The 72,089-nt window shown below is 34.2% G+C and overlaps 1 non-coding gene and 1 pseudogene across 1 annotated transcript; both read left to right on the top strand.

Annotated features, from left to right (window-relative positions):
• Positions 1 to 1,630: 1,630 nt before the first annotated feature.
• On the top strand, positions 1,631 to 1,737 carry LOC123849115 (U6 spliceosomal RNA). Its single transcript, XR_006791953.1, has one exon. It is a non-coding gene; the product is annotated as a U6 spliceosomal RNA (small nuclear RNA).
• A 52,383-nt stretch (positions 1,738 to 54,120) lies between these two features.
• Positions 54,121 to 54,276, top strand: LOC123849018 (U4 spliceosomal RNA; annotated as a pseudogene).
• The last annotated feature ends 17,813 nt before the right edge of the window (positions 54,277 to 72,089 follow it).

The following is a 72,089-nucleotide window of genomic DNA, read 5'->3' as shown; positions in this document are numbered from 1 at the left end:
TATACATTTTTAAGATATATATGTCTATCTTCAATAACCAAAAAGAAAAAAGGTATTAGTTTCTTCTATACTTCATAAAAAAAGAGTCAAGAACCCCACACTGTCTCCCTTTGGTATGGCTCATCATTGAAAATCTTCAATGGTCTTCTTTGGTTTGGTCCTTCATAAGCACCTGGATGGATCTGTCGAAGCCTCTAAGACTTACACAGGTACAAACTTGGGTTGAACCAATAATGCTATTGACCACTTAAAGCTACAAGTAACTTCATAGACAAAGCAATAATCATAAAGCTAGTAGATGCCTTCCTTTAATACCCATAATGAAGAATTATGTTTTAAAAAGTGAGTTTATTTAAAAAAGAAACAAATACTGGCATCATATCCAGTTCTAAAAGCAAATTTATGAAAGTCAAAACAAACCAGTAAGAAGTGATCTCTTATTCATCTTTCTGATAGGATGTAGTGGACACAAAGAAAAAATTGCATTTGTATAAACATATTTTTTTAGCAATATACAGTTGATAATTACATCAACAACCTTACTATTGAAATAAAGTTCAGAACCTTTTTTTTTATTACATATATTTCATTTGTCAAAAACTCATGCAGTTCAATTCCTGTGTTTTTTTTAATAGTAAGAACAAAAAAAATCATATTTTTCCTTCTAGCAAGAAATTTCTCTCTATAGGTTCAAGACAGAAGACAAAAACCTACATTGTTGCTGGCTGGTATGTCATACAAATCCATTTTCAAATTATATGTGATATATGTTGCTAAGGCTTTGTTAAGCAGAAAAAAAAATCTACACTTCCTAGGGAAAAATATACTAATTAAGAAAGTTTTTTGTTTTTGTTTTTGTATTTTAAGTAGATTTGAACTATTTTAACTTCTGACCATTGTTAGAGTCTTGCACTGGAATATGGTTAGAATGATTTGTACATGGAGACAGGTAGAGCAAGATAGCTTTGTTCCCTCTATCTACTCTTATTATTTTAGAATGAATAGTTTATATATCCAAGTAAATTATCCTTAGAATTCATCTTTGTCACTTTTTCTTTTTCTGTCTGACAGTCTTTATCTATTTCTATCACTCTCTATGCAATGTGAGTCTCAGATTGCGTATTCACTACAACTGTTGATTACTAGTGCCTGATCTGAAAATCAAACATGAGAGAATTCAAAAGGAGAGAGATTCTAAATATCCATTCAGAGAATATCTCCTATGCTTAAGATTTTACTCTAAATGGTATGAACATTTCAATATACAATCAGTCCGCAGGATTGAACATTTAGCATGGCATGTAACTAGCAGCCTGATACAGCCTTTTTCAACATCCCAATAAAGGAATTATAATTCAAAGAAAAATACAAAATTTTCTTATGGTGTCTTTGAAAATATCTGGTAAATGACTCCCAGTATCTGGGAGATATTTTCACTAACTATAATATATATTGAAATGAATTGGACTGAGAAATAAGTAATTGAAAATATCTCTTGCTATGGCAATGAAAACTAAGAAAAGTTACCCAAAAAGGAATTAGGTGAAATGATTATCCCTTTTTCCCCATTCCCTTAAACCCCAGCCTTGGACTCTATCTGCCACCTTGATCAAAAAGACAGTGAACTCTTGTGCTCGCTTTGGCAACACATATACTAAAATTGGAATGATACAGAGAAGAGTAACATGACCCCTGCACAAGGATGAATAGAAAGACAATGAACTGTTAACTATAAACTCTGAGAAACAAACTGAGGGTTCTTGAGGGGAGGGGGATGGGAGTATAGGTTAGCCTGGTGGTGGGTATTAAAGAGGGCACGTTTTGCATGGAGCACTGGGTGTTATACACAAACAATGAATCATGGAACACTACAACAAAAACTAATGATGTAATGTATGGTGATTAACATAACATAATAAAATTAAAAAAAAACTATAAATGCTGAAAACAATTTGTCTACAGGACTTATAAGTTGTAATGACTAAATTCCTAGGGTAAGCCAGTAAGATTTGATGAGGAGACATCAAAGGTTACACTGCAAAGTGGGCATATTGTGAATTTCAAAAGTTAAAAATGTTTAAGCAAGCCAAGGTGATTTAAAGCAGGCGCATCTTATATGTTCTATATATGAAGTACTTTTTTATTAGACAGGCAGAGGAGCTGGGATTAAATTTTGTCTCACACTGGCAAATCTACATAAACTATGTATTTGCCAGATGTTGGGAAAAAAAAGCTATACATATCAGACTGCTTTTATGTGAACATCTGAAAAGATTATTCCACCAACACAAATGTGGATAATAAATGGGTCCATGGCAACATAGATGTCCTATCCTATGATGATACACAATATCTCAAAGTTAAATCTCCTGTTCTGTGATAAAGGAGAAAGTAAACATTCACACATAAATGGTATTATCGAAAAAAAAAAAAAGCAGAAAAAGAGAAAGAATTTTTCCTGAGAGTGAGAAAAAAAGAGGTCTATGAAGTAGGTTTAAGTACTACAGAAAATAATATGCCTTATAATTGTCTGACAAATAAATAAAAATAAATTAAAAAATCTTTAATTGTGTGGCATTATTCTCTGTAAAAAAGAACAGAAGATATGAATAGGAAAATTGAGATTAAAGGCACAAGTCAAAATCCAAAAAGAGAATATTTAAGGGAATAAAGTCTTTTTGCCACTGAACACATTTGAAGTGATCAAATAGTATTTAAGCAATGGAACAAAGAGTGAAATAAAAATAATTGTAAAGACTCCCTCCCCCAAAAAAGAAAACAACTAATAACAGAAATAAAACCTACATTGGAAATTTAAAAAAAACAGAATTTTGACGGTGGAAAGTGGAATTAATATAAGGGTGGAAAAATGAAAATTATCTCCAAAAATACAGGCAGAAATCACAACAACATAAAATAATGAGAGTAAAGGTAATAGGCCTTAGGTAGGAGTTGGTGACAACATAGAAACAAAAGAAATTCTGAGGAAAAAAATAAAATATTGAAATAGAAATAAGTATCAGATATTTTCAGCACTTAAAAAATACATGTTATATGTAGAACAAAAATTCTTTTTCTTTTTTTAAAGATTTTATTTATTTATTTGACAGAGAGAAACACAGTGAGAGAGGGAACACAAGCAGGAGGAGTAGAAGAGGGAGAAGCAGGCTTCTCACAGAGCAGGGAGCCTGATGTGGGGCTCGATCCCAGGACCCTGGGATCATGACCTGAGCCGAAGGCAGATGCTTAACGACTGAGCCACTCAGGTGACCCTGTAGAACAAAAATTCTTAACCCAGGAGAAAATCAATAAAATTCTACCCATTGTTAAACACATTATATCGTATTTTAGAAGATAAATAAAAGAGACTGTTGTGAGTAGGTTTTTTGTACCTTATTCTTTTTTTTACTTGGTTTTCTCTGCTAAATGGGAGCACTTTTAATATTTTTATACAACAATCTTATTAAATTGTTTTATTATTTCTAGTTATTCATAGATTATGTTGAAGTTTCCATATAAATAACTACATTTTCTAGAAACAACCGTAATTTTTTAATGTCCTTTCAAAATTTATATGTAATTTAATATCTGGCATATGCCATACTCAGTGACTAGGACATCCAATACAATATTGAAGAGTAAAAATAACAATGTGCATATTTGTATTGTTCCCAAGGTTACCTGGGATGCTTGTGAATTTCAATATTAAGTATGATGTCTGTTAAAAAATTTTGTAAGTACTAAAGAATAAACTAAAGTTGTACAAGACCTTAGTATTGAAAATTACAGACTATTATTAAAGAACAAAGAGCATGTCTATTAGTTAGGAATATTCAAAATTATAGAGATGTCCTTTTTCTTGTAGTTAATCTATAAATCTAGTGTCAATCTCATCAACATCTCAGTGAGATATTTTTATAGAACTTGAAAAAATGATTCCAAAGTTCATACGGAAGACTGAGGTAATTGTCAAAAATACAACATATCTAACCAAGGAGAGAGAATTACTATAGAACTGAATATAATTTTGAGAAAAGTGCAAATTATGAATCAATGGGACAGATACTAGGTCAGATATAGAGAAATAAACACATGTGGTTATTTGCCATATGTCACATGATGTGTGATATAAGACACATTACATATCAGTATGTTGAGTGTGGACATTGAATATCTATCACATATAAATATATATATAGACATATATTGACGTACACATATATATCACATATAAATACATATATACACAATTGAATCCTTACTTCACATCATACAGTATAAAAGTCCAGGTGTATTAACATATAAATAAGAAAAAGAAAATTTTAAGTTATTAGATAAAAATATAGAATAACTCAGTGATATTCTTATTATTTCTCACTGTAAGAAAAGATGAAAAATAATACATAAACAGGGGTGCCGGGGTGGCTCTGTCAGTTAAGTGTCTGACTCTTGATTTCAGCTCAGGTCATCTCAGGGTTGTGAAATTGAGCCTGCATCAGGCTCCGTGCTGGGCGTGGAGTCTGCTTAAGATTCTCTCTCTCCCTCTCCCTCTGCCCCTGGCCCCCCTCTCTCTCTCAAAATAAATAAATAAATAAATAAATAAGTAAGTAAATAAATAAATAAATAAAAAGGAAGGAAGAAAAAAGAAAGAAAATAATACACAAACAGCAGAAAACCTAAAGGAAAGTATCCATTTATTCATTCTTTCAATACATATTAAGCAATTACTATGACCCAGAAATTCTTCCAGATGCTAATAGTGTAGCAGTTGATGCAAAATTTCCTGCATCCATAAAGTTTAAAGTTTCACAGTTCATAATTTTACCTGCATTCAAAAGGGCATGCAAATGTAGAATGAGAAAAGACATTTGAGACATATTACATAAAGAAACATTATACTCAATTTAATTTTTTATTTAAAAATAGAAAATCAGGGCGCCTGGGTGGCTCAGTTGGTTAAGCGACTGCCTTCGGCTCAGGTCATGATCCTGGAGTCGCGGGATCGAGTCCCGCATCGGGCTCCCTGCTCAGCAGGGAGTCTGCTTCTCCCTCTGACCCTCCTACCTCTCATGCTCTCTGTCTCTCATTCTCTCTCTCTCAAATAAATAAATAAATAAATCTTTAAAAAAAAAATAAAAATAAAAATAGAAAATCAACAAAACAAATTTAAAAAAGCAAATATGAGGGATAGCAGGATATTCACCATTTGCTTCTTTCCACTCATTTTCCATCTTTTGCTACCATTTTCCATATCCCAGAACACTAAATTCTGTAGATTGCATCAAGGTGATCCCTTCCTTCTAGCTTCACATTTGGGTTTGGCAGATGGGATCCATCAATCAGCAGAAGCTGAGAAAGTAATGAGAAGAGGAGGGTAAAGTATTTACATTTCTGTCTACCTGGCTGCTTGAACACCTGGTGTAAAGGACATCCCTCTACAAAAGGCACATCATCTGTAAGGCAGGCATCTCCTATACTTCCTCTTTTCATGCATGTTCTAGAAATCACTTTCTCTATCAAATCTGCTAGTATCACCAACTCCCTGATGTTGTTAGCCCCAGGGTGCTTCAACACTTCTTGTTGATTTGTCTCAACAGTCCACATTTTTGTAAAGTGGTCTTTTCTTAAACTCCTCAGTTACCTCATTTGAGTATACCATCAGTTTTCTGTTAGAAGCCTGCCTGATATAATTGACAATAAAAATGAAGAGGAGAGAACCTGCGTTTCTCAGTCGGTTAAGCGTCAGCCTTCGGCTCGGGTTGTGATCCATATCGGGGTCCTTGCTCAACGGGAGGCCTGCTCCTCCCTCTCCCACTCCCCCTGCTTGTGTTCCTGCTCTCACTATCTCTCTCTCTGTCAAATAAATTTTAAAAAATCTTAAAAAAAAAAACAAAAAAACAAATAGTATCATTGGAAAATGTTAAAATATCATTGCCAGGTGTGATAAAGGCAACACCAGCCATGGCAGAACACAGAGATGGAAAGAACCTGTGTCTGATTACATAGTTCAGCCATGGGTTAGCCAAGTCTGAAGCCTGTTGAACTTCTGGACTTAGGGTTATGTGATCCCAAACAATCTCTTCATTGCTTATATCAGTTTGATTTTAATGTTCAGTAAGTTTTCACCTAAAAATGTATCAACATACAAATGAAAGTAAGTCCAATATTTATAGTAATGAAATAAATAAGAATGATATTATTCATAAATTCCACTAAAATTTTAAAACGTAATAATTTTTGTAGCGAGTTGTTGCCTTGGAAAACTTTATACATTCGGTAACTCTTTGTATTTGCTCTACCCCTTCAGTATTATCTTAGCTAAGCTTAGATAGGCTTCACCCTCTGGTTCCCTTGCAAATATGAAATTAATTTGCCTATCTCCAGAAAACACCCTATGAGAATGTTGAATAGAATTGCACTAGATTTAGACTCATTATTTTTAAAAATCATTTTATATTCCTCACTATTAACTTATTAATTATACATCATTTTACTATTATGTAAGTGTTTAACCCTAGGCTTTCCTCATTTATTAAAATATGATATGAAATGGCACTTCTTCCCTTCCTGGGCAATGCATGAGTTAATTAGAACTTAACATTTATTTATTCTTTCCCAATATATGTTTTTCTGTTTTTTTTTTTTTTTTTTTTTAGATTTTATTTATTTTTTTGAGACAGAGAGGATGAGAGACAGAGAGCATGAGAGGGAGGAGGGTCAGAGGGAGAAGCAGACTCCCTGCCGAGCAGGGAGCCCGATGCGGGACTCGATCCAGGGACTCCAGGATCATGACCTGAGCCGAAGGCAGTCGCTTAACCAACTGAGCCACCCAGGCGCCCCCCTAATATATGTTTTATGTATTCATTTTATATATAACTTAGACTCCCAAAATATCATTTTTGCATACAGTCAGTAATCAGATATGCCATGATATTTACCATTGTCCTCACTTTACATTTACTCATCATTTCCTCCTGCATCATAAACTTTCTAAATGGAATAATTTTTCTGTCTGGAGAAGAGCCTTTAATTCTGTTGAATAAATTCTTACTGATTTACTTTGTCTGGAAATGTCTTCATTATTGACATACAATTTTACTTGATGTTGGTTCTAGATTAGCAGATATTCCTTAGGGCACTTCCAATATAGTATCCCATTTTTTGCTGGCTCCCATTTTTACACTGAGAAATTAGCTTTAATTCTTATTTATTTATTTATTTATAAAGATTTTGTTTATTTATTTGAGACAGAGAGAATGAGAGACAGAGAGCACGAGAGGGGGGAGGGTCAGAGGGAGAAGCAGACTCCCTGCTGAGCAGGGAGCCTGATGTGGGACTCGATCCAGGGACTCCAGGATCATGACCTGAGCCGAAGGCAGTCACTCAACCAACTGAGCCACCCAGGCGCCCAATTCTTATTTTTATTCCTTTAAATATAAAGTGTCTATTTTTCTTCTGGCTGCTTTTAAGATTTACTATCTTTTCTTGGGTTTTAGAAGGTTACTATGTTATGACTTGTTATTATATGCATGTGTGTTTTTACGTGTGTATAATTTAATGCTGCTGAATTATATAGTGCTTCTTGAAATAATAACTTAATGCCTTTCATCGACTTAAAATTTCTTATTTGTTATCTCTTCCAATTTACTTGTGCCTACTTTCTCCCTATCCTCATCTTTGGGGAATCTAATTGCATGAATATTATACTTTTAAAATATTTTTATTTCTTAGTTTTTCTATATTCTCCATCACTTTGTCTTTCCAAACACCAGTGTAGATACTTTTTATATGTAATTTTGCTAATTCTCTCTCTGGAGCTGAGAGATTAATTCTAGATTTAATCTGCTATTAAATCTAGAAATTAAATTATTAATTTCAGATTTTCTTTTTAATTTTATAATTTGTACTGGATTCATTTTAACAGTTTCCAGTTATTTACCCCAAAATTTTTATCTAGTCACCTAATTACTGAAATATTTAACTGTATTTATTTAGAAGTCATAATCTGAGGGCGCCTGGATGGCTCAGATGGTTAAGCGTCTGCCTTCGGCTCAGGTCATGATCCCAGGGTCCTGGGATCGAGTCCCACATCGGGCTCCCGGCTCAGCGGGGAGCCTGCTTCTCCCTCTGACCCTCTCCCCTCTCATGCTGTTTCCCTCTTGCTCTCTCTCTAAAAAATAAATAAAATCTTAAAAAAAAAAAAAAAAGAAGTCATAATCTGATAATTCCATTAGCTTTATCTCTGTATCTTTGTATTGTCTATTTTGTCTATTGTTTGGGAAAGTATTGTTTTCCCTTTTCTTTGTTATTTTTTTTTTAAGATTTTATTTATTTATTTGTCAGAGAGAGAGAGAGAGAGAGGGCACAAGTAGGGGGTGCTGCAGGCAGAGAGAAAAGCAGGCTCCCTGCTGATCCCAGGACCCTGGGATCATGACCTGAACCGAAGGCAGATGCTTAACCAACTGAGCCACCCAGGCGTCCCATGCCTTGTTATTTTTTACTGTGCTCCAGATTGTTTTCTGTATCACATAAGTTTTCTGAAGATTTGAAACATATCATTTTTACATATTTATTGAGCTTTTCTGGTTATTCTTAAAATGGCTATTCTATAGATGTATCTATAAGGCAGGCCATCTCAGGTATATACAGATTATATATTTAGATAGCTATGTGATTGTCACTGCTTTGATTTACTATAGCTTTCTTAATTTTTAAGAGAGTGTAATGAGAAAAAAAAAGTAGAATGTCATGATATAGTTTTCTGTGAGTATTAATTAGTGATTTGCAGTAAAATAGAAGGTAGTAGAAGAGAACTTTTAAAAATATTCAAATAAGCAAATTTAAATAGACTTCTTTCATTACTGAGTTTCTCTTAGGTATTAATATAGGGATATGTATTATAAGTTGACAAGAAAAGCATAAGTTATCAAATATTTTTATTGTATTTACCAACATAAAAAGTTTGTATTAATTGAACACCTTACAAGATAAAATTCCATGCTATAAGCTTTGGGTGTTAAACTAGATGAACCAGAGAGAAGATCCATCTTTTCCATTATGTGAATTGCAATAATTAAATTTAAGATTAAATAAGGGATCTTGTTAGAAACTGTCTTTAAATGCATGAATAGTTTTTCAAAGGATGATACTGGCCATCTGTTCTCTTGCTCCACTGAGGATAAAACAAAAGCATATGAAACTTATGTTTGAGAAAGAGAGATTCAGGTTAGATGTAAGAAACAACTTATTGACATTAAGGTTGTTTAAACACAAAAGTGCATTACCAAGGGAATTTATATAATGTCCTTCCCTGAACATCAGTAAGAATAAGCCAGACAACCATCTGTTTTAGTGGCTCAGTTTGTAGCCCCACCTGAAAGCACAGCACTGGATTATAAATCCTCTGGAGATACCTTGCATTTTATAAAGATGTATACAACATGGAAATGGCAGAAAGAAAAAATATAATGTAAAGTGATGCTCTGATTAAAGGATATACTCTAAGAAGAACTCTGGCATTAAAAAAATAAAGAAGAGGAACATTTTAATAAATTTTAAATAAAAAGTTTTATGTTAACAAATTTAATGTCAAAATATTAAATTTTTATCTTATATTCTAAATAAACTTTATTAAGGAATAGTTGGCATGCAATAAAATGACTGTTTTAAGTCTACCACTCAAAGATTTTCAACAAATATATACCCATTTAACTACCAACCAAAACAGGGAATATTTTTATCATCCCAGGAAGTTCTCATGCAGCCGTATCATCAATCACCGAACTACAGGCAACCTCCAATCTGAATTAAATCACTATTATCTTCATTTTGCCCATTCTAAAAAGTCATACATATATACATAATATATTCATATTCTATATCATGTATAATATTCTGAATTTATATATTCATATATTTATTATGTGTGTCATTCCATGTGCTCAAGTTAATTATTAGAAATTTATTCATTTATTTGCATTATCAGTTTTTTTCCTTCTTGATTATTACTTCTGTTTTTTAGACATATACAGCAACACGGATGACTATTCCATTGTTTGACTAAAGCACACTTTGAATAATCCATTAACCTATCGATAGGCATTTGGGTTGTTTCTGGTCTTTGTCTACTCTGAATAAATCAACTTTAAATATTATTATTATACAAATATGTTGGGGGTATATATGTTTTCTTTACCTGAAGAGATATCTAGGAGTAGAATTGCTAAATTATATAATAATTGTATTTAACTTTATAGGTAAATGTTAGGCAGTTTACCAAAGTGGTTTTCCATCTTGCACTTTCAGCTACAGTGTAGAAGAACTCCAGTTGTTCTGCATCCTTGTCAACATTTGCTATTTTCAGTTTTTTATTTTAGTTGCTCCATAAGAGACTGGCATCTCCCCATAACTGCTGGTTTTGAACATTTTTTTATTTCCTTATTGGATATGTGCAAGTATGCTTTTCTGAAGTGGCTACTCAATTATTTTTCACATCATTTGTATTTTTATTATTCCTTTATTGGAGCATCTGTATATAAAGCTATATAGCTATATAGTGCCTAAGTCTTATAAGATATAAGTAACAAGTGTACTCCTTCCCATTCTGTGCCTTGCCTTTTCATTTTCTTTTTTTTTTTTTTTTTTTTTTTTTTTTTTTTTTTTTAAAGATTTATTTATTTATTTGAGAGAGTGAGAATGAGAGAGAGTACATGAGATGGGGGAGGGTCAGAGGGAGAAGCAGGCTCCTCGCTGAGCAGGGAGCCCGATGCGGGACTCGATCCCGGGACTCCAGGATCATGACCTGAGCCGAAGGCAGTCGCTTAACCAACTGAGCCACCCAGGTGCCCCGCCTTTTCATTTTCTTATCAGTGTCTTTTGTTGAGAAGTTTTCAATTTCATTTAGTACAATTCATCATTTTTTCTCTTATTAATAATGACTTTTATGTCCTAAGATCATCATTAGTTACCATACAACAACATGGATGACCATTAAGAACGTTATATAAAATCCATAAGTATATGTGACTGGTCTGTTTTATCTTTTAGTTCTGATTCCTGCTTGCTGCCTATATTTTGAAGGTCTGTTATTAAGTGAATATGTTCTGATTGTCCTGTCTTTCTGAGAAGTTTCACTTTTCATTATGAAATGTTTTTCTATGTCTCTGGGATGCTCTTTATATTGAGGTCTACTTTTTTTTTAATGTTAATAGAGTCGCACCAGCTTTCTTGTGCTTACTAATCACAGAATAATTTTTTTTCTTTTCTTTTACTTTACTTTCAAGTATGAATCTTATACACAGAGTATAGCTGGATGTTGCATTTGCATCAGTCTGACCTCTCCTGCCTTTTTTTTTTTTTTTTTTTTTTTAAGTAGGCTCACACACGGAGCTCAGTGCAGGGCTTGAACTCATGACCCTGAGATCAAGACCTGAGCTGAAATCCAGAGTTGGATGCTTAACCAACTGAGTCACTCAGGTACCTGTCTTCAGCCTTTTAACTGATATGCCTAATCTCCTTTATTTAATATAGTTATTGAAAAAGTTGGATTTATGTCTACCTTATTGCTATTTTTCTTTTTCCTTGTATTTTTGTTCTTTTGTTTTTTCTTTCCTCCCTTCTTTTGAGTGAACTGAATATTACCCTCTAGATTTTCTGTTATTTTTTTCATGTATTTCACATTTTATATATAATTAACTCCAGTTGTATTTCTGAGAAAGAAGGCAAAAAACATAGACATGAGATTTAGGTAAAGGAATGAGGAAAATAGGGCTTTAGTTAGGTAAATGTGACAATGTGACTAGAAGCTGGGTTATGTTTAATGTTTTCTGTATTCACAGAATCCAGAGACTTTAGCTTCTGTATGTACTTGTTGCCTCCTTTTTTTTTTTTTCTTTCTCCTACCCTGTCTCCTCCTGTCTATTGTACTTCAACAGCAACTCCTACTTTAATAGATGTGGTCTAAGGTTTAGTAGAAGGTAAGCTTTCTATATACTTATGATTAAGTATCAGTCTTTTAGTGGGTCTGAGTCCCTGGGCTATAACAATCAAAGGCAATTCTTAGCATTACTATTTCCAACCTTAGGTAAGACAGGAAGGCAAGAAGAAACAGGAGTCTGCAAATGGTTCTTCCCCCAGGGAAAGAGCTAGTAGTTTCCCTGGGCAAGTAGGCCTTTGTCATGTAGAATAATCTGATTATCTAAGTGTTTGTCAAAACAGTTGCCACATCCCACCCCCACACTCACCCCATGACCAGAAACTTGAGGGATTTTTTCCTGATCTTTATTGTGAGTAGCTGGTGGGGTCCCTGGTGGTAAAACTCACAAAAACGTGGAGTTCCTCCTAACACAGGACTGATAGGAGTTTTCCCTCTCCAGGTAATCCACACTCAGCCTCCAGCAATTCATCCAGTAGGAATACTTGTGTTTCTACTAGTTTATAACAAACTGATCTTGATTATGACTCTCCAGATTGCCCTGTGATAGTTTGCCCTGTGACCTCAACTGTCTGAAGGATCTAAAAAGAGTCATTCAATTACAGTTTTTTCTGCCTCCTTTCTTATGATTAAGGACAGAAGTGACAACTTTCTGGGCTCTTGTTGGAACAGAACAGTGAGGTGAGAGATATTTTTGCAGTGTTGTTGGTATTCACCTCTAGTCTGACCCATACCCTCTGATTACTGGAAAAAATTCCTCTAAAGAGAATTGATTCACAAAGAGATTATTTTTGCTTTTGAGATTCCTCCAAACTTAAATCTGAAACACCAACCCAGAAACACCAACCCAGCTTTGTCAAACGTTTGCCTGGATTTTTCCTCACCTGAGCAAAAACTGTCCTCTGGTGGGCTTCTTCTTAGGCCTAGTATGTGTGCTACCTTAGCGTTTGGCCCTAGGGATAAAAGTAACCTCTGTCACTAAAAAGTGCTTGCGTGACTCTAAAATTTAGTTCTTTCAGATATCATTATGTCCAACACTTTTCTTTGAAGAAATTGTTTTTTTGTTGTTGTTTATCCTGTAATTATCTATTACTTTAGTAGGAGTGACAATCTTCCATTATCCTTCTACCTTCTAACCAGAAGGGGAACTCAGTTTTATTTTTTGGCTAATACCACTTTGCTGGATTTTATCGATGTTTCATTCTTTTTGTGGTTATCTTATATTCTATTAGCTGATTTTACATATTTTCTTATTAAACTAGTTGTGACCAACTTCCTACATTGGAGACAATGTAAACAAATGCAAGTGGCAAAAAAATGAACTATGGTTAAAAAACAATAAACAAACAAACCCTAGGTCCAGTCCTTTAGCAATGCTTTTGGTGCTAAGGAAGTCTGGTTGAGTTATTCCATATTATTTAGACTTTGGCCAAAAATTCTAACTTTTCTATTTGAGTGACTTTCTTTTTTCATTTACATGAATTAGAAAGCAAAACCATGAGCTCATGGATTATGTTACAATAAACATTTAAAGCTCTGCACATATTTTTTTTTTTTTAAAGATTTTATTTATTTTTCAACAGAGAGAGAGAGACAGCGAGAGAGGGAACACAAGCAGGGGGAGTGGGAGAGGGAGAAGCAGGCTTCCAGCGGAGCAGGGAGCCTGATGCGGGGCTCGATCCCGGGACTCCAGGATCATGACCCGAGCCGAAAAAAGTTCTGCACATATTTTCTATAGGTACTTTCTCATTTATATACACACAGTGCACATACCTTTTAGAAATCCATACCCCATAATACTGTCCCATAGATTAGTATATATCCGTAATGGAGGTAATCAATTTATCCAACTGGCCTTGATCTTTCCAACTAGGCCTCTTGCTTTGGTCACCAATAGGTAGCAATGTTGGTACAGGTAAGTAACTGCTGATAGTTCTCCAAAGTGAAGCCTTCAGCTTCCCTTATTTCCATTGCTTCTTCTTTTTCTTTCTGAACTACTGTTTAGAAATTATTACTTAATAGTTTTGGTTTTTTTTTAAGATTTTATTTATTTATTTATTTATTTATTTATTTATTTATTTATTTATTTGAGAGAGAGACACAGCGAGAGAGGGAACACAAGCAGGGGGAGTGGGAGAGGGAGAAGCAGGCTTCGCACTGAGCTGGGAGCCCAATGCGGGGCTCGATCCCAGGACCCTGGGACCATGACCTGAGCCGAAGGCAGTTGCTTAACCAACTGAGCCACCCAGGCGCCCACTTAATAGTTTTGAGAAGTGATATCATGTACACTATCCAGTGACGAAATTTGAGTATTATACAACTTTTCGAGTATTCACTAAATATATATTTGGGGTCCTCTATTTACAAGTTATGAAAAATGAAAGCAGTTTCTATTCCAATGAAGATTAGATTCTTTTGAGGAGAGAGAATGAAATATTAAAATAAGTTGTGATAAGACCTATGGCATAAAAATGCAGAGTATTAAATACAAAGTTTACCTAATTTATTTTAGAGTCATTAGAACTTCCTAGTGCTGCTAGGTGCCTTAAAGCAATAGAAATATATAGTCTCACAGTTCTGGAGGCTAAAGGTTTGAAATCAATGTGTCAGCAATATCATGCTCCCTCTGAGGTTTATAGAAGACTACTTCTTTGCCTCTTCCTAGCTTCTGGTCCATTTGCTGACAATCTTTGCCATTCTTTGGCTTGCAAGTACTTCATTCCAATTTTCCATGTTTACATGCCATCCTCCCCATGTGTCTGTGTGTTCATATGATACCAGTCATATTACAGTAGGAGTCCACCCTATTTCAGTATTAACTCATCTTAACTAATGGTACCTGTGATTTTCCTATTTCCAAATAAGGTCACATTCAGTGGTACTAGGGATTAGGAATTCAGCATATCGTTTTGTGGAAAACAATTCAACCAAAAAAGATTATTTCATATATTCCAGGTGCTATAAGCAATTTAAAAAATGAGCCACCACAAGCCACTATATGAGTGATATATTTGAATTCTTCTGAATTCTTCTCACTTCCTTCCTTAGAACAATGGCTATAAAAATTAATATTTAATGAACATATGCCAATTTTTGGTACCAGCCCTACTCACTTCACTAGGCTACTAAAAAAAAAAAAAAAAAGTATAGTAGGTATGAAAAGGACTTAACAAACAAAAAAGTTCAGAAAAATGAAAGGAAAATTATTATTATTATAGCTATAAAGAATAAATAAATACATGTTCATAATGGAGATCTAAAAAGTGACTTTGACATCTGTCCTAATTCCACCTATCCCAAAATGCTGCAACAAAGTTACAGTGCAGAATTGAAATTTTTATTTCTTCCCCTCTATAAAAAAATAGATGTTTTCTAATACAATAATTAGATATGTTGAATTGTCCATTGGATTTTTGCCTGAAATTTTATATTACTGTGCCACAAATTACAAAAAAATAATAAACTCTCCCACAAGTTATATGTACCTAAAATTGCTTTTTACTATACTAAACATCTGTATAAAAATTGAAATGTATGACCATCTATTCTCTATCATATAAACACTTGACATTATTTAGGCAAAAAATCCAGATCCTTTACTAAACTTCTTGGATATTTTTATAAAGGTAAAATTTTCTTGTTTAAAAGGAAAATAAAAGCAATACCTTATGAGAAAAGTGAGTAATGAGAATAGTCTACCTCTATAAATATAAATTATTACTGTCCCTAAAAGTTAATGAAAAAATTAATTCTACTTGAAAATCGGGGTGCCTGGGTGGCTCAGTTGGTTAAGTGGCTGCCTTCGGCTCAGGTCATGATCCTGGAGTCCCTGGATCGAGTCCCGCATCGGGCTCCCTGCTCAGCAGGGAGTCTGCTTCTCCCTCTGACTCTCCCCCTCTCATGCTCTCTATCACTATCTTTCTCAATAAATAAATAAAAATCTTAAAAAAATTTAATTCTACTTGAAAATATCTGTCCCTACAGTATAATCATGAAAAAGAAATATTTAAATATCTAAGAATATTTAAATTACAAAATTCCTTATATAACTCAAGCAACACAACATTACATTTCTTTGGTTCAGTTAATATTTTTTTTTTCTTTTCCTGAACACTAAAAAAGATCATAATGATAAATATTTAGATACTTATTTGATATTTCATAAAAATAAATTGTAAACTTTTGGAGTAAAAATTGGGTGTCATAAATTTCATAGCATATTTTTATTTTAAAGTATTCAGGGTAAGAAGAATTTAATAGTGGATACTATTTTTACCCACAAGTGCACTTTTGTAGTATATCAAGCTTTTAATTGTTAAGGGAGGCTTAACAATTGTTAAGGGAAGCAATAAGCTAACAGTTTTAAACGGGTATAAAATGCTATGTAGATATCAACTTTAAAAATGAATCTTTGATGTGTGTCTTCTTTTCATTTTTGCAATTAATTTTAGCTTTTGAAGTTATTTGGCATTTAATTTAAGTCCCCAGAGTATAAAATTATGCATTAACTTGAAGACAGACCCATATTTAGCACAAACAAGGTCGGAAGATCAACAAATCTTGTTGAAATGTTAATTTCAAATGTATAAACTCAAGTTTATTGGGGCTTTTAAATCAACTAGCACATTTGTTCCTTATCAAAAGCTTTAATTTAATCATCAGAGACTGTAAGATGCTTTTCAATTATTTCTCTCATATGGGACGGCCTAGCATTTATTGTCACACAATTTGAGCAAAAATCCACAGATGAACCTAAAATAGAAATTCAGAGACACTAAGGAGTTTTGATGAAAATTTTACCTCTTTAAAGTGAATACCATTAAGAGCTGAGAAAAAGAAGTTAGAGCAAAAGCTTTGAATCTACTCTTTCTGAAATCAGAGCAGAGAAGAGGGTTCCAATGTCAAAGATCCTTTATGTGGATACAGGGACAATATGACATTCTGGACATATATTCAAAGTGAGCACCACCTTGCACAGATATGGGACAGAATGAGGCAGAACCAGAATCTCTAGTCTTAGGTTAATTTCCTATGGTGATCTTTCCTGTGACAATTGCACATAAACTATTATAGGCTGTGAATTAGCAAAAAGACATCTCTTCATTATCAATCCATCTGAGTAGATTCATTATTGAATTTGATTATCATACTTTTTATTTAATTATCAATTAATTAAATTTTCAGTTGAAAACACTAGAACCAATTTTACTTCCATTATATTGATTAAGTCAAAGTCTTCAGGCATTTTATACAGATATATCAAAATATTGGCGAGTAAATGCTGGGCAAAAACTACACCACATGCATTATCTTACTTAGTCATCTAAACATCTATATAAAATATGTATTATTTTTCCTGTTGTGAGGAAGGATATTTGTTCAAGGGGAGATAACTTCAAAGGGCTGATAATCAATGTTCTTTTTTATTTTATTTATTTTTTTTGACAATCGATATTCTTGAATACAGATGCACTAAATTTCTGGAAGTGTAACCGTTAATGTTCCCATGTATACTTACTGATTTCCTCACCTTCCGACCTCTCTGGCTTCTCATTTACTTTCTTATGAATTTTAGAATTGTTAAAAATGTTTTAATAAATACCTTGAATCAAGTAGTGTTCTCAAGTGGGCCAATGTTTTTATCATAAATTCCATTTCCAAATTCTCTTTAAGGAACAAAGATTATTATCACTGACCAAAAAAAAAAAAAAATGTTTTGCATGAAGTACGGTATCTAATGGATTTCAACAGGGTTGGTATCTTGATTGATACAGAGATACTTCGGAATGGCATTACAAAAGAAAGCGCCAGAAACATGCTTCACTTAGCAGCTACATTTTTCAATTTCCTTTTCAAGTATTTACATTTATGAGTCTTGTAGAAAACAATAACCCTGCTCACATTTGCACTGAACTCTTTTATTCATTAGTCGCAATCGGTGAACAATGTTTTATGGTTTCATCAGCCACTTGCATTTCCTGAATAAATGCAAAACAGTACAAATGAGCAAACAGATAAAGAAAACGTAAATGGCACCAGAACAAGTCATATATTAAAGAATAATCATAGATAAATAGCACAAGGAATGCTCAAGGCTGCCTAATACGTTTAGCTGAATATCTGTTAGTAATTAGTCAATGTAAAATCATGTTTCTATACTTAATAAGAAAAACACATTCAGGAAAGTAAGATTATCCTTTGACTTTTTTGCTTTTAACTTTGTACAAGTCATGTTTGGAGGGACTTTCTTTGGTTTTGATACTAAAAATGTGTATCCTTTTAATCTTACAACTTGATTATTTTAGAATTTTCCTTACATGGTGTTTATGAAATGTTCCCCTGAGTTAATTAAAAATTGCTGTGCTCTTTGATGAGAATGTCTTCTTCCTGAAACAATATTCTTGCTGTTTAAGGAATATTGTTATTGTTAAATTCATTCTAAAATACAAGTACTGACTAATATTTTTCCTTTTTTTTCCTCAGGAAATAAACATGTATCACATTGAAGTGTAGGCCACTGAAACCAATTATATGTATCCTTGGCAAAATTGTAACTCCTAAAATTGAATTTTTAAAACAAAAGCATTAATTGAAAACATATTACTGATGTAAGTAGTAACACCTAAACCATGAATGACAAATATGAGAAATTCAATAGAAGTAATATTTAGGAATGTACCACACTAAATACAAAATGAAACAGGCAGTAATTGACCCTGTCATTTTCTGCATTATGTGAGAAATACATTTTCTTATTTATAAGAATAATATCATATACAGTATTTCTATTCTCTGTTTTTCTAAGGTCAAGTTATAAAATGTCTGAAAAAATACTCATTTGACTAAAATATTAAGTATCTCAGTGTTACTTCCATTTACAAAATAAGATAATTTTCTACAGTGTACTCCATTTGCCTTATTACATATATTCACAAATCCCTACGTGTGTTCATTTTTCACACAGAGCAGGAGAAATCCACTATTAAAATAACATGATGTTTTTTAGGCTCTATCACTACAGTATACAATTGTTCTAAAATGAGCCAGTCTTAGGTCAGTTTTTATATTTGTAAAGGCTTCTCTTTTTCCTTAGTGCAATTTGGTTTTGTTGATGCCTATCAGCCAAAGGCCACCAGGAACACAGTCATGGTAAAATCCCAGTAAGTTTCATTGAATTGGCTCCTTATTGAATTTGAATATGTATCAGAGGAAGAAAAGAGCATCTTGGTAGGAAGTAGTTTGGGGGTGATTATGATAGAATTTGAGCTTATGGTGAGTGACTACAAGGAAGACTTTAAGGAAGTGGGGTCTAGGTCTGAACTGAATGCTGCCAGAAAACAGGAATAATTTGGCAGTTGAGAATCACGTTGTTTTGGGATGGAGGAGAGTCAAAGTGGCTACAGGTTTGTCATTGGTAAAAAAACAATTATAGGTCATGTTTGAAGAATAAGAAAACTTCTGTTTTGGTGAAGAGTCCCTGTCTCTGGTTTGTTTCACCACGATAATAGAGTGGCCTGCTTGGTCATTCTTCACGTTCTCTGAAGATGGTTTTATGTTCAGTCCGTAAAAGCAAGGCTTTTGTTGCCGGCTGCTAATGTCATGTCTTCACTTTCTTAGGGAAGAATTATTGTATGCAAGAGAAATATTCCAAGCTCGATTTTTTTGAGATTTCTTATTATAGACATATTCTAACTTATTCTAAACAGCAATAGAAAATAATGAAATTTTTGGAAAAAAATTGAAATTTTGGAAAAAATTGATTTTTTGGAAAAAAAATGATTTTTTTTTGCTTATGAAAGTACAAACAGTCTTAATTTTACATGGTAATACAAGACCATAAAAATATCCATGTAACCTGAAGCTGTACAAAGTGATCTTAATAGTAAATGGGGAAATTAAAATTGTCCTGTGATCTTTAAAAAAATTTGTCAAAATATTAAAAACTCTTTTACTGTTGCTCATGAATGTATAATGAAATGAAAAAAAATAGTGAAATAAATATTTATTTACACTGTGATTTAAAACATTAGAAACATTGAGAATTAAAGTGTTTTATTTCTCTGTAAAAAGTTATCAAAAGTATTTTGAACAATGCCTTTGTCTTTTTCTTCTCATCATATAACTTACAGGAGGATAGTCTTTTCTATGCCTTGACAAATTGTCATACTCCTCAGATTGTCTTAGTTTCTGGCCTTTTATCCTTTGTGCTTTCAATGTAAAATACATCCAAGAGGGTTTTTTTGCCAGTGTCACTTCCTCTGTGATGTATTCATACTTTTCATCACAACCACTTTCCTCATTTACATCAATAAGGTTGCCTTCATAAGGTCCTGAGGGGGCATATGGAGAATCTCTCCACCTGCCCCAGCATCATACTGTCGCTACCTGCGATTTCTTCCATAACTCAGTTTTACATTCAATTTGAAATTCACTTTTGGTAGTATCAGTTTGTTTCATTGATGTATTTTTATCTTTAGTGACTAATTCCATCGCTTGATTTTTCATATCTATAAACTGACACGTGGATTAATTATGGGGACACAAAGAGACAACATAGCTACATACTTATCTGTGTATGAACTAACAGCTGTACAGTGACCAATCACTAACTGACTTTTAAAGAAAGGTGTGATTGGTCTCTGGTCATGATGCATATCTGTTAGTTACATAGTAATTTGCAAATGTAAGTGCCTGTAGCAAAGTTGTATTTTATGCAGTTACTCTTAGTTCATATAGCATGGTAACTAAAATTTGAACCGTGTAGTTGGGGGGTTGGTTTTCTTTAAATTGTGGCAACTGAAATGCATGTATGGCAGAACCAGATAAAATGAGGACTATATGTATTTATATATTTCTAATGATCAAGCATTTGGTACATTTGCACTTATTTTATAAAAAGTCATCTGTGCTCATTGATTTTGTATGTTATCATAACTATGGTTATTTTATTGAGATGGAAAGAAAGCAGATGAAAAGTTTAATACCATAATATCATATGCTTATTTTATTGAGCTGGGAAGAAAGCAGAGGAAAAGTTTAATATCAATGCATTATATATGAAAAATGTATTTGCTATAGATTATAGAAAACCAAATAAGTATTAAAAGCTATATCAACCCTCATAATAAGAATTTAGAGTGGTTCTAGGATTGATTAGTAGGATGGCTTGATATCATTTTAAATGACTCCAAGTCCCATCTATTTTTTCCACCCTATCATTATGGCTGTCAGCTTTGTCCTTAAGGTTAGTACACTTTATATCCATTTCCAAGAACTGCTGTAACAATTTATCACAAACTGGGTAGCTCAAAACAACAGCAAATTTTTCTCTCATAGTTCCAGAGGCTAGAAGTACAACATCAAGGTGTCAGCAGGGCTATGCTCCCACTGAGACTCTGGGTAAAAACCTTCTTTGTCTCTTCCCAGCTTCTGGTAATAGCTGTCATTCCTTGTCATTCCTTGGCTTGCAGCTACATCAGTCCAATCTCTGCTTCTGTCATCACACAGAGTGCTCCTTATGTATCACTGCCTCTCCTCCTCTTATAAGGACATTAGTCATTTTGGATTAGGGCTCACCCAATTCAACATAATCTAATCTTAACTTGATTATATTTGCAAAAACCTTATGTCCAAATAAGGCCACATTTACTGGGGATTAGTTCTCTAATACAGTTTTTGGAGGACACAATTCAACCCATCACACCCCTCATGATCACAGAGTATCTGCAAATAATTTTGTTTATCCCATTCAGACACAACAGCTCCCAGAAGAGATCAACATTTCCTGTGTGTCTCAAACCAAAGGAATGTTTCCCATAAATCCCCCAGAGGAATTTTTCTTTACATTATTAGCTAAAATGGTCTATATGACTTTGTTTATATTTATCACTGCTAAAGAAAATGGATCCTGATGGCTAGGTTTGTGTCCACCTCCCTTTAAATCTCAACTCCTAGCCGTACTTGCTAAAGAGCATGGATACCAAGCACAGCCAAAACTCTACTGACAAGGAGCAAAAAGATGATGATGGAGATGTATTAGTTACTTGGCCAAAATTGCCTACTAAGTGCAATCTCTAGTTTCCAACTGAGTTGCTTAGGTTTCATTTTTTTTCTACCTGTTGCATACCTCATCTTCAACCATCTTTTCAACATTCTAAGTTTCTATTTATTTAGAGATTTCATTTTTTTCAAGCCCCGGATTTCCTATTTATGTGAGCTGCAATAAGAACTAACTAAGTAGCTTGAAAGAGTTAATGTCGTTTGGAAATTGTTCCAAAGACTTTTTTTAGTATATTTATATCCTCCATGTATTAACATAATTTAGCTTCAAACTTTCAATATAAAAAGCTAAAAATAAAGTATAAAACTACAAAGTCTAATAATACTCTGGAATGTATTCTTAGTTTGATTTACTATTAAACCCATTTTTTCTGCTGTTATTAATATTATGTATAATATCTACTACATACATTTGATATAACAGGATACTTTATATTCATGAATTTCAAATTAAGACTTATTGCAAACCCATAGAATCATAAAAGAAAGAGCCTTAGGCACAAGTCTTTCTCTCTGGTCCACAAATACCAACTAACTTCTATAATGGTCTCTCCACAAAATGTATGGAAATGTAGAGGCATACCTTGTTTTACTGTACTTCATGTAACTGTGCTTCACAGATACTGTGTTTTTTACAAATTCAGGGTTTGTAGCAATCTTGTGCCATGGAAGTTTATCAGCACTATTTTTCCAACATTTGCTCACTTTGTATCTCTGAGTCACATTTTGGTAATTCTTACAACATTTCTAACTTTTTCATTGTTATTATATTCATTATGGTGATCTGTGATCAGTGATCTTTGATGTTACTATTATCATTGTTTGGGGATGCCACAAACTGTGCCCATATAAGACAGCAACTTAATAAATGCGTATTTTGACTGCTCCACCAAATGGTGATTTCCCCAATCTCTTTCCCTTTCCTCAGGCCTCCCTATCCCTTAAGACACAACAATATTGAAATTAAATCAGTTAACCTTATAATTGCTTCTAAGTGTTCAAGTGAAAGGAAGAGTCGCATGTCTCTCACTTTAAATCAAAAGCTTGGGGCACCTGGGTGGTTCAGTCATTAAGCGTCTGCCTTTGGCTCAGGTCATGATCCTGGGGTCCTGGGATTAAGCCCCACATTGGGCTCCCTGCTCAGTGGGGAATCTGCTCCTCCCTCTTCCACTCCCCCTGCTTGTGTTCCCTCTCTCATTGTGTCTCTCTCTGTCAAATAAATAAATAAAATCTTAAAAAAAAAGCTAGAATGATTAATCATAGTGAGGAAGGCATGTGGAAAGCCAATATAGGGAGAAAGTTGTACTTTTTCTCTTACTACTCTTGTACTAAACAGTTAGAAAAGTTGTGAAAGCTAATGATAAGTTTCTAAAAAGAAAAATTAAAAGTACTATTTCAGTGAACACATGAATGATAAGAAAGTAAAGCAGAGAGGTGCCTGGGTGGCTCAGTTGTTAAGTGTCTGCCTTCGGCTCTGGTCATGATCCCAGGGTCCTGGAATCGAGCCCCGCATCAGGCTCCTTGCTTTGCAGGAAGCCTGCTTCTCCCTCTCCCACTCCCTCTGCTTGTGTTCCCTCTCTCGCTGTGTCTCTCTGTCAAATATATAAATAAAAAATCTTAAAAAAAAAAAAAAGAAAGTAAAACAGACTCATGTGGAGTCTGATTTGGAGAAAGTTTTACCGGTCTGAAGAGAAGATCAAACCAGCCATGACGTTCCCTTAAGCCAAAGCCTAATCTAGAGGAAGGCCTTAACTCTCCTCAATTCTATGAAGGCTGAGCAAGGCAAGGAAGCTGCAGAAGAAAAGTTTGAAGCCAGAAGATGTTGGTTCATGAGGTTTAAGGAATGAAGCCATCTCCATAACATCAAAGTGCAAAGTGAAGCAGCAAGTGCTGATGTAGAAGCTACAGCAAACTATCCAGAAAATCTAACTAACTAATGAAGGTGGCTACATTAACCAACATATTTTCAATGCAGATAAAACAGCCTTCTGTTGGAATTAGAAGCCATCCAGGACTTTCCCAGTTAGAGAGGAGAAGTCAACATCTGATTTCAAAACTTCAAAGGAGGGGCTGACTCTTGTTAGGGCTAATGCACCTGGTGACTTTAAGTTGAAGCCAATGCTCATTGACCACTCTGAAAATCCTAGGGCCCTTAAGAATTATGCTACATCTACTCTGCCTGTGCTCTATAAATGGAACAGCAAAGTTTGGATGACAACATATCTGTTTATTGTGGTTTACTGAATATTTTAAGCCCACTGTTGACACCTACTGCTCAGAAAAAAAGATTCTTTTCAAAATATGATTGATCATTGAGAATGCACCTAGTGTCCTAAGGGTTCTGATGGAGACAAACACCAAGATGAATGTTGTTTTCATGCCTGCTAATACAATATCCACTCTGCAGTCCGTGAATTAGAGAATAATTTTGACTTTCAAATCTTACTGTTTAAGAAACATATTCCATAAGGATATAGCTGCCATAGATAGCGATTCTTGTGATGAATCTGGGAAAAGTAAATTAAAAACTTTCTGGAAAGGATTTACCATTCTAGAAACCATTTAAATCATTCATGATTCATAGGAAGAGATCATCATATCAACATTAACATGTATTTAGAAGAAGCTGATTCTAACCCTCATGGATTTTTTTTTAGGGTTTTGGGACTTCACTAGAGAAAGTAACTGCAGATGTGGTATGAATAGCAAGAGAGCTAGAGTTAGAAATGGACCCTGAGTATGGGACTGAATTGTGGCAATATCATGATAGAGTTTTAATGGATGGAGAGTTGCTTCTTATGGATGAGCAAAGAAAGTGGTTTCTTGAGATGGAATCTACTCCTGTGAAGATGCTGTGCAGGTTGTTGAAACAAGACCAAAAGGTTTAGAATATTGCATAAACTTGGGAAAGCAGTGGCAGGATTTGGCAGGATTGACCCCAACTTTGAAACAGGTTTGACTGTGGGTAAAATACTATCAAACAGAATCATATCATTCATGAAAGGGAGAGTCAATAATGTGGCAAATTTCATTGTTCTTTCATTTAAATAAATTACCACAACCATCTCAACTTTCAGCAACTACCACCCTGATCAGCCAGCAGCCATCAACTTCAAGGCAAGAGCCCCCACCAGCAAAATGACTATGACTCACTGAAAGCTTGGATAATGATTAGCATTTTTTAAAGATTTTATTTATTTATTTTTAATTTTTTATTATGTTATGTTAATCACCATACATTACATCATTAGTTTTTGATGTAGTGTTCCATGATTCATTGTTTGCGTATAACACCCAGTGCTCCATGCAGTACGTGCCCTCTTTAATACCCATCACCAGGTAGAGAGAGACACAGCGAGAGAGGGAACACAAACAGGGGGAGTGGGAGAGGGAGAACAGGCTTCCTGCTGAGCAAGGACCCTGATGCGGGGCTCCATCCCAGGACCCTGGGATCATGACCTGAGCCAAAGGCAGACGCTTAAGGACTGAGTCACCCAGGGACCACACAGTTAGCATTTTTTAACAATAAGCTATTTTTTAATTAAGGTGTGCACATTACAGTACCAATAATAGCTATTGCATGCCTAATAAACTATAGTATAATGCAAACATAAATAAATAATAGCAATAGCCTCTGGGAAAATCATACCCAAAACTGTAACTGTCATGTGGAACTACTCTTGTTCAGATTAGGTATAACCATACACAAAAGGTACTTCACTTGATTTTTTTTTTTTAACCTGCAGAATATTTTAGTTGAAGTTGAATTAAATCACAGTGAAGAATACATTATTTTAAAAAAGAATACATTATATGCAAACCAGTCAACTTTACAAATATACACCCAGAAAACTAACAATGATATTTAGTTTAATTCTGATGTTAATGCCCAAATTTTCATCACCGGTGACCTAGACAAACAAGTGTAAGTTCACGAACTGCTTCTCTTCTGGTTCTTCATTCCCTCAATCCTCAATTATCTTCTGATTTTCCTTCTTAAAAAAAATCAAAAGAAACAAACAAAAAAACCCTTTTCGTTTTGCAAAATAATTCATACTTAACTTTCATAAAACTGGAAAATTCACAAAAGCAATAATAAAAAGTAATAAGAAATACATTTACATATCCTACTACACAGAGACAAGCATTATCAACAGATGTTGAATATCTTTTAACTTTTAAAAAGTCTTTTTTGCAAGTCACATCTGTAACCCTCATTAGTCCCCAAATGTCATTCATTTCATTTGAGAGATATTTTTGTTTCTCTGCATTTCTCTAGTTCTAGCTACTGCTGTTTTTAATAGATAATAAGCAAATCTGAACAATCAATTCTAGAATATAAGGCAATCAGCTGTTCTTCAGGTACACTCTAAAAAATGTCCACTGCAGTTGTTTTTTGCCTCGATATTCTCAATTGTGTGCTAAATCCTTTATGCTTTTCCCCTTCTCTTCATGCTGGTTCCCTTCTCTGTTTAAGTGGCCCTGTTTAATGAGTTCATAGTCAGTTTCACCTTTTTGTCGGAAAAGAATAAATTGAGGCTGCGTATAGCCTAAAAAAACTCCTAGCCACACAGAAGTCATTGATTTTGTGTTAACTTCATACGTCACATAACACATTATCAAACACCCCTGCTGGCTATAGCAGGCTATGACTCTGCCATTCAACAATCTCGTATCTGCTGTGTGAAAAACTTGTGAATTCTTTGCAGTGTATTTGCATATCTACATTTTTGCCATTGCTATCTCCAAGAGTATAATGTATCAATGCAGAATATGGTCTGGAACCTCTGTACAGGCCTGTCATTTAAGTGTGAGGTGGAAAAAAAGTATTTTTTCCCTTCTTTCATATTTGTAATATTATGCTATCCAATCACTTAGGTTATGTTTAACTAATTTAAGTGAGATCTTGGAGGGTATATGAGTAAGCTAGACATTGGTGGGACTTAGACAACACACAGTATGGATGGAAAATCACCAGTTTTAAAAACGAGTTGTGGAAGAGGAGTACATTTCTCTTACTTTTAGTGTGACATAAATTACAAGGTTGTACTCAACAATAGTTGAGTGATAGTACCTTTTCTCAATGATATAAATTCTACTATATCCTTATTATTATTAAGTTTGGAACATAACTGAGGTCTTGATTTTGGAAAAACAGTTCAGTGAGCCATAAGATTCTGGAGACTACTTGGTCATTAGAGAGTACAGACAGCATATTAGATGAATTAAGAAGAGTCATGCGTGCTCTGTGGAACTCTATTGCCTAGTTTGTGTATTGACCCCAGTGTACTTGAAGGAAATAAAGGAATCTGCATACTTTAAGTCATAATGGAGAATTTAAATCCAAGATATCTAATTGAATAAATAAAGTTTCACCCAATCCAAAATCGAATGGAACCCATACATGAAATAGAGGGAAAAAAAATCTAAGTAGCCACTGAAAACATCAGAGATGAAACCAGCTGATCAGAATGATGGAAAAAAAAAAAAAAAAAAAGCTTTCTGGAAGTTATGAAGCAGAGAATGAAGATAAAACCCAAGGAAGGGGGAGAAAGTGGAGAACATTGAACACAAAATTCAATACAGAGAAAGAGAAAGAACTCAAATATCAAAATCAATGGTGAATAGGAGAAAACTAGCCATGGGAGACCAACCAGGTAATTAATTAAGGAAGGCAGGGATAATGTCTGGTGAATCTACATGTTAGAAAAAGTGGAGTAATGTCTTCATTTATGAAATTTGTTTTTTAATTTGAAATCTTTTACCCATCTGTATGATTTATGTTAGAGGAATAAAATATAGCATTTTCAGACATAATAGTTTTCCAGTAAAGAACTCTGACAGCATTATACAGAAAGATTCTCTTTTTTTTTCTTATTATACATAAATATTCTTAAGCAAAATGAAAAAAATAATTCTAAATACAGGAAAAATACATAAGAAACACTGTTGAGTAAAGAAACATACAAAATTTAGAGCTAAGTAAATTAATGCTGAAAAAATCTTAATCTAAATTTAATATTTTTAAACTGGAATTAATATTTTAGATGATTGAAAAAGATATAGGAACAAATTTTGAGAGGTTTGAAGGAAAAATATGGAAAGAAAATTCTATTTTGAGTAAAAGATGTGAGATGTGAGCTAAAGGCACTCAACATTACAGGAAATCACTAGATACAGATGTCTTGCTAAGCACTAGGGTTACAAAAATAAATATATATATACACAAATGTATACATACATATATATCTGTATTACAGCTAGAAATATTTTAAAATTTCAGACAACATGCATTATATGTATGAAATTTATTGCTCTCTCTTTAATCTCTTCATACACATACATTATGAAGCAGAGATAATGAGAATAAAACTTAAGGGAACTGGGAAAATTCAAGTTGTGGAAGAGGAGTGTATTTCTCTTCATGTGTGACATAGAATTCAATAAAGATAAAGGACATAATTCAAAGATCAAAACTAGTGGTGACTAGGACTTCTATCTATCATCTATCTATCTATCTATCTATCTATCTATCTATCTTTCTATCTATCATCCATCATCTATCATCTACATATATCCAGAATTGTATACACTAAACTTTAACCAGAGCTACTTATGCAGGAAAGAGAACTGTGAGATTTGTGGAGTAAGGGATGAAGCAAGGCTTTCATTTCTTTATATATACAACCAATTGAGTTTTGTTCTTAACCATTGGCATTAATCCATATATTTACACATATGTGTAATAAAATAAAAATTAATATGTGATATGTATAAATGCTGCCTATACATTAGTCATTTGCTCTGCATTATTAATAATTTATGTATCTTCTCTACTTTGCATAATTTCAAGGATTAATATATATTTTTTAAGTTTAGATTGTATTGAAACTCTAGCAATACATCATAGTGATAAGGACAGTGAATTTTGAGTTAGAAAAATTTGAATTTAAATTACGATTAACTTCGGGCACCTGGGTGGCTCAGTCGGTTAAGCGACTGCCTTCGGCTCAGGTCATGATCCTGGAGTCCCGGGATCGAGTCCCGCACCCGGCTCCCTGCTCAGCAGGGGGTCTGCTTCTCCCTCTGACCCTCTTCCCTCTTGTGCTGTCTCTCATTCTCTCTCTCAAATAAATAAATAAAATTAATTTTAAAAAAATTACGATTAACTTCTAAATTTTATTTCCTCATAGAATTTTTATGAAGGTAAACTAAAAACTTGTATGTAGGGCTCTTGGTTTACCCACATTAAATGCTCAAATCTTGGTGGGGCTGGTTAGACTAATGATGAAGATAGTGGGGCTGATGAGATATCTGCATATGAGAAATTTACAGTGGGTGAACAGGAAAGCTATCTCTGAGAAAGCAACATCTAAGCTAATATATAAAAGATGATAAAACATTGGGTTTGGAGCTTTTCAGACAGAGAGGCCAGCATGTTAGAAGTCCTGGAGAGGGAAAGCTATGGTCCAATCAAGTCCAGGCTAATATTCCTGGACCTTGTGTGAATGAGATGAGGTTAGAGAAGTGGAGGCCATAGAATGCAAGGTTTTATTCCAAGTGCAAAGAGAAATGATTGTATGATTTTAAGCTGGCCATTATCACAATACTACTTAAGTCGAAAAAAAAAAAAAAAACACCACAAAACAACAACAAAAAACTCACACTATTATGGGAAGAATTGGTTAATGTTGTCATCCATTCTAAGGACAAAAAAGGCTATTTAAACCTGTGACTTCCTTCCCACAGCACTACCACCACTGCTCTTACCCTCTCAGTTAAGGTCTGATGAAATATGTGCTTTTTTTTTTTTTTTAGTATAGTTGACATACAATGTTACATTACTTTCAAGTGTACAACTTAGTGATTTGAGAATTTTATACATTATGCTATGTTCACCACAAATGGAGCTGTCCTGTTAATCACTGTTCCACTATCATTGACTGTATTCCTTATGCTGTGACTTTTATTCCCAAGACATTCATTCCATAACTGGAAGCCTGTATCTCCCATTGTCCTTCATCCATTTTGCCCAATTCTCTACCCCCTTCTGCTCTGGCAACCATTTGTTTGTTCTCTGTAGTTATAGGCCTGATTCTGCTTTTTGTTTGCTTATTCATTTATTATTATTATTTTTTAGATTCCATTTATGAGTGGAATCGTATGGTATTTGTCTTTCTCAGTCTGACTTATTTCACTTAGTGTGATACCTTTTAGGTCCATCCCTGTTGTATCAATTGGCACAAACTCACCCTTTTTTATGGCGAAGTGACATTCCATTGTATATATATGCCACATTTTCCCTACTTATTTGTCTACTGATGAACACTTAGGTTGCTTCCATATTTGGTTATTGTAAATGATGCTTCAATAAACATAAAGGTAGATCTATCTTTTTAAATTAGTGTTTTCATTTTCTTTGGGAAAATGACCAGGAGTAGAATTATTAGAGCACATGGTTTTCTATTTTTAATTTTTTGAGGAACCTCCATATTATTTTACACAGTGGCTGTACTAATTTACACTACCTCCAATAGTGCACAAGGGTTTCTTTCTCTCCACATCCTTGTCAACACTTATTTCCTGTCATTTTGATTGTAGCCATTCTAACCAGTGTAAGGTGATATCTCTTGTGTTTTTTTTTTTTTTATTTGCATTTCCCTGATTATTAGCGATATTGAACATCTTCTCATGTGTCTATTGTTCAGCTGTTATGTTTTCTTTGGAAAAAATGCCTACTGAGGTCATTTGCACATTTTTTAATATGATTTTTGGGGCTCTTTTTTTTGGTATTGAGTTGTATATGTAATTTATATATTTTGGACATTAAGTTTTTCATTTGTAAATATCTTCTCCCATTCAATAGGATGTCTTTTTGTTTTGCTTATGGTTTCTTTTGCAGTGAAAATTCTTTTTTTTATTTTGATGTAGAAAAAAACTGGAAAAAACACAAACAAATGGAGACTAAACAACATGTTACTGAACAATCAATGGGTTAATGAAGCAAAACAAAAAAATACATGGAGACAAAAAAATTAAAATACAATGGTTCAAAATCTTTGGGACACAGTGAAAGCAGTTCTAAGAAGGAAGTATACAGGCCTACTTCAATAAGTAAAAAAAAAAAAAAAGTAAAATAAAAAATCTAACTTTAATCCTAAACGAACTAGAAAAAGAACAAACAAAGCACAAAGTGAGTAGAAGAAAAGAACTAATAAAGACTAGAGCAGAAATAAATGACATATAGACCAAAAAAAAAAAAAAAGAGAGAAAGTCAATGAAACCAAGAGCTGCTTTTTTTTTAAAGATAAACAAAATTAACAGATCATTATCCAGACTCATAAGAAAAAAAGAGAAAATACCCAATACACATATAAATAAAATTAACAAGAAAAATAACAACTGACACCACAGAAATACAAAGAATTATAAAAGAAGACTATGAAAAATTACATGCAAACAAATTGGACAATCTAGAAAAAAGAGATAAATCCCTATAAACATACAATCTTCCAAAACTGAGTCAGGAAGGAATAAAAAATCTGTACATACTGGTTATATGTAATAAAATTGAGTCAGTAATAAAAAAAAAATGCCAAAAGAACCCCAAGTCTGGGACCAGGTGGAGTCACAGGGAAATTCTACTGGACATTTAAAGAAGAATCAATATCTATTCTCCTCAAACTATTTCAAAAATAGAAGAGGAAGGAAAGCTTCCAAGTACATTCTAAAAAACCAGCACTACTCTGATACCAAAACCAGACAAAGATAGCACCAAAAACAAACAAAGAAACAAAAACTACAGGCCCATGTTCCTGATGAATATAGATGCAAAAATCCTCAACAAAATATTACAAACTGCAGATAGCAATACATTAAAAATATCACTCACCATGATCAGTTTGGATTTATTTCAGGGATGCAAGAAAGTTTCAGCATTTGCTAATCAATCAACATTGTACACTACGTCAACAAAACAAAGGATAAAAATCATATGATCATCTCAATAAATGCAGAGAAACATTTGACAAGATTCAATTTCCATTCATGATAAAAACTCTCAACAAACTGAGCTTAGAAGGGCCATATATAATAAAGGCCATATATGAAAAACCTATAGGCAACATCATACTCAATGGTAGAAAAACTCAAAGCTTAAGGGACAAGACAAGGATGACCACTTTCATCACTTTTATTCAACATAGTACTGGAAGTCCTAGCCACAGCAATCAGACAAGAAAAAAAAGGCATCCATATTGGTAAAAAGGAAGTTAAACTGGCATTATTCTCAGGACACATGGTACTATATGTAGAGAGTCCTAGACGCCACCAAAAAATTACTAGAAATAATAAACAGATACAGTAAAGTGTCAGGATACAAAATTAATACCCAGAAATCTGTAGTGTTTTTGTACATTAATAATGGAGTAGCAGAAAGAGAAATTAAAAAAACAGCACCATTTACAATTGCACCAAAAGTAATAAAATATCTAGGAATAAAAATAACCAAAGAGGTAAAAGATTATACCACAAAAACTATAAAACACTGATGAAAGAAACTGAAGATGACACACAAAAAATGGAAAGATATTCCATGCTCATGGATTGGAAGAATTCATGCTGTTAAAATATCTATATGACCCAAAGAAATCTATATATTGAATGCAATCCCTATCAAAATACCAACAACATTTTTCATAAGACTAGAACAAAGAATCCTAAAATTTGTATGGAACCACAAAAAACAAACAAACAAAAAACACCTCAAAAAGCCGAAGCAATCTTGAGAAAGAACAAAGCTGGAAGTATCACAATACCAGATTTCATGATACACTACAAATCTGTAGTAATCAAATAGTATGGTACTGGCACAAAAACAGACACATAGATCTATGGAGCAGAATACAAATGCCAGAAATAAACCCATGATTATATGGTCAGTTAATCTATGACAAATTAGGCAAAAATATACAGTGGGGAAAAGAGAGTCTCTTCATAAAGGGTGCTGGGAAAACTGGACAGCTACATATAAAAGAATGAAACTGGACCACTTTTTAACACGACACAACAAAAAACAAACAAACAAACAAACAAAAAAACACCTCAAGTGGATTAAAGATCTAAATGTGAGACCTGAAACCATAAAAATTCTGGAAGAGAGCGCAGGCAGTGATTTCTTTGACATCGGCCATAGCAACATTTTTCTAAATATGTCTCCTAAGGCAAAGGAATCAAAAGCAAAAATAAACTATAGGGACTAGAATATGTTCTTAAAGTATGTTCTCACTCTAAAATGTCTTCATTCCTTCTTCTCCTAACCCAATCCCCCTTATATATGGTCACCAAAATCATTCTTCTAAAGCAGATCTTATAATCCAGTTCAGAAGGGACCACAGAAGTTTACAAATGTTTGGATTCCTCCTTATGTCATTAACTCCTAATAATCTGTTCACTATACCTCAAGCATAGTCTCTGCTACTCCATTTATCAAATGCTCCAGTCACACTGGGAAATTTATTATTCTCAATATACTGCATGTAGTTTCACAATAGGTAAAATCTATTTTTTTCCATTCTTCAACCGCTCAAGTTTAAATGTGTCTTATTCTTTAAATATAACTTCATTTTTCTATCCTGAGCCCCGCATCGGGCTCGCTGCTTGGCGGGAGGCCTGCTTCTCCCTCTCCCACTCCCCCTACTTGTAGTCCCTCTCGCTGTGTCTCTCTCTGTCAAATAAATAAAATCTTTAAAAAAAAAAAAGTAGCTGAGATTCAGAAATAACTGATTTTGTAATGACTGTAAAATGAATTATGGCATGCATATAAATGCTTACATGCCCAAATGATGGGATAGCTTATATGTGTGTGTGGGTGTATGTATGCATATATATGTGTATTTTTTAACAAAAAAAGAAAAAAAAACTTGTTCTAATTTTCATTGAGAAACTTGTTTTCAATGTGGGAATCTTAATTATGATATATTCTTCTATTCTTCATGTTGAACTATTACCAATTATTTCTCATTCAACCTTGTGATGACTTTGAGGATTTGCAGTATGCTTTGTCTGAAATGTCCATCCCCTTTATCTACTTAGCAAACTCATATCCATCATTCAAGAGTCAAGTAAAATGTGTCATATTTCTTAATAACTTGCACTGACTCTCTCTTCCTAATCTATAGGCAAAGATATTCAATATTTTTATTTTGTCCCCAATTTGTTATATTTCTTTTATTAAATTCATACCCTTTACATTAAACTGTAAGATTCAACAAGGTTAAGATATATCTCTTTTGCATTTGCAACACTGGCACCCTGGCATCTAGCATGGTGCCCAGAATTTAGAAGCCGACAAAAGTTTGTTGAATGAACTAATGAAATAATGCATAAAGTGATATTTCGATATTTATTGCTTACCCTGCATAATTTTATTCCATATTGTGCTTAAAAATGTGTGCTTTGGATCATGGTATTTCCATTTTCTTCTTTCTTCTAACATCTAAATTAGATTTTAGTCCTATTGCTAGATTTTGCTCCAATTTTTTTCTGCCTGTGGCTTTTATACTATATTGCCAGCTATCACATTTCTGACCCAAGTGCTAGGACTGCAAAATGCATAGATTTTCATCTAAAATGAGAAATTGCCCCTGTGTCTCTATTTGCACCATTTTCTCATAATGGAATTATTCATTATCTTAATGATTATTTTGAAAGTAAATTGAGATTATATTGCTAAGCATATTTTAGAATCTTTTTCTCTTTGTTGATTTCTGAGGATGAGCATCTGGTGTATTGTTCTTCGGCTCTGGCTATCATGTTATTTGAAGGGCTCTGTAGCATAAGGGTGGGAGAGCGAGTCAGAATTTCTTTCAGTGCATTTCCCATAAATATCATCACCATATGCAGACTGTGTATTAGATAAGCAAGTTAGTGATGTGGTGAATTATAACAAGCAAGCTGATAGACATCCTGACACCCAGAGAAAGTAGAGAATAAAATAGTGAGCTGAAAAAAAAGCTAACTGATATTTGGCTCCTATTTTTAAAACAATGAAGAATAAATCACCAGATATATTTTAAATTATATTGCTTAGAACAAGTACTGTAATGCTGTTTATTAAAGTATTAGCTTTTAAGCATTTAAAACCTTTATATCACTTCAGATATTTTATTATATTACACAGAATTGGCAATCTTTTACCTAGAGACACACTTATTTTTAGCCTACAAGCAAACCATATTCTAAAAATGTCAATAAAAAGATAAGTTATTAATATTTACTCTCACAAAACATATCTTTATGGCTGGAATTGATTTATTGTTATAATAAAATAAATTTTCATAGTCAACTCAACAAACACTAATTAATAAAATAAGTTTATTTTTTACTTTTATTTTTTATTTTTTTTGAAGATTTTATTTATTTGACAGAGAGAGAAAGAGAGTGAGAGCAGGAACACAAGCAGGGGGAGTAGGAGAAGGAGAAGCAGGCTTCCCGCTGAGCAGAGAGCCCAACGCGGGGCTTGATCCCAGGACCCTGGGATAATGACCTGAGCTGAAGGCAGACGCTTAACGACTGAGCCACCCAGGTGCCCCTGAATCTCAGCTACTTTCAAAATGAAAATTATATGATTCTCAGTCTCTTCACATAAGTTTTCGAGTGTCACAATTTAAAGGGATTTTTCCATCTAATAATGTAAACCATCTAATTCTGGAATCTCTTCTAAAATGCCTTTGCCTCATAGTTAGCCAGTTATCATGGGCTCTAACAGCTCCAATAATACATGACCTTCTGAGATATTTTTAGTAGCTCTGTTAGGAAAGAAAGAAAGAGAAAGAAAGAAAGAAAAAAGAAAAGAAAGAAAGAAAGAAGAAAGAAAGAAAGAAAGAAAGAAAGAAAGAAAGAAAGAAAGAAAGAAAGAAAGAAAGAAAGAAAAACTTGTCAGAACAGTCTTACCCATGTGCAGTCTTTTGCCCCTACTCATCCGAAGAAGAATGGGCCTTGGACCTAGAACACTCCCTTACCAAAAGATAAAGTATCCACACAGCCTGTACAGGGCTTATTACCTTGTGTGGCAAGATCTTTCCCTGTTTTAGGCCAAATGAGCGTTTTCTTTTCCCCTTTGCTTAAATCAATGCACCTGGGGAATGATGCCCAGTATTTTTTTTCATTTTTTAATCGTTTTATTTAAATTCAATTAGCCAATATATAGCACGCCATTAGTTTTTGATATAATGTTCAATGATTCATTAGTTGTGATGCCCATTACCGAAGCTGATCTTGCTCTATCTCTTCTCTATGTAAGTAAAACATTGTTCCATCCAGTGCTTGATGGCAGGAATTTTTCTTGGCAATTCTAATACTAAGATTCAGTGGCCAGAGTGTTTAGAGCCCTCCCTGGGATTGGTAACTGGTGCATGGGATTCTGCTCTTTCAGACTGATAACTGGTACATAGTACTCTGCTCAAAAAAAAAAAAAAAAAAAAAAGGAACATTTGTTAGAATTACATTAGAACTGTTAGCAAACTACTTCTTATTTTGAGTCAAGCTGTCTTCAGTAAGTTCCATTTATCAATCATAATTATGCTCACTCTTTATCTCAACAACCATAAACTCCAATTCCACTTTGAACATACAGAAGTAACCTAATCCATGTTCTACATAAAAGCCCTTAAAACATGTGCTTGCACTAGTCTTCACACCTAGCAAGAGTAAAGTCCTATGTTGAAATACCTGACTTCAAATCCATTTGTCTAGATGGTCTTAGGCAAGGTATGCATTCTCTCTCTTCCTCATTCTTACTTGTCAAATGGGGATAATAATACCTACATCACAGAATTTGTATGATGATTGAATGAACTAAAATGTAAAAATATTTAGGAAAATGCCTGGCCTGTACTATGTACTCAGAAAGTGTTGACTATTATATGAAGAGACTAAAATCTCTTTATTATGTATTATTTTATGGACGTTATTCTAAGAATTATTGGGTCTTATCTCATTAACTCCTCAAAAACTGAAAAATATTGAACACCTATTTATGCTTTGTTAATATGATTACCATAAAACCTAGGAGAATTCCAATAGAGTCCAACTGACTAGCAGCACTACTCTTAACACCCCACCTCGCTTTTTAATAATGAGGATAGAATAAAGTTCTTATTCTCTATAGAGGGAAAGGCAAAGTTAGGCAGGGAAACTGTAGGGACACGTTTTCAGGATCAGGGAGTCAGTAGGTGGGTTCCTTGTTCTTTAGCTTTCCTTCTTTAGTCTAACCTATCCCTAGAGTGCCCAACAAATAGTCACAAATCTGTTCAAAGAGTCCTGGAATTACTGCTCTGCCATGGAAGTCTCAGTCGAAGTGAATCACAGTGTTATATCCTACACGTATTAAGCCAAAAAAGCAGACAATGTAACTAGGATATCCCCAACACCAGACAGGACTAGAATGGACTTGAATTGAGTGGCAGGACCCCTGGAAATTCAAACCAATTAGCTTTGTGAGATCATCTCTGTCTTTTTATTAACCTCACAATAATGCAATAACCTATTTTATGATAAATGTTAATTTCCACTTTTTGTATTTAGAAAAGATTCTACCACTTTCTACTGTGTGGATAAAGGTGTTTAGGATCCTACAGAGTCAGAAATGGCTTCAGTCGTGTCCAACTTGAAAGTAAATTTTCCTTGAAAAGCAATGTCTTTTTGTTACTATTGTTGAGGAGATACATAGAATCTGTTCCTCAATGGGGTCATAAAAGTGTGAACTGGATAAATGACGCTTAAGAAACAATCCATGTTCAAAATAATATGACTCTAAAACTTAGTTTAGAACCATAGTTTCACAGACCAAAAGGTGTTCCCAAGTTATCCTATAAATGTACAAATCTTATTCTCAGGTCCTTCAGCTATTATTGATGGGTTGGAGATTCTTAGTATAGTGTTATTCTGATTTATTTTATTTAACATGTTTTGGATCCTTTTTTCAATCCTGGATCATTTTCTCTAAATAATCCTCTTCAGTTGTGGCAAAGTGATTTAAAGAGAATTTCTATCAGCCACCTTGTTAGAAATAATACAGACAAAAGCTAGTTGCACTTTTTTTTTTCTTGCTGCTGAAACAAACTACTGAATTACATGACCTTACTAATGATCAGAATAGATATAATTTGTTCACATGCACATAAATACGCTATATTTGCAACATCATCTTATACTTATCTGGTTAAATTATTTAATTTCTATTGAACAATTTATGTATCTATTGTCTCTCAGCTACCCGCTCTTGGTTCTATGTGCTGATCATTAATGCTTGACAGAGCTAGGAGGCTGCAAATTGCATTTCTGAGACTTCTTTGCCAAATGGTTTTCATATGAAAGGAACACATTATTGAAAAGGAACAAACTATTTATAGAAGCAAAAAAGATGAATAATCTCAAAGCATTAAGCTAAATGAAAGATTTCGGACTCAAAGCTTATACACTGCAAGATTCCATTTCCAAGGCAAAACATAGAGGTAAAAAAACAGATTAGTGATTTTAGGGTCTTGGGGCAGGAGTAAAATTGAACTTTAGGGGAGCAGCACAAGGGGATTTTAGATGCAAGGTAGTTGTCCTCTAGAATGCATGTGAATTTTGTTAAAGAGAGTTGTTCTGGAGGAATAGAATTTTAAGGATGAGTTTCCTGAATTGGTTCCTGAAATTGGGCCTCTAATCTGATTAGATTTAAAGATGCTAATGAATCTATTTCCAATGGGAAATAGGGCACTGATAGTCCATGGAGTGAACTCTCCATAAGAGATACTCAAAATATTTGCATTGGATCCTCTTAATCCACCATTTATAAGAAGCAAGAAGCTAAGTGATTGTATATGATACTTGCAAAAAATTTTAGAAACTAAAAAATATAATGACTTTGGTTGCTTGGAGACAAAGGGATGAAAAAAAAGGATGAGCTCAAGGATTTGAATTCCCACCTTCAGCACCCCTAAAATGACCTAAGAGCTTCCAGGTGTTCTTGCAGAAGAGGCTTTGCTTCTGTAGCCACAAGGCTGAAAATCATAAAAATCAAATGGAGAAACTCGTCTTGTGATTGGCTAAATTACAATGCATGTTGAATTCACAGGCTCACAGGGTATCAGCTGCTAAAATAAAAGCATTAACTGGGGAAAAATAGGATCTTGAAGTTGTGATGGGAAGAATGGAAAGACTCTGATAGAACTAAGGACATTGAACCCTAAATTTTGATGAATCTTATTTGGTAACAGGAAAGTCCTTCCCACTTCCAGCAAAATTCCCCAACCTGAGTGGTATCAGCCTCTCCATCAACAGTCGTATAGGTCTTTTCACCTCACTCTTATGAAAGTTAACCTGCATTGACTGAGGAGACTGAAGTAATGGCCTTCCCTGAAACAGTTGGCATGTAGAATATGCTGATTCTTGTCAGGACCCATCCCTACCAGCCTTCTTTGGTTCTAGACCTGAAACTAGACTCAAGTCCAAGCAAGTCCCTAAAAAGAAGGCAAAAAGTGTGATTTGTGAGAGGGTACACTTCACTCTAAAAATACTGAGTTTTCTAATTTCTACAAGCAGAAGTCCAGGAAACACATGTGGGAATGAATATTAAGGGTGTAGGATAATGGCAGAAAGAATATAAAGTTGATTCAGTCTGGGGTGCCTGGGTGGCTCAGTTGGTTAAGCATCTTCTTTCAGCTCAGGTCATGATCTCGGGGTCATGGGATCAAGCCCTGCATAGGGCTCTGTGCTTGGCATCGAGTCAGCTTCTCCCTCTCCCTCTGCAATCTCTCTCACTCTTGCTCTCTCTCAAATAAATAAATAAAATCTTTAACAAACAACCAACCAAACAAATAAATAATAAAGTTTATTCAGGCTGAATTTATTAATATGGGTTCACTATAGACTTAAAAAAATATGGGTTCACTATGCAGAGATTCTGCATTTAATGTTGCAACTCAGGAAGACAGAAAGAACTCTAATAGTTTGTTTGGTTTGTTGGTTGATTGAAACATGGATCAACAGATGGCCTACATTGAGAAAACTAGAAATGCTAAACCTTCCTTAGATTAATGTAAAGGAAGGAATTCAAAGTCTCAAGGAGACTGACATGGTATTGTGGACTAGTCTTTTAAGGTCTACTCACTCACACTGGGAGAGTCCAGAAGACATATCTTTCATTAACTATTTGTGAAATAAATTTGTGAGGGGAGCTCCAGCAATCTTAAAAAGCTCCTTGATCGTTCTTCTTCTCCATAGGTCAGATGTTACAGTAGGAACCACAGCCACTCAACTGGAAAACCTAAATGTTATGGGAGTAACGGGATCCTGGGGGCAGGGCCAACTCAAGGTTCAATAGCAAGGTGGCCTGGATTACTGAAATGGACAGTAAACACAAAGCAGCAAACAGAATAATCTGACCTGTTCAGATCTATGGAACACCAAGTTAATCACGGTATTCCTAGAGTGAAACAGATAGGAGCTTAAGTTCTTACTTGATTTGTATAAGCAGAAAAGTTCTAGGTCAAGTAAATAAAAGTCTAATTCAAATCATGAAAACAGAAAGTTGCAGCCTTGCAATCAATTCCCAGATTTTAGCCAGTTTACAGACATAGCACCCCTTGAGTAAAGGGAAGGCTAGTCCCCTGGTTGAAGGAAACCAATACACTAACAATAATATAGTCAAAGGTACTGTAATACCATCATATGATAACAAATGATAGCTACACTTGTGGTGAGCATAGCATAATGTGTAGACTTGTCACATTACTATGTTATATGCCTAAAATTAATGTAACATTATGTATCAACTATACTTCAATTAAAAATTATATATTTTTTAAAAAAATTTATTGTTAATCTTTCTCCCTGCCTTCTCCATAAGGACTTATGGCTTTTTGCCAGGGTTAACTTTTCACTGAAGCAAAGAAAATAATTAGAACTTTCCAGGACTACTGGACACTGGCTCTGAACTGACAGTGACTCCAAGAGACCATCACTGTGACCCTCCAGGCAGAGTAGGGACTTGTGGAGGTCAAGGGAACAATGGAGTTTTAGCTCAAGTCCATCTCACAGTGTGTCCAGTGGGTCTCTGAACCAATCCTATTGTTATTTCCTCAGGTCCAGGATGCATAATTGGAACAGATATACTCAGCAGCTAGTAGAATCCCTACATTGCTTCCCTAACTTGTGGATTAGGGTTATGGTGGAAGAAGCCAAGTGGAAGCCATTAAATCTTTAGCCTCTAACTAGGCAAATAGTAAACCAAAAGCAATATCACATCCCTGGAGGAACTGCCGAGATTAGTGTCATCATCAAGGACTTGAAAGATGCAGTGGTGGTGATTCCCACCACATCACCATTCAACTCTCCTATTTGGCCTATGGGAAGACAAATGGATTTTGGAGAATGATAGCAGATTATCATAAGCTTAACCAGGTGGTGACTCTAATTATAGCTGCTATACCAGATGTGGTTTCATTGTTTGAGCAAATTAATTCATCCCCTGATAACTGGTATGCAGCTATTGATCTGACAAGTGCGTTTTTATCCATTCCTGTCCATAAGAACCACCAGAAGCATTTTTTTTTTTTTTCAGCTGGAAAGGACAGCAGTATACCTTCACTGTCCTATCTCAGGGATATGTCAATTCTCCAGCCCTATGTCATAATTTAGTTCACAGTGACCGTCATTGCCTTTTTCCTTCCAAAAGATAATCACACTAGTCCTTTACATTGATGAAATGATGCTGATTAGACCAAGTGAGCAAAAAGTAGCAACTGTTCTACACTTATTGGTTAAACATTAGCATGCCAGAGAGTTGGGAATAAATGTAATTAAACTTCAGGGACCTTCTATTTTAGTGAAACTTCTAGAGGTCCAGTGGTATGGAACATGGCAAGATATCTCTTCTGAGCAAAAGTTGTTTGGCCTAATGGTCTATTAGGATTTTGGAGGCAATGTATTCCGCATTTAGATGTGTTACCCAGGCCCACTCACCAAGTGATCCAAAAAGCCCTAGTTTTGAGTAAATGTCAAAATAATTGAAGCCTCTAAAATAGGTCCAGGCTGCTGTGTAAGTTGCTCTATCATTTGGGCTATATGTTTCAGCAGATCCACTGGTGCTTAAGTGTCAAAGACAGATAAAGATCTATCTACAACCAGTTGACAGAGGAAGAGAAGACTCAGGTGGTTCCGCTTGATATGCAGATACCACTCAAATGTGGATGGCCGCAGCACTACAGCCCCTTTATGGGATATCCCTGAAAAACAGTAGTGATGGAAAATCCTCCCAGTGGGCAGAACTTCAGTCAGTGTACCTAGTTCTGCACTCTTGCTTAGAAGAAGAAATGGCCAGTCATGAAATTATACTGGTTAATGGGCTGTGGCCAGTAACTTGCTTGGATGGTCAGGGACTTTGAAGGAACGTGATTGGAAAATTGATGGAAAATAAATTTGGAAAAGAGACATATTGATAGATTTCTCTGAATGGGCAAAAAAATGTGAAGATACTTGAGTCCCATGTAAATGCTCACCAAAGGATAACCTTAACAGAGGAAGATTTTAATAATCAAGTGGATAGGATAACCTGTTCTATAGATACCAGTCAGCTTCTTTCCTGAGGCATCCCTAATTGGTTGGTGAACAAAGTGGCCATGGTCACAGGAATAAAGGTAGTAGCAGAAACCAACATGTCCCCACATGGCACAACTTTCCAGGGTGATCAGCCAGGTACCTGTTGGCAAGTCAATTACACTGGAAAGCATCTATCATCAAAAGGGCAGTTTTTGTCTATTGAAATAAACACACTGGATATGTCTTCCCTGCATGCAATGCTTCTGCCCAAATTATCACCTTAGATTTATAGAATGCCTTATTCACCATCATGGTATTCAATGGTATTCCATTCCAGCATGGCTTCTGATCAAGGAACTCACTTCACAGCAAAAAGAAATATGGCAATGGGCCTATGCTCATGGAATTCACTGGTTTGCCATGTTCCCACCATCCCCAAGCAGCTGGCTTCATCAAACAGTGGAATGGCCTTCTGAAGCTTCAGTTACAGCATCGACGACGTGGCCGTATCTTGCAGGGCTGGGACAAGGTTCTCTAGAAGACCATATATGCTATGAATCAGTGCCCAATATATAGTGCTGTTTCTGTCACAGCCAGTATTCATAGGTCCAGGAATCAAGGGATGACAATGGGAGTGGTACCACTCACTCTTACCCCTAGTGACCTATTAACAAAAATCGTGCTTCTTGTTCCCATGACTTTAATCCCTGATGGCCTAAGATGTCTTAGTTTCAGGGGGAGGAATCCTTCTACTGTGATTCTATTGAACTGGAACTAAAGACTGTTCTGCCTCCCCTCACCCCCACACCAGCCACTTTTAACTGCTCATGTCTTTCTTCTTTCCTCTTTATCTCATTTGGTATTGGAGTGCCTTTCCTATACCTGTCACACCATCATATGGAAGAAGCAAATAACATGTATGACAGGTTCACAGCTAGAGAAAATTGGCTCAGAATGAATTGTACCTTGAATCTCACCTGTATCCAATTTAGTAGATATTTAGATGAGACTTCAGACTTTTGACTTTTGAGTTGATGCTGAAATCAATTAAGACTTTGGGACCTTGCTGCATCTGGGTGGCTAAGTCGTTAAGCGTCTGCCTTCAGCTCGGGTCATGATCCCAGCGTCCTGGGATAGAGCCCCACGTCGGGCTCCCTGCTCAGCGGGAAGCCTGCTTCTCCCTCTCCCACTCCCCCTGCTTGTGTTCCCCCTCTCGTGTTCCCCCTCTCGCTGTGTCTCTCCTGTCAAATAAACAAAATCTTTAAAAAAAAAAAAAAAAGACTTTGGGACCTTTAGGATGGAATGAATGTATTTTACATTCTTTTTTTTTTTAATACAAAATACCAGAGAATCCATTTTAGCTGACTATAGCCCTGAATTTATTTCCTGAGAATTCTCACAAACCATTGAATAAAATTTTTACTCTAGCTAATATATGATATTGAAAAACCTGTTTGAATGGCAATTTTTAAGTGATATCAGTGCATAAAAATATTGGAATTTAAAAAAAAATCCAAAATCTGAATGAATGATTTAGCTTAACTTGGCAACAATTCCAAGTTTTCAATTTTTTTGTTAAGTAGAAAAAGTGATATCCCCTTTAATATTTGGAGATTGGCCTACTGTAGTTGCAAAATGAGTATTTATATGTGAATATTTTTAGTCTTGAAAAATGTACTGTTGCATAATTAAGATAGAATAAAATGTCTAATCTTTTTGAATATTCATGATGAATTGAAACAAAGTAAAATAATGTTTACACAAAAAGTTAATAGTTTGGATCATGAGTTGTGGTGGGGCAGGGAAATAAGGAAGAGGACATAAATTACTTGGGCAGAGAAGAAACAAATTCAGAGAGAGGTGGTAACACATTGTCAAGAGATAGCTTAAGGCAAAATAGGTGAAAATCACAAAGCAGAAATATGAAGTACAGAAAGGGAATCAAAATTGCAGAGTAGCAAAAGCAAGGGTTTAATAGTTATTCTGAGCGGGACATGTTGACAGCATGCCAAAAGAATTAGGATCTAATCAGTCTGGAGGCCCAAAGACTGTGTGGAAGAGGCAGAATTAGATAAATGGAGTCTATAAAAAAAGTCAAGGGAACAAACTGATTTTGAAGGGAATATTATGTTCCTGCCAAATCCCTTGACTCAAAAAAGGAGAGACAGATGATCCCTCCCGTTATATGACAGTTGGGTCATACTCTTTGTTTTATGCACAGATAAGAATGACACTATTTTTCAGTCAACCCATGAAGATCTAGGACACCATCTATCCATCAAGGGAAAGGTTGACCCTTTACTAAAGAAAAAGTCTTGAAATAGTAATCATGGACTATTTTTTCAGAATTAAAAAAAACTATATATTCTTACATATAGTACACAATTTATTGTATATGTGATTTAAGCAGTATTTCTAAGCACTTGAATTAATGATGAGACTTCTTAAATTTTCAAATGCAATAAAAACTCTTAAGTGACTTCCATGGAGCTGACTCACCTAATGAACTGGCACTTCATTTACTCAGTAGAGCTGACTGATGCCCATGGTTCACCTATTCTCAAATAAATCAACACACTTCTATCAATTAATTTTATGCGTGCCAATTTTAGTTGTGTTTGTTCCTCAATTTGTTTACCACAGTAGTACCTAATATTGTAATTATACGGTATTGTATAATTATATTATTGTAAACATAAATTAAACTGATGGTTGAAACATAGGGCTATAAAGAATAGTTGTTTTATAACTAAATATCCCTGTCCAATACTATAGCACACTATGAGAATCATTTGCATTAGGATCCATGAAAACAGTATTATTACTCTCAATTTAATATGAAAAATAAATAAAAATTTTAACGAAGTCATCTGTACCTACTTCAAAACATATTTAGGTCTGCCACTTGTTAAACTTCATGACCTTGGGCAGGGTATTTTATGAAACCTGAGGCTCTGCTCCCTCAAACTTTAATGAAGATTGTATTTTGCGTATCTTGTTACAACATTATATATCTCCCTTCCTACATGCTCTGAAAGTATGACTCATTCTTCCCCCCCATGAAGGGGTGAATTCAATGTTGTCTCACCTTAAATTGCAGATCATTGTGATTGCCACAAATATATGAATGGTGGACATGACAATGTGTGACTTCTAGGCTAGATCATAAAAGCTCCCTCTTGATTTTCTTAGGATTCTTGCTTTTGAAACTCAGTCACATGTTGTGAGGAAATCAACATTAGCCCTTATAAGAAAACCATATACAAAGTCCATGTATAGCGGAGATGAGACCTCAGCTTTCAGCTCTGGCTCAATGCTCAATCAACAGTCTGCACCAACTTAACAGCCATGTGTAGGAGGTATCCAGTCTGCAATTGAGCTGCACCATTGAGGCTGTGAGGAGCAGAGATAGGCCTTCCCTACCTTTTCAAACTGCAATTTCCTAGCATTTGTAAGTGATTATTTTTAAAGGTCATTAAATTTTGAAAGGTTTATAATGCAACAAAACTGAACTGAAGCAAACATAATAATCTTACTCACTGTATATGATTGTAATTAAGATTGACTATAATGATAAAGGTTAAATTCATAACACACTGCTGAGTACATAGCAAATACAGCTTGTTATCATATGACAAATACTAAACTTTTTTCAATGGCAGGATATATTCATCCAGAACTTGATTCATTTTGCTGGAAAGATTTACAAATGTTTGATTTTCAGTGATAAGATGTTAAAAAATCATCTTGAGGACTAGCATTATTCTGGTAAAATCTGACAAAGAGTACAAAGAAATTCCTCATGTTCTAATCATGTGTAATGGTGGATTATTCAAGGTGGGAAAAGTTCACCTAGAAACAGACTACATGTAATAAGTGAAATAATAGGAAAAGGTTGATGGTCACTAAGTTACCAGATTTGCTAAAGGATGACAACATGAAAGTTTAATTTTTTGCTAATATATATATAAGAAATATTTTAAGAAGTGAATCATAATCTTTTCTGCTTATCTCAAAGGAGCTTGTTGAAAGTGTTAAAAAATCAAAAGAATATAATTAAGTGAGAAATTATCTTATCATTTCAAATTACATACCTTGCACTTATCAATATATGTTTTGGTATATTTCTCTTTTTTTCTTAAGATTTTATTTATTCATTTGAGAGAGAGAGAGGGCAGGGGGAGGAGCAGAGGGAGAAGGACAAGCAGACTCCACACTGAGCATGGAGCCCCACGTGGGACTCAGTCTCACAACCCTGAGATCACAACTTTAGCCAAAATCAAAAGTGATGCTTAACCTAATAAGCCAGGCAGGCACCCCTGTTTTGGTATATTTCTTAAACAAACAAACAAAACTTTTAATTTTCTTTTTTTAATTTAATTTTATTATGTTATGTTAATCACTATACATTACATCATTAGTTTTTGAAGTAGTGTTCCATGATTCATCGTTTGCGTTTAATACCCAGTTCTCCATTCAGTATGTGCTCTCTTTATTTATTTATTTTTTATTTTATTTATTTATTTGAGAGAGAGAGAATGAGAGAGACAGCATGAGAGGGGTGAGGGTCAGAGGGAGAAGCTGACTCCCTGCTGAGCGGGGAGCCTGATGCGGGACTCAATCCCAGGACTCCAGGATCATGACCTGAGCCGAAGACAGTTGCTTAACCAACTGAGCCACCCAGGTGCCCCAGTATGTGCTCTCTTTCATACCCATCACCAGGCTAACCTATCCCCCCACCCTTCCCCTCTAGAACCCTCAGTTTGTTTCTCAGAGTCCATAGTCTCTCATGGTTCATGGGGGGTGGGAGAGATGGGATGGATGGGTGATAGACATTGGGGAGAGTATGTGCTATGGTGAGCATTGCGAATTGTGTAAGACTGTTGAATCACAGACCTGTACTTCTGAAACAAATAATACATTATATGTTAAAAAAAGAAGATAATTTTCTTGTTTTTTTAAAAATTAATATCCAATTTACTAAAATGAATGTAAAAGCTAGATATTTATTTTGAAATTAAAATTATATAATCTTATTATCCTATATAGAACTCATAAAGCTTTGAAATCAACTTGAAGGCTTTGCACTTCAGTAAATAATTTTTCTCAAGATACTTAAACTTTATTAATATATGGAATATATTCAGTTGCCCTCTTTAAGTGCTTCAATCTAGCAAAACCATTTGAATTATTTGGATACATGAAGTTAATGTAGTCAATTATCATACAATTAGTCTTAGGTTATTTGAATCATTTCAGTAAATCTGGTCTCTGCTAGTCCTGATGGCTCATATGAGTATATCTCTTAAGAATTAAATATACTTTAAATACTAATACAAATTTTTCCTAAGAACCAGCACAAAAATAATGATATTTTATGTTTGAGTCACTTCATTCTTCTTCATCTTTAATTCCAAAGATGCTAAATTAAAAATATCCAATAAAGAAAAGGAAGTCACCATTCCAAAATTATGTGGACTAATTTCTCTGTGGACTGAGGTTGTTCATTAACCAGACTTAGCTAAGAGGGCAGATCTGGAAATACACATATCTAGCACAATTTTTCACCTTTCTGTTTAAGTAATATAATGAAAGAGACTACTAATCTATTCCAGCCAAATGGGAAGGTCTCTCAGCATTTATACTCTGGGATTAGGTTTTGCATTACCTGCTAGCCTCTGCACTGATTGCCTTGCCACTTCAATAGATTCAAATGATCTATTTACCAGATGACTATTTTGAATTATGTTTATCCTTCCATTTAAGTCAAATCTTAACTTTTACAGACTTTTAAAATAGATATCATTTAAGAATCTCTCAAGGTTTAGTCTGGTTTTACACTGAATTTTTCTAATGCAGCTCTTTCAAATATCCTTGAAGTATATGGAAAAAAGATATTTCAACTTTTTGTAAGATTACTAGAGATATGTACATACATACATATGTGTGCACACACACTTATGTGTGTGTTATTTGTAAGCATGGTTTTATTTCATAGAGCTAAGAGAAATATGGAGAAAGAAAAGACCCCAATTTTAATGAGGATATATTATGAACTACTCGTTATCAATCTATATTATCTGTTGTTATATCTATTTTACAAATGATGATATGAGCCTGAAGGAAATCAAGTCACTATTCAAAGTCACATGATATTTGTATCTATATCTACAGATTTCTTCTGCTATGATTTTACGTAATATCATAATAATGTTATTTTGTAAGAAAAAAATCAGATGTATGTAAGAGACCAGCATCATATACAGACTCTGTGCTGACTAAAATATGATCTGAATGAAATTATTTTTCTAATCCCCAAATTGTTCTCTAGGAAAAGAGGTATTCATAAGAATTCCTCCTTCCTATTTCAAAGATGATTTTTTTTGGGGGGAAAGTTGATATTAAATGTTATCAAATGTGTGAAAAATAGGGCGCCTGGGTGGCTCAGTTGGTTAAGCGACTGCCTTCGGCTCAGGTCATGATCCTGGAGTCCCGGGATCGAGTCCCACATCAGGCTCCCTGCTCGGTGGGGAGTCTGCTTCTCCCTCTGACCCTCCCCCCTCTCATGCTCTCTGTCTCTCATTCTCTCTCTCGCAAATAAATAAATAAAATCTTTATAAAAAAAGAAAAAAAATGTGTGAAAAATATATTGAATAATCATTTATATTTAAAAATCTTCAGGGGCGCCTGGGTGGCTCAGTGGGTTAAGCGACTGCCTTCAGCTCAGGTCGTGATCCCAGCGTCCTGGGATCAAGTCCCGCATCGGGCTCCCTGCTCAGTGGGGAGCCTGCCTCTCCCTCTCCCACTCCCCCTGCTTATGTTCCCTCTCTCTCGCTGTGTCTCTCTCTGTCAAATAAATAAATAAAATCTTTAAAAAAAAAATAAATAAAAATCTTCACTAATAATCCCAAAATATTTTTATATATCCATATACACATACATATATAATGTATATGTGTATACATTATACACATAATGTAATGTAAATGTGTATACATATATTCTTATGTATTAAATTATAGTGATAATATTCATCCATTTCAGCTATTACTGAAAGAACTATCAAAAGTACTCAATAACCCAAGGGCTGTGAATGACTTTTAAAAACAAAATCAAGAATAATTAAAATGGAAATAAGCTACTCTCGATTCTTTTTGAATCCTTTATATTTGTGAGGGTGCTAGGATTAAATCAACAAATCGGCTAAGTATCTGATTTTAAATTAACGTATTTAGAATTTAAGCTATGAGTCTTGGAAAAAATTCAAAAATTTACAAATTTTCAAATTAAATGGCATTTATTTAGCATGCTATAATATTGCTTCATTAAATGTATTCCCACTTACTCTCTGGATCTCTGTAATGTCATTTTATAACATTTCACTCAAACATAAAAAAAAATCTTATTTGGCAAATCATTTCAGTGCTACAATAAGGCCAATCAGAAGAACTACAAATTCATATTAGCTACTACCAGCCAGGGACAATGCAGAGTATTTTCCCTTAATAAGTAACAAAATTATTCTCTGTCTTGTTTACATCATTATTCTACATTAGTGTACTTTAAAGTAGAGACTATCTGGCAGTTTTGTAAAAAATACTTAAAAGTGCTGATGAATAGGGGTGCCTACTGGCTCAGTCAGTTAGCGGCCTCTTGATTTGGGCTCAGGTCATGATCTCAAAGTTCTGGATGGAGAGCAGCTTCAGGATTCCTGCTCAGTGGGGAGTCTGCTTGAGGATTCTGTCTCCCTCTCCCTCTGTCCCTACCTCTGCTCATGTTCTTTCTCTCTCTTCAAATAAATCTTAAAAAAGTGCTGTGAGCATATATTAGTAAATCCTTAACAAAATTTAGTTATGAAATGCTATCATATTGTTGATAAATAACATAATATTTTTTACATAATAAGATTGTATTACAAAAAAATTATTTTTAATGCATTCAGGCTTTATATTTAACTTTAGAGTATTCAATTAAATTGGGGCGCCTGGGTGGCTCAGTCATTACGTGTCTGCCTTTGGCTCAGGTCATGATCCCAGGGTCCTGGGATCGAGCCCCGCATTGGGCTCCCTGCTCGGTGGGAAGCCTGCTTCTCCCTCTCCCACTCCCCCTACTTGTGTTCCCTCTCTCGCTGTATCTCTCTCTGTCAAATAAATAAATAAAATCTTAAAAAAAAAAATATACAATTAATTTCTATTTTGAATGCTCTAAAATATTAAGAAAATTTACTTTTTTGAAAGTTCAACAATGTGTATTTTGGGATTAAATAATTTTGAAAAATATCCAACATTTTGAGTGCACTGCATTTTTAGTGTCATTGCTATGGAAAGTAAATGAGAAATGCATTGCCTTGATCATGATATTCATTCCTTTGAGGTAAGAATACCTTTTGACAAGTGAAATACGTAAAGCATATAACCTAAAATATCTCATCTGAAAAAAAATGTTTTGTGTTTTTGGAGTTTAAATGAGGTAAGTTGAAATTGAACAAATAAGAGTTAACACTGTTCACAGCACTCACCATAGCATTGTGCAAGACTGTTGAATCACAGATCTGTACCTCTGAAACAAATAATATAATATATGTTAAAAAAAAAAAGAAGAAGACGAAGAAGAAGATAGCAGGAGGGGAAGAATGAAGAGTGGGGGAAATCGGAGGGGGAGATGAACCGTGAGAGACTATGGACTCTGAGAAACAAACTGAGGGTTCTAGAGGGGAGGGGGGTGGGAGGATGGGTTAGCCTGGTGATGGGTATTGAGGAGGGCACATTCTGCATGGAGCACTTGGTGTTATGCACAAACAATGAATCATGGAACACTACATCTAAAACTAATGATGTAATGTATGGTGATTAACATAACAATAAAAAAGAGTTAACACTGTTTCTTTACAATGATTCACATTGTAAAGGAACACACACACACAAAAAAACACCCTTTTTTCTAAAGGATGGGGTTTTCCATTTCACATTGTAAGGTAACACATGGTTATAAAAAATAAAAATTTTCATTAAAGTTGCATATCTTTTCCATATATGTTTGTGTTCACACAAAATCACCAGTAGTATCACACTATGTGCAATAATCAATATAATTTGCTTTCTCACTTATGATGTGTAATGGTTCAAATTCTTAATTCATAATATCTGAATATGTTACCAAATAACTCACAATAGGAAAATAAACTTAAGCGATATATTTACAGATTCTTGGATTATGTTTCTCTTCTTGCCTTATATTTAAGCTCCTCTGTTCATTCATTCATTAATTCACTTAAAAAATCTTTACCCTTGATAAATATTGAGGATTAAAAGGTGAAAATATTATGGATTTTATGATGACTTTTTGGAAGAACTTACATTTGAGGTGGTCCCCTACATTCATAGCACAGCTTTACAATACTATGTGATGTTAAAAAGATTCTTGAACTTACTACTGTTTTATTCCCTCATATGTAAAATGACAAAAATAATAGTATAATCAGTTCTCCTTATGATGCAACCTACGCATTCATAAAAATCAAAGCAGTATGCAAAATCATATAGTAAAAACCATAAAGCTCTTGGAAAAAGTGGGGTTAGGATACAATATCTTTTTCAGTGACACATAAAAATAAAAATACAAGAAATTATTAAAAATGCTAGTTTTGCACTTGTTAAATGATCAAAATGCTACAATAAATGTGACACTTTACCTTGAAAAAGGACTGAAGTCTGCCATGGAAATGGAAATTGGAAGGATTGAAGCTTAGGAGTTGTGCTTATGGTAATTTTGAGTTGGTGGAAGGAAAGTTATTTGAAGGAGGGTTATTGATGTATTTAAAAAATGTAAAGAGGGCGCCTGGGTGGCTCAGATGGTTAAGCGTCTGCCTTCTGCTCAGGTCATGGTCCCAGAGTCCTGGGATCAAGTCCCGCATTGGGCTCCCTGCTCCTTGGGAGCCTGCTTCTCCCTCTGCTTCTCTCTCTCTCTCTCTGTCTCTCATGAATAAATAAATAAAATCTTTAAAAAAAATAAAAAAATAAAAAATGTAAAGAAAAAAAAAACATTGGAAAAGCTGTAGACATCAATCAGATCAAGGTATTTGTGAAATTCAGTGCAAGGTTTCCGATTTAGACTTGTAGTTAGAGAAAATGAGAAGCCAAATAGTGAAACTGACATGATTTCATTTGAACTTTAGGAAGATTTCTCGGTGTATAGTGTGAAAAATAGATTGGTGTTGAAAATCTGTATGGTAGGAAGTCCTATAAGGGGAATAATACAGGATTAGGCTACTTTATAAAATATGTGATCAGTAAAGTGGTAAATGATGTGATAGATTTAAATGAAGGGATTTGAACTATGTTTGGAAATGTAGTAGAAGAATTTTGATGTATTATTTAACACGGGTTGGGGAAGTAAAGGATGGAGTCAAGAATGAGACAGGTTTCATGGACAATTGAGTACACAGTAAACTCAAAGCACACACAAAGGAACTGATTTGCTGGGAGAAAATGGAGAGTGACAGCTTTTTAAAAGACCCCTGAGAACCATTTAAATGGAGACTTCCAGTATATAATTGAATATAGGACTATGAATAAACAGAGTATGCCATGAAAGGAGTCAAGGTTTCAGAGCATGAAGTTCTGGTCAAGAATATCTCAAATGCTGCTAATGTAAAAATTGAGACAATGACTGAAGAGTTCACACTAGACCAGTAATACTGAGTTCATTTTTGACCCTTGAAAAAATAATTTAAGTTAAATCAAGAGCACAGATCTCAGAATACATTGAGTTGTGTAGTAAGCCATGGAGAGAAAAGTATAAACAACTCTCCCAATAATTATAATTGTGAATGTGAAGAGATATTTAGCTGGAGATAACACAGGGTAGAATTTGTTTTATTGATGTTTGGTCAATGGATTGATCTATGTCTCTTTAATTGTTAAAGCGAAGAAATGCCCAGCAAAATAACTGATTATGTATGTGAAGGTTTTGTCCATGGTGTGCTAGAGAAGGAAAAAAAAAAATGCAGTCCAAAGCACAAATAGAGAAATTTCTTCTGACATGGGAGGTAATACTTCTTTTATTATAATTGGAGAAAGAGTGGAAGGGCTAGATTGACACACTTGTATTTTGCTATTATAGTAGTGGTAAACTGAATTAGGTTTCTTGAGATTGCCTCATTAATGAAATAGAATATACTGTTTGACAGTAAGGGAGAGAGGGACCAGACTTCCCACTGATCTTAAACAGTGTGGAGGACTACTACATAATCTTTATAATGTCTTATTCATTTTTGGTGTAACCTATATATTACCTTGTATGTCGTCTAAGAGAGTGAAGAATACTTTTATTTTCATCTCTTATAGATAGAGTTTAGAAACAATGTACACCCTTAAATAGCCCATCTTTCATATGGAACATTAGACATATTCTTAAATTACAGTACATTGATTTGAAATCTTACAATAATGAGACATAAGCTATAAATCAGTATTGCAAATAATTGAATATGTGTAGCAAATGTCAATTGCTTAAGAAGATGTAGCTTTATCTTCTAATTAATGAGCTTTGCGCAGGGGCAGTATCGTAGCCAATGAGGTTTATCCGGGGCGCGGTTATTGCTAATTGAAAACTTATCTTCTAATTAATGTGTTTTACTTTTTACTTTCCTAAAGTAACCTGTAAATATTCCATTTAATTTGAAACCTATCAAAAGATTATTATAATAATGTCTACAAAGATCTTTAAAATGTCAAGGAACACAGTTTGTGGTAGCACAACAACAAAAGTTAAGATAGAGTCTGAAAGCTATTGTTAAACAACAGTTTGCAAAAGTGTCAAAAATATGTGACAGAGGGAAGAAAAATCCCTTTTGCTAAGTTGTCATCTGTGGCTCGTTATACCAGGTACATGTATTTAGACACTTTCAATGAGTTATCATGGGATCATATCCCAAAGTCATGTGTTGTTTGGGAATTCAAGCAGAGTGACCTGATGTACTAAGTATTCTGGTTTGGCTAATGAGCAAAATTTTGGGAAAGAAATCTGATCTGTCAGCTCCTTGATTTTGAATAGTGTGACCTAAGCTCACATATGCCAAGGTTTCTGCAATGCCAGGAGGAAGTTTGGGGGGATTTGATGCCACAGACACAGTTATAATTAATTTGATTTAACCTCATTAAGTCTTCTAAGTATTGTTTGCCACATTTACGTACATCAGAATAAACTAGTTCAGATATTTTGTCTACATGTAAATGAATGTATGGGATATGCAAATATATACATATAATAAACATATATATGTTATATGTATATGCATGTATATTCCTTCAAGCATTTTCAAAAGTCAGAAGCTTAAATAAACCAAGATAATTTATAACAAAAAATAGAATTATTTTGTATAATTTGGTTTATTTTAGAGATTTAATTCAATTTCCAGTTTGCCAGAAGTCCTTAGCTGCTTTACACATAATAAATAGATAATGCCTTAGTCAATCCTGCTGAGTACTGCCTGCAGGCATTATAAATGTCCATATTTATTTAGTATCAGTAATACCAATTTTCCTACTACTGCTTTTGGATACCTAGCTATAAAGCATATAAATAAGTGTATATATATATATATATATATATATATATATATATATGTGTATATATATATATATATATAGAAAGGAATTCATATATATATGAAATAATATAAATATATAATATAAATGTAAATAATAATTTTATAAATATAAAATAAGTGCAATATAAGTATATTTAATACAATAAAACTATATTTTATATATATTTAATTATATGTATTTACATATAAATAAATCAAAAATGATTTCCATTTTATGGAATATTAATATAATTTATTACTTCAAAGTTTAATCTTTACTCTCAAGTAAATAATATATATTCACATATTTAAATTTTTCAATGCCTGCAACTGATCCATTTCTACTGTTTTTTTAATTACTAAATCAAATACCAATATATATACAAAGATATATTTGCTTTATAAAATTAAATGCTTGGTGTGATAATCAGATATGTTCTATCATCCTCTTATTTTTCTTTTGTTATAGAAACTCCCAATCTCCTAATGGTATGTCTTAGTTGTCCACTGACTTCCTAGCTAAATACATTTCCCAGCTTTTTTTGCAACTATGTGAGACCATGTGATTAAGATCTTGTTAATGAAATGTGAGTAAAAGTAAGTAACTCTCAGGATGTTTTCCCTGAGCCTTCACTCTCTTTCTTCCTTCCTAGGACCTGGAATATGTATGTGGTGGTGACTAAAGGCTTGGCTGGGGGCGCCTGGGTGGCTCAGTTGTTAAGTGTCTGCCTTTGGCTCAGGTCATGATCCCGGGGTCCCGGAATCGAGCCCCTCATTGGGCTCCCTGCTCCGTGGGAAGCCTGCTTCTCCCTCTCCCACTCCCCCTGCTTGTGTTCCTGCTCTCGCTATCTCTCTCTGTCAAATAAATAAAATCTTTAAAAAAAAAAAAAGGAAATATGAATAGAGAGATCATGCAGAGTGTTTTCTGGTTATAGTTTTACTACTTTTTATGTCTTAGAGATTTTCTGTGACCCTTTATGTATCTGAGAAACATGTCTGAGAAGCCTATATGTATCACCCTGCTTTTATTTAAATTATTTTCAAAGTGATGAGTTAGTATAAGTAAAGTTTCAATCTGAAGGTGAAGAGAATGTGAGTTTTCATGTAAGTTTTGCATAATTTTAACTCTTCTTCCAAAAAATGTTAAAAATTGTTCTACTAAAACACATATAATATCTAAAGTTTATTTCTATTAAATAAGAGGCATAGAGAGTAAGTCAATTGAAGAGATAAAGTGAAGTCATTTTTTAAAAATGCTCCATTAAAAAAGAACAGGCAAAAAAAAAAAAAAATAGATCAGAAATTTACAGCCAAAATCATACTTAATGGTGAGAAGCTAGATGCTTTCCCTGTAAGATCAGGAACAATACAGAGATGTCTTTCTCACCTCTACTATTTAATATCATACTGGAAATCCAAGCCAATGCAATGAGAAAAGAATATAATAAAAGCAATACAGATTGGAAAAGAATAAATTAAAAGTCTTTTTTTTTTTCATAAATGACAGAATTTATAACTAGAAAATCCCAAAGAAATGACAAAACAAAGCTCCTAGAGCTCCTAAGAGATTATGGGAAGGTTGTGGGATACAATATTAATACATTGTGAAATTTAAAACAAAGTACCATTTATATCAGCACCAAACTGAGGGAAATACTTAAATATAAATCTAACAAAATATGTAAAGGAAAACTACAAAACTTTGATGAAAGAAATCAAAGAAGACCTAAAGAAGTGAAGAGATATTCCATGTTAATGCGTATGTAGAGTCAATATTGTTATGAATCAGTTTTTCCTTAAATCATCTATAGATTTGGAATCTCAACGAAAATTCTCATGGACATCAACAGACTGGTTATAAAGTTTGTATTGAAAGGAAAAAGAGTCACACTTGGCAACATGATACTGAAGAAGACAAAGTCAGTGACTGACTACTCAGTTTCAAGACTTACTATAAAATTACAACATCAAAATGACATGGTGCTCGTGAAAGAAAAAGACAAATTATTGACTGGAACAAATTGAGAGACCAGAAATAGAACCACACACATGTATTTAGCTAATCTCTGACAAAGGAACAAAAACAATTCAATGAATAAAAGTTTGCCTTTCAATAAATGGTGCTGGAACACCTGGAACCCTAGTTTATCCAAAAAAACCTGTATCTAGATACAGACCTTATATTCTTTGAAAGAAAAAAAAAACAAAACAAACAAACAAACAAAAAACTGCAACTGGATCATAGAATTAACCTAAAATACAAAACTATAAAACTTAAGAACATATCTCGGTGGCTTTAGTTTCCACAATGACTCTTTAGATAAAATAACAAAGGTATGATCCATGAAAGAGAAAGTTGAAAAATTGGACTTGACTAAAATTAAATATTTCTATTCTGTGGAGACACCATTAAGAGAATGAAATACAAGCAACAGATGGGGAGAAATCTTTGCAAAACATATATCAAGAAAAGTACTGGTATCCAAAATGTACAAAGAACTGTCAGAGCTCAACAATAAGGAAATAAACAAACCAACTGAACAATATATAAAAGATCTAAACAATCAACTCACCAAAGAAGACATACATACAGATGGGAAATATGCATATAAAAACATATTCAGGGGCACCTGGGTGGCTCAGTCGTTAATCATCTGCCTTCAGCTCAGGTCATGATCCCAGGGTCCTGGGATGGAGCCCCACATCAGGCTCTCTGCTCAGCAGGAAGCCTGCTTCTCCCTCTCCTACTCCCCCTACTTGTGTTCCCTCTCTTGCTGTCTCTCTCTGTGTGAAAATAAATAAATAAAATCTTAAAAAAAAAAGGATTCAACATCACATGTCATTATGAAATAGCAAATTAAAACAATGAAATTTCACTACACATTTATTAGAGTTACTAAAATCTAGAACACTGAAAATATGAATGCTGATGAGGATGGAGCAACAGGAATTTACATTCATTGCTGGCGGGAAAGCAAATAGAACAGCCACTTTGGAAGACAGTTTGATAGTTTCGTACAAAGTTCACCATAGTCTTACCATATGATTCAACAATAGAAACACTATATATTTACTCAATTAGGTTAAAAAATTATCTCCACACATAAACGTGGACACAAATGTATATAGCAGCTTTATTCATAACTGCCAAAAATTGGAAGCAGCCAAGATGTCCTTTAATAAGTGAATGAAAAAACAGTGGTAAATCTATTCAGTGGAACATCACTCAGTAATATAAAGAAATGAGCTAATGAGCTATGAAAGGACATGAAGAAAGCTTAAACTCATATTTTTAAGTGTAAGAAGCCTGTCTGAAAATGTTACATATTGTATGCTTCTAACAGTATAACGTTCTGGAATGGCAAAAATGTAGAGAAAGTAAAAAGATCAATGGTTGCCAGAGCTTCAGGGAAAGGAGAGATGAATAGGGGGCAAACAAGAGATTTTAGGGTGGTAAAACCATTCTTTCTGATACTTTAATGGTGGAAACATTAAAGGCCATGTAATAAACTCTAATGCAAACTCTGCACTTTAGTTAATGATATCAATATTGGGTTATCATTTGTAAAAACTGTTCCACACTAATGCAAAACTTTAATATTATAGGGAACTTAATAATAAAAATAGAAAGAACTTTGTGTGGTTGGGGGTAAAGGAGGTATCTGGTCATTTAATATTTTCTGTGCAATTTTTCAATATAACTAAAAATGTTCTAAAAAATAAAGTCAGTTAAAAAAATAAACAACCTGATTTGTGAAATTCTAAAATGTTCAAAATATTTTTAAATTTACTCATTCATGTATTTGATAATTTTAGTGTTTATATATATATATATATCTTTAAAACAAATATAAGGAAATGTTAAGGTTTTTTCTTTCACTCTATTTGGAAAACTCAGTGACCTTTACTTCTTACCCACATAGTCTATGCTAAAATATTGCTGTCTTCAATTATTTTTCCCTCTTTCACAATATTAATAAAATAAAATATTAAGCAGAGAAACAGCCATTTTTGAGGTTTTAAAAATATTTGAAAGCATATTTAAGGAAGATAAAACAAGAGGAGATTCAACTCCAAAGTGAAAGACCTGCAGGATGAGAGTTGGAAGCAAAATATAAAATTAAATGAAAATAAAAATATTGGATATGTCATATCTTGTTTTTAATCCAATGGAATCTCCCAGGAAAGAATATTTGATGAATTTTTAAAATATTAGGTGTTTACAACTTTTAAAATATGGCAGTTGTGATGAGCACTGGGTGTTGTATGTAAGTGATGAATCATTCAATTCTACTCCTGAAATCAGTACTACACTATATGTTAACTAATTTGAATTTAAATAAAAATTTAAAACAAACAAACAAGAACAACAACAACAACAAAAGAAATACATTTGGACTGTGATACTAGTTTTGTAACTTGACAAATATCCTTATTTCTCTAACCTTCATTTTCACTTTAACATAATAATTGTACCAAAACCAAGATTTTTGAGTGTTTATATATATTAGGCTATGAGTTAGAGACTTACAAAAATTGTCTTATTACTGAAAAAAATAAAATAAAATAAAGTAAAGTAAAATAAAATAAAATAAGGCATGCAAATGTAAAACCTCTGTCTCTGAAGTGTCCTTAATACCATCCCACTGATGAAGCTTCCATCTGTCTGCCCATCTGTTTCCATTTACTGTTTCCTTCACTTGTACCATATTCTGCTGCTATCTCCTCTTTTTTTTTAACTACCTTCAGAATCACGCTTCCCACTGGCTTCTTTTTTTTTTTTTTCCCTGCCTAAAATATTCTAAGATCTGCTTTATTCTAAGTCCTTGGTATGTATCAGGGCCAGAAAAAAAAAAAAAAAATTGGGGGAGAGGTGGAATATAAAACTATGATACTTCTTTGAATACTTCCCTTGTGGATGAGTTGGGGAAGTGAAATTAAAGAAAAGGGTCTGTAGCAGTCATGTTGAACCATGTACAAAGGGAATGCCAAGGATCTCTGGCTGAAATGTCTATATTCAAGAGACATTGAAAGTCATTCCCTGTGGGTGCGACTCAAGGAATGAAAATTTAGGCCAGGCTGGTTGCCAGGGAAGGAAACTCATGCTTTGAGCTGAAATCCCTGAACAGGGACTGTGTTTGAATAGTTGCCTTTTAAAACTCTCCTTAGTGCTGAACTTTACACTTAGATGAAGATTTAGATTTCTAAGTTCTAGTTGGATTTTCTATAAAGATAAAACACTATCATCTAAAACTTAAATCCGTTTTACTCTGCATGAACCCTCAGATCTTCGTCGTCTTCTTTTTTTTTTTAAGATTTTATTTATTTGACAGAGAGAGACACAGCGAGAGAGGGAACACAAGCAGGGGGACTGGGAGAGGGAGAAGCAGGCTTCCCGCCGAGCAGGGAGCCCGATGAGGGGCTCGATCTCAGGACCCTGGGATCATGACCTGAGCCGAAGGCAGATGTTTAACGAGTGAGCCACCCAGGCGCCCCACTTCCTTTTCTTATCTCTAAATTCAAATAGCACTCCTTAGTCATTTTCACTAGAAAGCCAAGATTTATTTATGATTTCTTCATTTTCCCACTCTTACATCTAAATTATATATAGAACCAATAAACGGACTATATAATCTGTACTTAAAATACACTTTTTAAAATTACTGGCAAGGGAACTCGGGTGTAGTGACTCTCATTAAAAATTATCTTTTTGTTTTCCTTAATACTTAGTTGCAAGCTCTATTTGGGCAGAGCCATATAGTTTTTGCTTGCTATTGAATGCCCCACACTACACAGAATGCCTGGCATATCGTTGGGATATAAACCTTTCTGGAATGAATTATCAAGCTAGTCAAACATTATTCAAGAGCAAGAAATAAGCTCTACCCCCAACCCAAACCCTTATGATAAATCTAGGTTGTAGATAGGGGAAACCCATTTTAAAATTTCATTGTTAAAAATTATTGTTACCAATGTCTGCAAATGGCATAGACATTTCCTACTGAAGATGGAGATGTGCTATCAATAGTCTTTAGTGAAAAACTTCAAATAACATTTAAATACTGAAAGGTAGATCTGAGGTCGAGTTTGGGAAGAAGAATGTGCAGGAGTGCTATCTGCCCCCCATAGAGTGATAATGAAATGGGGGACTATAGGTTGACCCACAGGAAGATGTCAGGAAGAAGTAGTGAATGAGGACTGAAAATAATTCTTTTGGAAGAAAGCCAAAGTGGGCTGCCCTTTGAGAAAGTTCCCAATTGGAAAAATGAGGGTTCTAAGTTATATTCTATGTAGTAATACCATTATAGTGCCCCAAATTGTATTATACAGGTCAGCCTTGTGTCAGCTGTATTTTTGGTAAATGAAGGAGTTATCAAGCACCCAAAACCTAATTTTAAATTATATAAAATTTTAATATAATTTAAAATTAGGTTTTAATTATATTAAAATTAATTATACACATATATATTAACATTATATATAAATTAAATTAAATTATGTTCTGTTGATTTATTTATAAAGCATGGTGTTATTAAAAATTAGAAAAAAGAACAAATATCTAGAAAGACTGAATTACATATTATTAAATTAGAATGTATTAAAATTTTATAAAATTAGTAAAATTTATTAACATTTCTTAAAATTTCAGGCAAAAATCTAATCTTATTTAAGGTGTTCTATACAAACTGTTCATATTAAGTTTTTATTATATTATATAAATTCATAGACAAAGTCCAACTGGATATCAACAATTTAATTCCAGTTTTCAGACAAACCTTTTGACAATTGTAATTTAGCTCAGTGAGTTACAAATGTCTCCTATGATTAGTTTATTATGAATTTTATTTACTGTAATTATGTAAACTTTTGATAAAATATTGTGAATTTCATGAATATATTTATTAAGAATTCAGGTGATGCCTGGTTAACATTATAATAATTTTAAAGAAATCCCAAACAAATTCAGTTTGCATTTTAAATATTGCAATATAAATAGTATTCTTTAGAAAGCAATCATACATATGAACCTTACATAATAAATGCTGTGCATATTATGATATAAAAAATGGTTTCTTTTATTAACTACATAAAATTGAATCTACTAATCCTTTCATAATGTTTTAAAACCAATTATGGTATATTCCATCTCTCTCACTACCTGTACATAATGCTAGTTTTATTAATGTATACTCCTAAACACACAGAACAAATACAAAAGAATATCAAGTAATAGGAAAAAGTGGAAGAAAAACAGAGAAACCCTAAAACTGAGCGAACTAATTAAAAGTTTTGGGAGACAGAACAAAATTAAGCAAAGAAAAGAAAGTGAGGACTATATATAGTTTTACAATTGGCCATGTACCCGCCTCTGCATCATGTATAATGATTAATTCTGATTGAGAACAAAGACTACTGGTTTGATGTGTTTAGCTAGCTGAATTGCTGAAAGGAAAATGAACTGACAACTAAAAAGAGACTGATAATTTTAATTTTAAATAATTTGAAGTCTAACTAAATTTTAATAATGGCAAAACTATTAAAAAGTATACCTTTCTTTTTTGTTTTCGTATTAAGTTGGTGTACTTTATTGTCATGAGGGCTTTGTAGCTATGGTGTTTACTGATTTCTCAAGTTAATCTTATCAATGTTAACCTAAATCCATTACTAGTGTTGAGTGTAGGCATGTGTCTGGGCCACTGTAAAAAACTAACACATTTTCACAAGTATAAACATACTTTTTTCCCCTCGCATTTGGAACATTCTGAAATTATAATGCAACTTGCAAATAAATGTCAAAAGAAACTCAATAGCTACTAGGCAGGAGAGTATATTGTGACTTCTAATTGTTGTCTTTATGTGTATGTGAACAAACTTAACAGTTGCTAAATGATTCAACTTACCTAATTATAAACTTTGTTGAATTATTTTTTATTGGAAGCAAAACAATTTGATTTAAGCTAGGATTCTTTTAACTCAAAATATCTTCAATTGTATTATAGTGAAATTCAGTATTGGACCCACAATTTCTTGACACATTCTAGACAATGTAAATAAAGGCAGCTAGATAAATTCTAATTTAAAACAACTAGAACAGACAAAATATTATATTGTGGAATTATCTAGGTTTGTTTTTTTGCAAGTGATAGAAATCCTTATTAAACCAGAATCATTACCTATCTTTCAAAGTTAAGGTTGGGAAAATTAGGGATGCAGCTTAACCATATTTGAACACTTTTAAAGCTTCCATTTCCTTGTCCTTTCTGCTTTTCTGTGCAACTGATTCATTCTGTTCTCTCACTTCACACTGGTTTCTTTTACCCCACAATTTATGTTGAGGAAAATATGAGTATTTTTTTTTTTAAACAGGAAGGAGTGAAGAGAGGCAAAGGAAGGAAGGAAGGAAGGAAAGAAGAAAGGAAGAAAGGAAGAAAGGAAAAAAGAAGGAAAGAAAGAAAGAAAGAAAGAAAGAAAGAAAGAAAGAAAGAAAGAAAGAAAGAAAGAAAGAAAAGAAAGAAGAAAGAAAGAAAGAAAGAAAGAAAGAAAGAAAGAAAGAAAGAAAGAAAGGAAGGAAGGAAGGAAGGAAGGAAGGAAGGAAGGAAGAAAGAAAGAAAGAAAGAAAGAAAGAAAGAAAGAAAGAAAGAAAGAAAGAAAGAAAGAAAGAAAGAAATTTGATACTTAAAATCCTTAGGGATCTATTTGGCCCATCTAAAGGCAAGTAGGCAATCCTAGATCAATTAACTATGACAAAGGGAAGAGGGCTGTGATTAGGGTAACTGAACTCAGGTACCATCCTAAGACTAATCAACTGTGGTGGCAGTAGGATGACACTGAAAACATGACCATTCCCAAGTAAAGCTTACTGTTGTAGGGACAGTTATGATAAGAGCTGGAATGAAGAGGCAGCCGGTCTCATAGATTTAAACATATCCTATATTTACCATATGCCCCCAAATCATACTGCCAACCTTAAAAATACTAATCATGACAAAATCTTATGATTTTTGTGATAATTATAATGAGTTGTGGAAAGCAACATGTCACCAGAATAACTTGAGTAATCCTTGAGATTTTAAAAGATTTTTGAAAACTTTTCAGATACTGAGTATGATAAGGATTAGTCACAAAGTTGTACTGAACTACTAAGGAAAAAAAACAACATCTAATTTTATGGGTAAATGAATGCTATTTATTGACCTTCCAGAACTAGATGGCATAAAGAAGACATAATGAAACCTAACTCCAGAATGATGCACAGCCTATAAAAACCAATATGTGAATACAAACCTGTGCTTAAAATAAATGCAAATATAGAATCTGTAAGAGACAGAAATGTAGATCCATGCATAAAAAGAACATGCAATCAGGTAAACACACTGGTCATTGGCCAGTCACCATGCTCCATGACACCAGGTTAGGAGCTTTCTCCTCAGATGCTAGAGCAGAAGCAGTAATGCCTTAAGGCACGAATTGATACTGCCATGTTTACGGCTCCACATATAAAATTTGATGACTGTGAACTGGCCCAAAAAAGAGATGTAATTACTTTTTTAAAAGTTACACAAAATAAAAACCAAAAATAAACAATAAAAAATCAATAAAATAAACAAAAATACTACCAAGCATATTTATGGAGAATAAAGATTAGTCTTATAGCTGTGATAGATACTCATTGCATTCAGAATAAAAAAAAAATCTGTGCACAATTCTGGATACAGTAGATAATTTTTCATGTAATAGAGAAAACTCTAAATAACTTATAAAATAAATTTGAAAATATAAATAAAATAAACTGTTTTATAAAATTATAAATATAAGAAAATTAGTCCAACATAAATTGGGAATTTTACTAGATGCATTATAACTAAAAGCAATGATATAAGTATTGAATGACAACAGCCTAAATGACACCAGACCCAGACTGCTTTTTGGGTGAATTATGGCAAACCTTCAAGGAACAAATATGTTAGGAAAAGACAACAGATGAGGATGAAACTAAAAGACAACCATATGTTTGCAAAATGAGGCAGACATATTAAATAATATGGTATAACCAGTAGGATGTTAAGGAATACTTTTCTGTGACTAGATAAGTTAAATCCTAGGTAACAAAGTATTTTGGCATAAAAAATAATATTAGTGCAATTTACTAAGTTAAAAGATGAAAAAAGAAAATACATTGATCATCTCTAGATGGAAAAGTTGACAAAACTCATTATCAGTTCTTCATTTTAAAGTAATCATTATGAATTTAAAATAAAAATAATCTTCCTTAAATTGACAAAAGTATCTATTGTAAGTATCACATGTAAGAAATACCTATTCTTCCCCTTACTATTACAGGATGCTTATGTTCCTACGTGATGCATTAGGACAGAAGAAGAAGGAGGAAAAGAAGGAGGAGGAGGAGGAGGAGGAGGAGGAGGAGGAGGAGGAGGAGGAGAAGAAGAAGAAGAAGAAGAAGAAGAAGAAGAAGAAGAAGAAGAAGAAGAAAAGAAAAGAAAAGAAAGAAAAGAAAGAAAGAAAGAAAGAAAGAAAGAAAGAGAAAGAAAGAAAGAAAGAAAGAAAGAAAGAAAGAAAAGAAAGAAAGAAAGAAAGAAAGAAAGAAAGAAAGAAAAGAAAGAAAGAAAGAAAGAAAGAAAGAAGGAAAGAAAGAAAGAAAGAAAGAAAGAAAGAAAGAAAGAAAGAAAGAAAGAAAGAAAAGAAAAAGAGAGGAAGAAAGAAAAAGAAAGGAAGGAGAAAATGAGAGATATAAAAAGGGAGAATGAAAATCATTAGACTCTAGTATACTGTAGTGGTTAAAAGTAATCACATAACTCTGGAGCAACACTGCCTGATGTCAAATCCCATCTCTGCAATCTGCTACCAAATAAACATGAGCACATTATTTAATATCCTTCTGCCTTTAATTTTCCATCTTGAAAATGGGATAATAATAATAATAACAACCCCTAAATTGTAAGGCTCCCATGACTTTTGAATGAGTTTGTTCTTATATAAAGAGCCTTAGAACAACTTTTCATTGGTAAATTCCATGTGAGTTCTTGACCTTTTTTTTCATTCTATTTTTTTTTTTTTTATTTACAGGCAATATGAACATCTACCAAAAAAGATGTAAGACTCAACTGACAATGTAACTAATCATAAATTATGAAATACTGTTAGGGAGAAGTTCAGAAAACTGACAGCAACTTTACTATTCTAATTAAAAAGTAGAATAGAATAAAGTTTCCATTCATACGTACCAAAGTGCACTGCCTTACCACTGACCTATTCCCCTATATTCTTTCCCACCAGAGCAAATGACAGTGCCGACTCTCTCATTGCTCAGGCCAAAGAACTTGAAATTATCCTTGACTTCCTTCTTCCAAACTGTACTATATTCCATCAATAAAGACAAAATCAAATCACTATCATCTTCACTGCTACCACTCTAATCTAGGATAGCGTATTAATCACCAGTATTACTTCCATAGTCTTCTCACTAGTTTCTCACTTTTGACACTTGTTCTTTATTTTATGCTCAATAAAGAAGTCAGCTATTCTTTTAAAAGAGAAATTAGCTCAAAATATTCTTTTTTTTTTTTTTAAGATTTCAATTATTTATTCATGAGAGAGAGAGAAGCAGAGGGAGAAGCAGGCTCCCAAGGAGCAGGGAGCCTGATGTGGGACTCGATCCCAGGACCCTGGGATCATGACCTGAGCTGAAGGCAGACGCTCAACCATCTGAGCCACCCAGGCGCCCAAGCTCAAAATATTCTTGATTTCCCATCCCAACTTTACATTTCCAACAATTTGTTCCCTAATTTCATCTGTCTCTCCCCTCTGTGTAATCACAGCAAGCTCACTGGCACCTTGCTGTTCTTCCAACAAGCTGAGCGTTTTCCTGCTTCTGAGGCTTTATACTTTCTGTTCCCTCTTTCTGAAATATTATCCCTCAAATACCTGCATACTTAGCCTTCTAACTTCAGATGCTTGCTCAAATATCATAAAGGTTCCCTTATCACCCCAAATAAAATCGCAGCCCCAAGCACCCACCTGCATTTTTACTATCTACTATACCCAGCTATATTTTTCTCCTTAGCAATTAAAGCCATATGGCATGTTACGTGTTTCCTTGATTGTTTCTTTATTGTCTGTCTTCCCCATTAGAATGAGTTCTGTGAGTTGACGGATTTTATTATTTTTCTCTTTGTTTCTTATAGTTCTATCTCCAGTACCTAAAAGAGTGCCTGATATGAATCAGGCAATTAATAAATATTTGTTTAATAAGTGAAGAGATGAATATATAAGTGAAATACAAATATTAAAAGTCTGGGGGCACCTGGGTGGCTCAGTCGGTTAAGCATCTGCCTTCGGCTCAGGTCATGATCCCGGGGTCCTGGGATTAAGCCCTGCAGCAGGTTCCCTGCTCAGCGGGGAGTCTGCTTGTCCCTCCTCCTTTGCCCCTCCCCACCCCTGCTCATGCTCTCTCTCTCTCTCAAATAAATAAATAAAATCTTTAAAAAAATATTAAAAGTCTGGCAATAAATAAAACAAAAATACATTAAAACTGTTATGACTAAAACTGTACGACTTTCTTGATAAGATTTTTAGAAGAGCTGTAAGTTTGGAGAGGCATATCACATTCATTATAAAGGATGTACTTCAAGTCTCTATAATTGATATATAAATTCAGTGTAAGGCCATCAAAATTTCAAAGAGACATTCACGGAAGCCAACATACTGATTATAAAATTCACATAGAAGTTTAATGTACAATAATAGAAAGGGAAAAAAAGAAATAAGGGTGGAAAATTATCATACCAAATATCAAGACATAATGAAATATATAGCAATTTAAACAGTGTGATTTGGCAGAGAAAAAGACATATAGATCAAATTCCTGAAATAGGTTCATGGACATGTGGATGTTTGGCTTTTTCCACATGTGGCAATTTTAAAAAGGGCACACAAAGGATAGACTTGTCCATAAAAAGTGTTGTGAAAGTGAAATTTCAATCTTAAAACATACACTCAAAAAAAACCCAGATGGTTCAAAAACATATAGCTAAAATAAATTTTTAAATTATTAAAGAGGGCGCCTGGGTGGCTCAGTTGGTTAAGCGACTGCCTTCGGCTCAGGTCATGATCCTGGAGTCCCTGGATCGAGTCCCACATCGGGCTCCCTGCTCGGCAGGGGGTCTGCTTCTCCCTCTGACCCTCCCCCCTCTCATGTGCTCTCTCTCTCTCTCATTCTCTCTCTCTCAAATAAATAAATAAAATCTTTAAATTGTTAAAGAATTATAAAAGAGTATTTAAAAGAATTATTAAAGAGTATTTAAAAAAACAACATCTAGTAGGGAAATATGTTTAAGGAAAGAAAAAGATCACAATCTATTCATGAAAAAGAATACATGAATTTCACTAAATCAAAATTAAAATTTTCTTCACAGTGTATGTCAAAATAGGCTGTAAAAAAAAGTTAAAAGCCAAAGACAGACTAAAAGCAAATATTTTCAGCTTTATAACAGACTAAATTTGCCTATATAAAAACCACAACTATATTTAGCCACAAGTATCAACATAAAGTATAAGGACAATTTTATACTTAATAGATCTTATGGACTGTTTTTGCACCCCCTTTCCAAAATTTATTTGGTGAAATTTAGTGCCCAAAGTGATGGGTTTCGGAGGTGGGGTCTTTGGGAGGTAATTAGGTCATGAGTGTGGAGCCCTCAGGAATGAGATTAGTACCCATATGAGAACAGGCCAGATACCTAGCTTGCTCCTTTTCCACATGTATGGTTAGAAGGAACAGTCAGTTGTATGCAAGAGAGCTCTCATTAGAACCAGACCATGCTGGACCCCAGATCTCGGAATTCAAAGCTAAGAAAAATGAATTTCTGTTGTTGCTAAGCCACCCAGTTTATGGTATTTTGTCACAGTAGCCTGAGCTATGGTCAGATGATATAGACAGTTCACAGAACAGAAAATCCAAGTGCTAAAAATATTTAGAAATAAATGTGTGACAATTTAATCAACTTTACCTGTGCTGAGGAAATGTGTCACATTAGCAAGAAGAATGGATAATATCAAGTGTTGGCAAAATTTTGTGGCAAGTTCTTGTTTACAGCAGATGGATGTGTAAATTGGAGTATCAACTTCCAGTGGGCAACTTGACAGTCTCTCTTGAATCAAAAGTGTGATGGGGTGCCTGGGTGGCTCAGTAGGTTAAATGTCTGCCTTCGGGTCAGGTCATTACCCCAGGGTCTTGGGATCGAGTCCCACATAGGGCTCCTTGCTCAACGGGGGAGACTGCTTCTCCCTCTGCCTGCCGTTCCCCCCTGCTTGTGCTCTATCTCTCTCTGAAAAATGAATAAAATCTTTAAAACAACAACAACAGGGCGCCTGGGTGGCTCAGTTGGTTAAGCGACTGCTTTCGGCTCAGGTCATGATCCTGGAGTCCTGGGATCAACTCCCGCATCGGGCTCCCTGCTTAGCAGGGAGCCTGCTTCTCCCTCTGACCCTCACCCCTCTCATATGCTCTCTCTCTCATTCTCTCTCTCTCAAATAAATAAATAAAATCTTTAAAAAACAACAACAACAACAACAACAAAAAGTGTGGATGCCAGTGATTCAGTCTATAAAAGCCCCCTCATCCTTATGTTACATAAGGAAACATAACCATGAAAATGCTGTTTATAACAGCAAAACTCAGAAAACCACATAAACATTCACTAGGTGGGAAACATAAAATATAGGGTAACTAAATAGCAGAATAAACTAAGTCTATGTGCATCAACTTGGAGATATTAGAAACATGTTAAATTAAAAACAGGTGTATATGCAACTATACACATTCTATGTTTGTTATATAGACATGATTTCAGTTAACTTTAAAAGGTCATTATGCAAAGTAAAATGATGTATTTTGTGCAGATGTAACATTACAGATTAAGGAAAAAAAAGAGCTTGTGAATCTACAAACCAACTTATAATAATTACCTGTGGAAAGAAGAACAATAACAGAAGTTTGTCCAAATTTAGTATACGTTATTATGACCTAAATGTGTTAAAGTCATTGAATTCATCTTTGACAAATTATATTTGTATGCTTAAAATTAATTTTCAAATCAGTGATGTATGGTGGGTTAATAAAAAAGATATACCTTAATGTTTAATGTAGTGCTCCTCTTTTTCCCCCCAAGGTGTTATTAAATTAATGGTGCATTTTACTTAGAGTCCATGACACTTAAAAATCAATGAAATACAAGACTTCACTTAGAAATTGTTACAGTGCAAAGTGGGAGGACTTACATGAAAGACCCCTAAAGAAAGACTGGAGTAACCATGGTATTTATGGATTAAGATTTCCGAATATCCTACCACTGGTGAGTATATACCAGTGTTACAGCTTATGGAAAATTTGGCTTTAAAATTAGCATGTAAATCTAATAAATTGTTCACATTGACTCCTGAAAAATTCCTTCCAAGAGCAATAGATTAAAAATAAACATGTATTCTCTCCATAGGCCCAGTGCTACATCATACTTTCCCGGGGCTAAAACAGACAGTTTTTCTGTTCTTTTCCTTTTTTCCTTTCTTGTCCTCTCCTCTCCTGTCCTTTTCCTTTTCCTTTCAGGCATAAGAAAACCATCAAAAAAGAATAAAGTCATTTAAGCGCTGGAATTGCACTCATTCCATTTAGGTGTTCATATTCTGAGAGGGCTAGGAAATGAAGCGGATACAAGAAACACCCCAGATTCCAATCTTGTGAACAGGATTTCACTGAACGAAACAAAGTGATATAAATTATTATTTCTCATTTCGTTTACTTTTTCTTTGACATATTGTTGATTTGATCTTAGATCGAATAAAGATGTATGTGCTGAGGCCAAACTCACTTATCGTGAGAAACTATTCAGACTCCAGACACTGAGACACATAAAGGAAGAGAGCGTACTCAGAAGAGAATCTTACCACTTGGTTGGGAAGGCAATATGCCTGAAATGGCATGGAAAAACAATCACCAGCACACACAGAAAATACTAGTTGATACTTTTTCTACTCCTTCAGGAGCTCAAACCCCTTGCCTGAAATGTAGTAAAGGCATAGCTTTCACAATTCCAAAGAAAACCCCAGCGAAGGTGATCTCATACTCCCAGTCAGGAGGTTTTTTTTTTTTTTTTAGCCATGCTGCCTAAACATTGCAGAGGGGGTTAGGGGGTGGGGGGTAAGTGAGAGGAACATGGACTCGTTGGTATTTAGTTTCTTTCAGGTCAGGTAGGAGAAACAGTATGTCTTTAGCACCCAAGAAATAAGCAATTGACAGACATTGTGCGATTCACATCCTAAGTTCATCTCCCCATGCTTCATGCAAAACTACCACATTCCTGGGGCGCCTAGGTAGCTCAGTCGTTAAGCATCTGCCTTCGGCTCGGGTCATGATCCCAGGGTCCTAGGATTGAGCCCCGCATCGGGCTCCCTGCTCGGCGAAAGCCTGCTTCTCCCTCTCCCACTCCCCCTGCTTGTGTTCCCTCTCTGGCTGTCTTTCTCTCTGTCAAATAAATAAAACCTTAAAAAAAAAAAAAAAAAAAAAAACTACCACATTCCTCCCCAGAGGAAAACTCTCATTCAGAACAACTTGGACCAGTATTATTCAATTAAATTTTAACCCTATTGTCTGTTTTAATGGTTCTTTTTTTTATTTATTTTTTTTATTTTATTTTATTTTTTTTTTTAAGATTTTATTTATTTATTTGAGACAGAGAGAATGAGAGACAGAGAGCATGAGAGGGAGGAGGGTCAGAGGGAGAAGCAGACTCCCCGCCGAGCAGGGAGCCCGATGCGGGACTCGATCCAGGGACTCCAGGATCATGATCTGAGCCCAAGGCAGTCACTTAACCAACTGAGCCACCCAGGCGCCCCAATGGTTCTTTTTTT

This window comes from Mirounga angustirostris, unplaced genomic scaffold, assembly GCF_029215605.1.
Source record: "Mirounga angustirostris isolate CCGP_5_RB_7025 unplaced genomic scaffold, mMirAng1.0.hap1 SCAF_2, whole genome shotgun sequence".
NCBI classification, from domain to species: Eukaryota; Metazoa; Chordata; class Mammalia; order Carnivora; family Phocidae; genus Mirounga; species Mirounga angustirostris.
Note: the sequence above shows the minus strand (reverse complement) of the source record. Positions and strands in the feature narration are given on the sequence as shown.